This window comes from Phaenicophaeus curvirostris, chromosome 5, assembly GCF_032191515.1.
Source record: "Phaenicophaeus curvirostris isolate KB17595 chromosome 5, BPBGC_Pcur_1.0, whole genome shotgun sequence".
In the NCBI taxonomy this organism is placed as follows: domain Eukaryota; kingdom Metazoa; phylum Chordata; class Aves; order Cuculiformes; family Cuculidae; genus Phaenicophaeus; species Phaenicophaeus curvirostris.
The window spans coordinates 58,152,108-58,212,146 of NC_091396.1; the positions used below are offsets into that span (position 1 = coordinate 58,152,108).

Below are 60,039 nucleotides of genomic sequence, written 5' to 3' on the forward strand. Positions count from 1 at the left end.
AAGGCCCCTTCCAACCCAAACTACTCTACAATTCCATGACGTGCGTGAGGCTCTCCAGCAGCCCAGCCCCACCGCGCCCCTCACTTCGGGTGTCTGTCCTCCTGAACTCGCCGCTTCCCCCGCCGGGGCGGCCCCGGGGCGGGGTCGGGAGCCCCCCGGTCCGCGCTGCCGGGGCTGCCGCTCCCCCCCCCGCCAGTTCGGGGAGGGGTTTCCCCGCGGCGGCGGGGCCGGCGGGCGGGCGGGGAGGCGCCGCGGCGGCGGTGGCAGCGCCCGGCCCGGGAGGATGCGCTGAGGAGCCGCCGCTCCCCTCTGCCGCCGTGCTCGGGCGGCGGGCGGCTGCCCCTCGCCTCGCCCGCCCCGCCGGTGAGCCGGGACCGGGACCGGGACGGGGGGGGCCCGGGGAACAGCCGCCACCTGTCAGCGCTGCGCTTGGGGGGAGACGGGACGCGGCGGAGCCGGGGCGGAGAGGAGCGGAGCGGTCCAGGGGCAGCGGAGCCGCGTAGGGGCAGCGGAGCGGTGCGAGGAGCGGTGGAGCCGTGCGGTGCGGGGGGGGCAGAGGGGAGGTGCGGGGTCGTGCGGTGTGAAGGGGGCAGCGGAGTGATGAGGTGCGGGGCAATAGAGAGGAGCGGGACGGGGAGTGCGGGGCGGGGGGCAGCGGAGCGATGGGATGCGGGGCTGTGCGGGGCGGACCCTGCGGGGAGAAGCGGAGCGATGGGATGTGTGGGACATCAGAGTGATGGGATGCAGGGGGCGGTGGAGTGATGCGATGTGGGGGGCAGCGGGGCGACGGGATGCGGGAGGTAACAGAGCGATGGGATGCGGCAAGTACTGGAGCGATGGGGTGCAGGAGGCAGCACCGCAATGGGATGCGGGAGGCAGCAGAGCGATGGGACGTGTGGGACATCAGAGCAATGGGATGTGGGGGGCAGTGGGGCAATGGGATGCGGGGGACAGCAGAGTGATGGGGTGCAGGGGCAGCGGAGTGATGCGATGTGGGGGGCAGCGGAGCGATGGGATGCGGGGGACAGTGGAGCGATGTGGTGAGCAGCGGAGCGATGGGATGCAGGGGGCAGCGGAGTGATAGGGTGCGGGGGACAGCAGAGGGATAGAATGCGGGTGGCAGCGGGGCGATGGGATGCCGGGGCAGCGGGGCGATGCGGTGCAGGGCTGTGTGGTGCGGTGTGGAGCAGTGGGGGACCCTGCAGGAGGGAAGCGGACCAGGATCATGCGGGAGGGAGAGGGGTACGGGAGCTGGGAAAAAGTGCTTCACTTTCACGCCTGGCTGTGGGGAGTTGCGGAAGAAGGAAAGGCAGAAAGTGCACCTCTGCGTTGCCTTGTTTCTCCAGGTCCTTATTTGTTAGACTCAAGGATGTTAAAAAGAATTCACTGAAAACTGTGTTCTCCTTAAAAAAAACTAAACCAACTTGTTCAGCAACCGAAAGGGCTGTGTGGAGGAATCCCCATGAATGAGCAGGGCGCTGAGGGAGCTGTTGGTTTGTGGTCTGTGATCACCTCAGCTGTTCGTTTATTCCATTTTTTTTTTTTTTCAAAGAGACTTTTGAGGCAAGGAAGCGGGTAACAAAGCACAAGTTCGAGACAATGATGCTTTTGCTTGCAGCCTAGCTGAATTGGGTAAAAGAACCCTGAAATCCTGCTTTTCCCATCAGATAGCAAACACCACACATATGATTACTTGGAGAGAAAGAAAGAAACTACTTTGCTCTGTAAATGAGGACTATGTTTTGCTCTGAGCAAGGGGTGTGAATATTTTCCTACTGCCAAATGAACATACCACAAAAATTTTCTTTTCATCTGGGATAGAGCAGGGTTTGTGGATCTCTGAATATAGCTACAGTTGCAGAGGGGCGTTAGGTTAGACTGTAGCATTAACCCCTCAAGCCACAATCAGCAATATACAGAGAGAAATTTGTTTCCATTAGTCTTTTCCTGACTGAAATCTTTACTGCAGTTGTATAGTCAGCGGTAGGGTGAAGGAAGCCCTCCTGGCTATAGGTTCAGTGCTCATTGAAGGACCCTGAAGTTGGTGTTCACGCCTGGAGCGTGGCTCTTTGCACAATGCCTCCTTATGAGTAGCCTGAAAATTAAGGTGAAGTGAGGAAATCTGCCTACACTTAACCAGGCTCAAGCCAGTGTTTTCCATCTCTTAGATTTAATGAACAGCAAATTTTGTGCCCGAAAAAGAATCCAACTCACAGCTCAGGATTTCAATAATTAATATTCCATTTAAAAAATATTTTCACAGTCAACATTATGATTACAGTGAGAAAACAAGCAAACAGGGAATGACTTGACCTGGTTTCCTTGCTTTCCTGATCTAGCCTGACAATTTGTCAATCAAGTGGAATTTCCTCCGACATCTCTGGTATATTACTTTAGCAGAAGAAATGAATGTGCAGATATAGTTACTACTTTCCCTCCCTTCTCACAATGATCTCTTTGTATTAAGCAACAGGCTTTTGCATAGCTCTGGTATCAACCCCACAGTATCATTGGCTGAAATTGCTCCTTCTCTCTCATTTCTGAAATAAAGCCCCTGCATTTCAGCCTATTTAACCACATCTGTCTGTTTTGGAAGGGTCAATCAGAAAAGCCTCAAGCCAGGGCAGATCCTACATCATGTAAGGCAGGAGGAGCCTTGCTGTGACTTCAAGGAAACCAGCATCTGCCTCTCAGCAACAGCCCTTCTCTTTGCTCCTCTGACAGGTGTATCTTCTCTGGAAAAATCTGTAAATTAATCAATTTCCTATGTTTTCCATATTCAAAGGAAGACTTCATTGCTGACCCAGGAAAACTGCAAACCAATAACAACCAGGTAGAATGAAAAAGAGGGATTGATACTGACAGGTCCTTTAAAACCTTATCTCAGCTGCCTGTTTCGGTCTCTATGCCTCCTTGATTGCAAGTCTCTAGGGGCTGAGATCAGCTCTATTTCACAACTTGGAGAGAACATGACCAGTACCATCATCTGAAGAAGCTGTGGTGCAGCAGGACAAGCCCATGCTCTTATCAGGGTGCCCTGACTGATCCTGCAGCATTTGCCACAGAGTAGTATTCATGTCTGCATAGGACTGGGAGAGAATAGTCCAAGCCTGTTGAGACCACCTGAATTTTCAGCTGAGATCTGTCTTTGACATACATGTGCCTAAACTGCACGTGTGTAAATATTTAGAAGACCTCTAGGTCCGGAAGGTGCTTGTTAATTGGTTGGCAGGAAGACTCACAGCCCTATTAATGCATATCTGTTTTCAGCATTAATGACTCATTAAAATAAAAAAAGCATACTGCTTTTTTTTTTTTTTTTAAATAATTTCTTTATTTTTAGCTGTGTGTTGTCCTCGCCCTCCATCGTGCCCATCCCGACTGTGACAGCACACAGTGTTCTCATATCCTCCACCTCAGGCTGGGGCAACTTCCCACACTCGGAAATTCAATTCAGATGACAGAGTTTTTACTTCCTAGAGAAAATCAGCTTCGTCTCTGGTGTTAGGTTGTGATGTAGTGACGCCTATGGTTATGCTGCTAGCTGCCAATAGGGAACATTAAAAATCTTCTCATGGTCTTTGTTTTCTTAGGGGTGTTTGGCAGGTTTGCGTTTGCTTGTTTTTAAAATCTAACATTTTTGCTGTGTTTGGTTTACTAAATTCTCTACTAAATCTTCAATATTGCATCACATTAGAGCACTAATGGCACTGTATTCCAATTTCCCCAAAGTTACAAGGAAAGGACTAGCTTATCTTTTAAGTAAATACTGTTCTAGTGAACCATACCTAATCTCTTATCCTATTCTGCTACCTAGAAACGAGCCCAGTGTGATAAACTACCTGGAACATTCTTTCACCGTGCCAGAAAGGCAATCCATTTCTCATGGCATTTCCATCTAACAATTACCTGTTTTGTTGATGTTTTAAGACACTTTTTTTCCCCACTCATCTGCTTGTGGGACTGTGGCCTGTATTCAGGACCGTCCAGAAATACCTATGAAATAGTAGAAAGAAGCTCAGGAAGCAGTTTCCATCTGTCACCAATGCCCATGGGTGCTGTTAGGTAAGGGAAAATCGTGACATGAAATTGAGGGATGAGAGAAGATGCCAGAAACAAAACCATTTTGTTCTGAGACCCTTTAGTAACAGTTGCTCTGGGCTAGAAGGAATGGTGTACTTATTTCTAAGGTGCTGGCTTTGTAAGGTTTTTTGAGAAACTGAAGCCAATGAAAGGTTCATTGCGTGAGCAGAGCTCAGAAATTGTTTGCTCAGCACAGGCATTTCCGATCCCAAAAGCAAGTTCTTGGATGAGAGAGTATTTGCACAGTGAGTACCAGAAGAGATACTTCTAAAAACATTTAACAGCTTGTTGAGGCTTATCTCTAATTTTGATGGGGCTGTTTTCTTAATGAGGTCCTCTCACATCAATTAGCTGCTGAATACGATGTTAAAAAAAATAAATCCAAAGTTTCTCTTGGCACACGGTTCTATGAGGACTCTGTGGAGATTTCCATGATACTGAGGTCTATCAGCATTCAGAAGAGCTGGCTTAGTCATTCTTCCCATCTGCTCTACTTCTTCCTCCCTCCGCTGATCCACACATGCTTCCTGGCTGCCTGCTACTCATCCCTATCTCCCAACATCCTGGCTGGCTGCCTGGCTCTCCTCCCTTGCTTTACCTATCCCTTGTGGCATCTTCTGCGAGGAAGTATGGGTGGTTTAGTGCTGAGATCAAAGATCTGGAAAAGCTTAGCTTCTCTAAAGCAGCCAGGAAAAAGAGAAGGAAAAAAGAAAAAACTCACCAAGGAAGCACCGATAGCGAGCAGCATTGCAAACATCATTTGTGACAAACTTTGAGTTAAATCGCCCCCAAATCCTGAGATTGCTTTAAAAATTGTGGTAGTTAAATACAGGCAAATTTTAGTTCTTTTTCCTTCTTTGAACATTTATGAGTTTAGTTTCTAGGTCCTTTTCAGAAACAGGGCTAGTAGGAACTTGGACAACTACAACGCACTGGAAGCTGAGGTTTGTATGTAGTCATGATGTTTCAGAACCTGGGGATGCAAGAAGAGCAACGAGTCCCCAGTGCCCCAGTGTGCAGCATCAGGAATCAAGGAAGCTGAGTTTGTGTGATCTGCCAGTACTATGCCCTTTGCAAGCCTTTGTTTTCTAGAGTTGCTAGTCCACAGATGAGTGTTTGAGAAATTCCACAGAGCAATATTTACCCCAATAGCTTCTTTGGAGCAGGAAGAGTGAAAACTGCAGCTCCATGTGAAGTGAGTGGCGAGAGGCAGCGTGGTCTGGAAATAGCAGCCTCCTACCCCTTTTCACTCTCCCAAACTATGTGCTGTGTCTCATGCTGAAATGCCTGCTCCTCCACATCGACAGTCATTTCATTGCGCTGCTCTCTGAGAGAGATCGACATCTTTTGCAGAGCGCTTGCCGCTGAGGAGAGGAAGGCAGCTTTGGCCTGTGGAGAGCAGAACTCAAGTACTGTGTGGGTGGCTGAAGACAAGAGCTTCTGAAACGAGGGAACAGAACAGATCTCTAATCTCCAGACTCTGACACATATCACACTTTTCTCAGTTGCTTGGGGAAGAGATTTGCATCCAAAAAGAAGTGGGAGGCTTAAATAGGAGTTCATACATGCACGCATTTATCTTCTGTGGTCCATGTGATAATTTACATTTCACTAGTCCCATGGAACCCACAACACTTCGTAAAACGCATCCGTTACAAATGTGCAATCAGGGAAAACAAAGAAGCTGTCCAAGTTCCCATCTACAGTATCCAAAAGCTGAGCTCCATAGGCACTCATGGAAATAGGGAGGCTGCAGGGTGTCACTGAGGTAACCAGTTGTGTCAAGCTGCTGTACCAGCGTCACACCCTCAGCAGAGATACCTGGCGTGGTTCTGCTTCTGGATTGCCCAGGCCACCTATGTGACCTGAAGCGCTTCAAAGAGTAATCCATAGCTCCATCCTCCTGGGATAGTAACGTAAGACCAAGGCATAGAAGTGTTGGATCCACAGGAGCACCTGGCTGTAGAAAATGCTGACTGACACGTGTCCTTGCAGGGACATGCACATTCTGGTACCGTGTGAGCGACCCCTTCATGGTTCCCTCTGCCACAACCACCACAGCTCTGTTCTAGATGCCTGTGCACCTGCCCAGGATGAATGGACAGCCCAGTCTGCTGCAGCGAATTAGTCCTAATAAGGCATGCTTTCTTCTTCTGGGTGAAAACATTCCTTGGACTTGTCTGTTTATTGGGAATTGCTGAGCAGGGTTTGCTGTGCCTGGTTGAAATTTTCCACTTTGCAAAAATGAAGCATTAGGCCATTGCTTCTCCTGCCTAACACCATTGTTATGCACGTCCTGTCCCAGTTTTCTTGTAATCAATAACAGGGGGTTCTTTCTGTAGCGCACACAAACACTAGACTCCTTGAATGAAGAAAAGTTAGCATTTATCCAGAGGCTTTAGTGGAGTGAAGCAGTGCGGACAGGATACCCAGGGCTGAACTCCTGGTTTGTTTGAGGCACTATCTGAAATCAGTGGGAACCACACGTGCACTGCAATTGGGTGGGCAAGCTCCCAGAGCTTAGCGTTTGCAGTCCTCCCGCATTCAAAACTGAGCCTGCAGAGTCGCATTGCGGACACCTCTCCAGAAATTTAAATATGAGGCTGGTAAAGTCCCTGCGATTGTCCCATTGAAATAAGAAGGGGAGGGATCCCATTTCTGTGGTGCCGGAAAAATGATAAATTTGCACACAGAGCAGTGGTTTAAGGCCAATTTCTGCTGCCTATCTGCTCTTACTTGTTTCAAGAAACACCTTCAATGTGATATTGTTAGGCTGTCATCATAAAAATTCCATGAGTGTTTAGTGGTGGAATGATTAACTTGGGAAGCCTGAGAGGGGAGGAGGGAGGAGGCTGTCCCGCAATCCCGCTATTCGAGGAGAAGACCTGGCACCCGAGGTCAGGTCACCCTCTGCCATGCAGTTGTCTCCAATACTGGGACAGCTGGGAGAGAAGGGGTGATGCTTTCAGAGCAGGACACATCTCAGAATGAAAGTTACCTGATATTGAAGGTGCTGCTGTCTCCCAGGGAAGCGTTTGGGGCTTGGGCCCTCTGAAATGGGAGGCTCCTTTGTCGAATGGACAATTGGCAGACTGCTAGGATTGCACCCCATGGATGGTTCCTATTTCTGTATTGCTGAAAAAGCACTCTTGCCTTAAAAACATCTACTTTTCAATTTGTGATGGATTTATCCCATGGAAAGGCCTCCACTGCCATGCATGGTGGAGTCCTTCCAACACACGGTATGGCCAATCATGACCCAGGAGAGACAGTCAGGTTGGGCTTCCCCCACACCCAACTGGCCAGAATTGCTGTGTAACATTTTCCTTCTGTTCCCTGATGCTGGTTGTCCTCTTGTGGGTGGTGAGACCATCCTGTTAGGACAGACTGTGTCCTCGTGGTGTAGAAACTCCAAATACACAACATACTTCAGATACTTTCCAAAGTGGGACAGAAGCCCAGGGAACGTGTTTTGATGCCTGGGCTTTTGGCCCATGCCAAGCAGAACAGGTGGAAATTCATCCATTTGTGTGGGGTGATATGTGGGGATCCCTTGATCTGAGCAAAAAGCTTGGTCTCACTAGTGGAGCTAGTTCTTCTATCACCCTCTTAGTTGTATCTCCTCACACTTTTCTTGGTGGTGTGACTCCTGAAGAGGCAGAGCAGGACCAGCTCATTGCAGTAGTTCCTAAATCGATTGTTCTTTACTGGGAAGTGTAGCAGGGCTCCCTAAGTCCAGTGTAAGGGTGGCCAGCCAGTGTCACAGGTCAGAGACCTGAGACTTCTCAGTCACTGTTAACAGCAGCACATGTACCCACTGCTGCCTGGGGAAGGGAGGAGGACAAGGTAATAACGTGGTGCCCGGCTGATGCACAGCTGATCCACTTCAGGTCATCTGTGGGTTTTGGGTTTCTCTCAGAGAGATAAAGCAAGAGGGGCTGTCCAGCTGTGTTGGTGCTCCTGGAGCCAGAGAAGAAGGTGGTTATCAAACTGAGGCAAAGGAGGGCGGGTTAGTTTGGGAAATGGAAGAGGGGTAGATCGGGAGAGAGCACATTGAGCAAGTGGGTTGCAAGCTGGACTAATCAGCAGAACTAGGTAAAATAAGAAGAGACAAGAAGATATAAGCAGAGAAAGGCTTCACTAGAGTGATTTCCATACTGTTTTCGTCACAGTAAAGGCTCGGTACATGGTCTTAGTAGCTGTGTCTTGTTTTTAAAAGACTAAACAGTATTGTAGAAGGCAGGGTATTATTTTAAGTTTCCTCTAGTGCCAGCCAAGGAAGATAATCTCATCTATTAGGTAGATAAAGTGAGTATTTCCTTTTTAGAGAATAAATACATTCCAGTAGCTTTTCATACTGGAATCACTGAAGTCTTCAACGATCTTGATGAGGAGAAGTTTTTTCTGGTTTTAAGTATGGCTTTGTGAGTCTTGGAGAAGGAGTTCTTCAACATTTCAGTCCTCAAGTGATTTCCTATTCAATTACGGCTTTCAGTAGCTGAGCCCCAGGGACTGATGTGCCCTCTTAAACCACTGTAGTACCGAGTTTCCCAAAGCTTTGGAGAAAAGATTTATCTTGGGTCAGTTCAAGCCAGAACTCCTTTGCTGAGACCGGAAAAACAATGAATGTGGTTTTAATTCATTCAGTAATGCGTGGATTCTTATATGCCACTATCCAGACATCTGAAGATGCTCTAAATAGCAAGTGGCCTGGCTTGGATTCCAACCAGTGGCCATGTGGTAACTAGTTCATTATCTCTTATACCATTTGGTTTCTTAGTGAGAGGTGACTTAGTGTAATAACTGTTCTTATTACATCCAGTCTTTTCCAAAGGAGAGATTGAAGGTAGATGAATTCTTGCTGAATTTTCATGGGTTTAATAGCAGCGATTTTGTTATGTGTAGTGGGATAAAAAAATCATTCTTAGAGTATCAGATAGCCTGGTATCGGATGCTCTCTGATTTCCATACAAGGGACAAGCAGTGAGTGTAGTAATGAATTTTTAAGGGACAAAACATTAGCCTCTCTGAAGTTGGTTTGATCATTGGTTGGGAACGAAAATTGCCAGACAAGAATTAAACCTTCTGAACTGAATCCTGGGGATGGAGATGTGATTTCCAGCTTCCCTGCTTTGCAATAAGCATGGCCTGTGGCATGAGAAGAAACCCCTGAATGCAACATACAATTTTTCCTCTGTCACTGCTCTTGAATAAAATCAGTGTGCAGTTAATCCACTGTTATAAATCTTGGTAGGAAGGCCTCCAGAGGTAGATTTGTTTAATCACTTGGGGTGGAATCCAAGTCACTGGATGGTATAAAATATATACACTAGTGTCATTCACTTCACTGAAAACACCTTTTTCCCATCCAAGGAAATAGCTGTGGCTGGCATGAATACATATTTGGCAAGCTGTAGGACTAAACAAATTTCTCAGAAAATCATTTTTGGCCGAGATACTGACTGTATTTCAGCACTGTAACTTCTCAAGCTCTTCAGCTAAGACTCTCTGACACCGTAATCATAAGAAATTAGCGAGTCACTCTTTGAACTCGTGGGATCCTTACCTCTGCGCAGCACACTCCTCCACCCTGATACCATTCAAAGTATTACTTTCAGTTTGGACTAAGCCTTTGCAAAAATCGCTTATCTTGTGCCATCTGTAAGAAATGTAGAGTAAGGTAGTTCTAAGTTATCCTTCTTTCAGCCTAATTTGTCTCCTTTGTGTCTTGACCAGTAGCTTCTTCAGCAGCAATCTCATTCTTTGATGTTTTGAACTGTGCCTCAGTGAGCACGCTGACCTTGCCAAATAAGGGTGTACTTTTTTATTTTCTTATTTTCTATTTTCTATTTTTCTGGAGTGAGTCCAGAGAAGAGCAACAAAGCTGGTGAGGGGGCTGGAGAACAGGTCTTACGAGGAGTGGCTGAGAGAGCTGGGGTTGTTTAGCCTGGAGAAGAGGAGGCTGAGGGGAGACCTCATTGCTCTCTACAACTACCTGAAAGGAGGTTGTAGAGAGGAGGGTGCTGGCCTCTTCTCCCAAGTGACAGGGGACAGGACAAGAGGGAATGGCCTCAAGCTCCGCCAGGGGAGATTTAGGCTGGACATTAGGAAAAAATTCTTCACAGAAAGGGTCATTGGGCACTGGCAGAGGCTGCCCAGGGAGGCGGTTGAGTCACCTTCCCTGGAAGTGTTTAAGGCACGGGTGGATGAGGTGCTAAGGGGCATGGTTTAGTGTTTGATAGGAATGATTGGACTCGATGATCCGGTGGGTCTCTTCCAACCTGGTTATTCTATGAATCTATGATTCTATGATTCTAAATATCATTAGAATTCTTGCATGGAAGAATTTCAGTGTGTCCCACTTTCAGCAGGTTTTACGTAGCTTACGCTAGGAATACAGTTTATCATCATGAAAAGAGTCAGATTGCAAGGTAGCTCAGCTAAGAGCTTTGGGTAGGTTTGGAACCTTACTTACCTCAGTAATTCACTAGGGATGCTACAAGCTGCATCCTTAGCAAGATCAAATCCCATCTGGTGTAGAAAATTCTATGGACTTTCACAGTAGGAGTTTCTGCAGCAAGTTTTCAGTAACGTGCTTTCACACAGGTTGCTGCCAGTGTTTTGGTTGCATGTTCTGACTCTGTTGTATTGTCTCTGTCAGGTACTTTTAGGATTTGAGAGTTTGCACGACATATCAGCAACGACGTGAACATCTGCAACAAGGACAGGTTTCTGAAGCGACATCTGTTGATGTGATTGAAGGTAACATGCCTTCTTCTTCCATTGCCCTGTACTTGCCATTTATTCCCCCAGAGTCTTGTCCTCTGGCTGGGCATCCCCTTTGCTGCCCATCCTGCTTGGTGAGGTGAGAACAGGATCAGGCCTCTGTACGATGCATGTCTGAGAGTCCTCCAGGCTGATCCTTGCTTCAGGTAACACCTACTCCCAACCATAGCTCATCCTGTCCCATAAAATGTGGATTTGCCTCAGAAATCTTTGCTTACATCACACAACTTGCCTGTTTTCCATAGCCTCCTAAGCGCTTCATGGGTTTGGATCCTCAATCAAATACTGTTTTGCCACTAGGAATGTTACGAGTTGGTTTCGCCCCCTGTTCAAAAACTAAAATAAAAATGTGTGTACTCTTTCTGAGCACTTTTTCATGGTAAGTGGTTTAGCACTTGTCAACCTATATCTTGCTCTGTATGTTGCTGACCTTGTTAGTGCCATCACCAACAGCAGAAAGTGGGATGTGCATTTGTTCTGTGCCCATGGAAAAAGATCAGGATAGCGTGGTCCTCCAACTGTAGCAGTTGCATTTAAGACAATCTTCTCTAAATGTAGGATTTGCACAGAAGATATTTTGCTTTTCCCCCCTAATTGGTATATTTGAGCTTAATTAAATGTAGGGGAAGTAAATGCATCTCTTAATTCACTGCTACAAGAATTTGTAGGTTCAGAGTTGGTGACTCATCTATCAGAAAAGAGTTTATTCTTTGTTTGTAAATGCTATTTATTGCCTTGTTATGCATCACTATGGCTACTGTATATCACTGGTGATAACAGCACCTACCCTACATAAAATGAATGCAAGACCAAATTTACAAGAGATACAGTTCTTATAATGACGTGTTTGTGTCAGTCACTCTTCTGTTGTATGCAAGTACTTCTCACATAAAAGCAGCAGTAAAAGTGGTTCAATATTTCTCCATCAAAACTGCCTGAAAAGTAAAAATTCTCCTGCGCATAAATAGTATTGTAGGTAAAAATGCCCTAAGTAGCACCCAAACGCCCTTTTCAGCTTCTGTGGCTTTATAAACAGTTTGGTGGTGTCCTACAGGTGTTTTCTAAATTTAAGATGAGCTGATTTGCAGTGGCATTCTCACTTATTTTACTTCTAGCTATTTTTAATGTTAAATAACTAGTTAATCTTGTTAGAAACATCACTGCTTTCACAGCCCATATAGATTCTTCTGTTTTCCTTTACCATTTCTAAGTGGAGACTGAGAATAATTAATCTATTCCAGTTACAGCCTAATTCTTTTGCCAATTGCATGGCCCTATGTTCTTTTCTGAGACACATCAAGTACAATCACTTCTGCCATTCTATTCAATCAAACCCTTAAGTTGCACAGATTTTGTGAAATGGCCTGGGCTTCAACAGCTTGGGAGCTGATTCACTGAGGCATCTGCTGTAACACTGGCAGGACTGTCACCATTTCCCTAGCCAGAATCATTTGTCTTTGTCATTTAGAAATAATCTGCAGGGTGAAATGTGGTCTTAGGTAAGCATGGAGCCCATTATTCCTCAATAATAGAATTTCGCGAGGTCTTAACAACATCTTTGAGCTCATTTGACACATTTGACAGTGCACGTGTAGATGTATATCTCTAAAGTCCCATGGAACAAGGATACAAAAGTGTTTTCAACACATGGTATGTATTGAAAGGCTGCTAAAATAAACCAGTCAGCTGTGGGAAACTGCAGCGGTCTGCCGCTGGCTAGCAGGGGCCAACCGCTAGCACACACAGCAGTGAGTAGCCACTCTGTGGTAGTCGAGCCGAATACTTAATAAACCCTGGCCTCCCCAAAGCTTTATTTCCAGCCTGACACACAATTTCTTATTTCCCATTCCCTGCAACCCAGGACAGCTGGGGGTGGAGCATTGAATCCCAAAAGGGATCCAAAAAGGAAGAGGTTCGTCTTAGACACGGTCAGAACCCAGGTCCTGTGCTCCTCCAGGCTCATGGCTGGGTCTGGCTAGCAGGTGGTGTGAAAGCCCTCAAATCAAATCTTCCCAAAGAGCTGGAGTGGGAGAGTGGGGTCCTGCTATGGCCCAGCACAGTCATTCGCAGAGGCAATGCTGAAGGGTCAGCAGGAGGGATGCAAAAGGGTCTCTCTTGGACCAAGACAAGAACAGGACCAGGACAGGGAAGACAGGCAAGAACTACATGAGCACCAGGAGTGATCAAAGGGAGAAGGCAACAGAGGGAGTGCTGCTTTGCTTTTTGGCTGGGAAGAGTCCAAGGGCACAGCTCTGTCCTTTTCAGGACTGTCTTGGGGTGCAGGAACAGCTGGCATAGCTGGGCCCGTGGTCACCGCTCTAGGACAGGGTCTCTCATTTCCACATCACCAGTCTGTCAGTGTTGTCATCCATGGGTGCACGCTAGATGCTGCAGGAACAAAAGCATGTGTCCAGAAAATAAACGTATTTTACTGATTGGGTGGTTTGTGGTATCCCTGGGGAGGGGTACAGATCCAAGCAAGGGCAGGGAGCTCAAATCTCTATTCCTAGCAGGCAGAATCCCTCTTCTACTGTGCTGTGGCTATGGGAGGATTCAGTCTGTGCGATCTGGGAGTCGCACAGATCAGGTGTTTGGTTCAGACTTCTACTGCATTTTGAAGCCTGGCTCTGCTCTCTTGTTGCGTGTGTGCTGTTTAATTCAATGTTGATTGGGTCGAAGGCTGGTGTTTCAGGGCTTTTCCCCAAGATGCCCATGGAGTTGGGTCCTGGCCCACAGCTGAGCTCAAGTGTCTCCTGGGTCTGCCATGCTCTTTTTAAAATATGGTGTAGTGGGAGTGAAAGTCTCTGCAATATCACGCTGCTCTGTGCTGCAGCTAATTAAAGTCATTGTGAAGGGTTTTCTAGTAATTGCAGGTATTGTAAAATTTAGTTTCGTGGGGTAATTGGTAATGTAAGCCTGAAACAAGTTATCCTTAAGATGTTTTAGTTTGCGTTTCTCAGTAGGAGCAGCCTTTACAAAGAAGGCTTTTGTGTGTGAAGCAGGACCAGAATTAATGGCAGCATTTAGTCATGCCTAAAGGGGTGCTTGTTGTGGCAGGACAGTGTAATTGAGGATACCTACATTCTGTGTGCTGCAGGAGGCTCTGACAGCCAGTAGCTGCTGTAGCTGACAGTGACCTAGGGAGAGTGAAAAATCCAGGGCCAAACGCATCCAGGGCTGATGTATTCCCATCCAAGATGAACGTGGCTCCTTTAGTCTGTAGGTCAAAGAGAGTGGTTCAGGCTCTGTTTGCTCCTACACATTTAATATGCATTAAGAAGTTTTCAGACATCCTCAAGTTTTCCAGTAGAATGCTATATCTATAAATCTCAAATGTGAGGAAAATCCTAATGCGCAGCCACCCAGCCATGGGCTGAGCTGAGCTCACCGTGGCCAGCTCTCATCACTCTGCTCGAGGTGCCCAGTGCCCAGCAGAACAAGGAGAGCACGAGGGCCGATGCTGTAGAGCCTTGGGTGCCAAATGGCACAGGGGAATGCTTAATGAGCACATAACCAGATTAGGTTCTTAAGTCCCTGATGTAAATGAGGTTTAAGTGCCAAACCTTCCCTCATGCGTTTGAAAATCCCACTCGACACTTCACTGAACACTCAGGCAAGTAAAGGCTACTGAAAATCTGGCCCTTAGACACCAGTACAGCTGGTATGTCTGGAATTAACAGTTTAAAAAGAAGTGCTGGCTCATAACTAAATGGAATAAACATCTAAGAAGAGCAAATATTAAAGATGCTATGAAGAAACAGAATGAAAATTTAACTCGGGGCTAATATTTCCATGAGTAACATTTTTTGGTCCACAGACACAACTTATGAGCTCATCCATTAGCAACAATATGGTATGTAGGAGGGCTCTTATTTTCCTGCTTATGACTCTGGGAGTCTATGAGGGTCCTCTCTACTGTCCAGAGGAGGGCAGCTGGGGCCAAGACCCTCGTCTGCAAGATGGCATGAAGTGGGGCACAGTTGGATTGGAGGACCAAGGAAACAATTTTTAGGGGGGCTATTTAGAAAGGACAATCTGTAACACAATTATTGTAACAGGTATGAAAATCCAAAGTCTTCTGTTAAATTAGCTGTGGGGACAAAGCTCACAGCTGAGATTTACAAATTTGATTTAATATTCACAGCATGACAGAGGTGATGAACACACGGGAACCGGTGATGGAGGAATTTGCACTCAGCCAGACTCCTGAGGAAGAAGGAGGCTCTTCAAGCCAGGTAAGTTTACAAAAACTGGGAAGTATTCCGAGTTGTGCTTCAAAAGCAATGTAACACAACCAGTAACTGTCATACGTATAGATGATGAATTGCAGAGCACAACTGGCAAAGAACAAGCCTTGAAATACATGTGTGATCCTACTTAGGTTTTGTTTTTAAAAGTAAGACTTGTGGTGGCAGGATTTTGTTGAGTGTTGGGCCTCCAAGGCGCAGCGGCAGGGATGCTCCTGTGGTGATGCAGGCAAAGAAGGTATTTGTCATCAAGAGTTCAGATCTGAGCAAATACTGCATGATGAAGGCATCCAGCCAACACTGTACTACAGCTTTTATACAGCCATTCTTGCAATGAACAGAGTTCTCCAGAATCAGAGGGAGCTTCCTTTTTTTGTAAAGAGACCATCTGAAATGATGATGTAATTCATGTAAATGGCTGTGGCTTCATAGCAGCAGCACTGGTCAAGGCCATTTGCTGGCAGGTCCAAGAGATTTTCTGTTCCCAGGTGGTCTCAGACACCCACTCATGTACCCATCTGCAGTGCTGTTTTCAGCAGGAAAGATCACGATATCTCAAGCCCTCCTTGTGACAATCCCTGTGCCCCAGTTTGTGCTCTGTGGCTGCCCTCAAGATTCTCAGTGTCACTGCTGGGAACAAACCACCTAATGTGTCCCGGTGGACCTGAGTTGCTTCTCGACACAAGATGTATCATAGTGAGCAGACTCAGAAAACTACTGTAGTAGAAGCCTATTGCAGGTTCAAATGTAAGATCTGGGAGCCAGGAGAGTCAGAAGAATTTTGCAAATTTCTTACAGATCACTTGTGTGTGTAATGAAAGTCTGTATGCAATTGAAGAGCGTACCATAGGTTTTCCCAGGCTTCATCGACCACACAGGCTAAACGCTGTTCACTCAAAGAGCACATTTTCAACATGCTCTTTCCTCTTTTCACTGAGTCCCAAGTTTTTGTTGTTGTATTAGTGTACACTGTCCGAACTGTTCCAACTCTGACTCCGCCTGTGGAGGATGGTCTAGGTTGGAAGGGACCATAAAGATCTTCCAGTTCCAACTCCTCTGCCATGGGCAGGGACACATCCCACTGGATCAAGTTGCTCAAAACCTCATCCAACCTGGCCTTGAACTCCTCCAGGGATGGGGCATCCAAGACTTCTCTGAGCAACCTGTGCCATATCCTCACCACCCTCACAGGAAAAAAATTCTTCCTAATATCTAATGTAAATCTCTCCTCTTTCAGCTTAAAACCATTACCTCTCGCCCCATCCCTGCACTGCCTGATAAAAAGCCCCAGCCCAGCTTTCCTGTAGGGCCGCTTTAAGTTCTGGAAGGAACTTATGGCTTTGTATGGTGTCCCTGATCATACACTCCAGAGGTTTTCCCCTAGCTCCTTTACCATACCCCTCTGGGAGAAGATGATACCATCCAGGTTTTAGAGATGGCCAACTGAAGCAAAAAAGAAAAAACCTGAAGAGGTAGCACAAAGTCTGTGACTCAGCGGGAGAATTAGGTTTCTTCCAGCAACTTTCAAGCACCCTGGCCAGGACACCAGTCCTCTTCCTGCAGTCTCCTGCCCACTCATCACACACTCCAGCTTCCGCAGAAAAACACAGTAAGGACTGACAGGCAGCTCTGCTTCCTGCCAGTCCTGACTCATTCCTGGAGGGACATGGTAAATACAGGACTTTGGTGGAAAAAAAACATTATGTGATTGATGTGAGAAGAGGCCAGATGAGAATGACACAAATAAAAATAGCCAAGCTGAGACTGCGCAGGTGCCTTTCCTGAATTTTGTTGCAGCTGTAATAATCGTCTCTTAGCACATTTTTAGATCAGTATGTGTAATTTCTAAGGGCTTAAGGAAGCAGAAGAAAAGGCAGAAAATTTGTTGTATTGGATCTGCCATCCAGGGGTTGCTGGCAGGCTTGGGACAGGGTGGCTGTCATGCAGCCCTCTGCCACCCAAGCAAGCTGAGCAGCAGATGAAGGAAGAGATCACTGTCACCTGCACGTGCAATTCTGGGGAGAGATAAAGCAATTTGCCCACAGTTTTCCGGCTGTTTTTTTGCAGCTGAGCTTGGAAGCTGAGGGAGCTGAGTCTGAAGAAGAGTGCACTGCTGCTCAGGGGTGTCACTGAACCTGCCCTGGCCAAGGATATTTTGCCATTGTCTCATGTTTGGAAACTGCAGGATCACATTAGCAACTTCTTAAAAATTCCTCCCAGTCAGAACAGCTGCCAGGGAAATGTCTTTCCAAATTATAAACAGCTCAGGAGGAGGTTGTGCAATGGGAAGCTGGGGGGAACTTTTTTGATAGGCAGCATGAGCAGCACTGCTGGATCAGCATGAGTTTTGCCCATGTGAGTGTAGCTCAGGGAGGCATTAGAAAGGCTTGTCTTCAGTGATTCACTTGGTCTAGTTGCACCGAAGTGGCTTTCTCACACACAAAAAAAATCCTCTTGATTGTGTCTTACCTTGCAACATTAACAGTAATAGACAATATTTATCAGCTTCACGTAGATTTGTAGCGTAATGAATCCCTGCAACACTTCCATGGGGAGTAACGGCGTTTCCTGTCTCCAGCCACGCAGGATACAGGCATCACAACAATAATAAAAATATGCTTGCGGCTTCCCAGACACATAGGAAGAGAATTGTCCTTACTAAGGCTCCCTATGCCAGCTCTGGTGCCAGGTGGGACAACTAAACCCTGACCTCTTAGAGAGAGCAGCTGCTGGGATGAAGAAAGGCTGCAAAAGCCATGGAGAAAATCATTCCAGTGAGTTAGGACACCTCATATCCCCAGCAATGTCCTGGGGGATGCGCCCACTTTTGTGGTGGTTAGAGAATATCCCGTGTTTCTGGCTGTGCTCATTGCAGGAGCTGTGCTGAGACTGCCTCATGTAACAGCAGCACTTGGTTTAACCACAGACCCCAATTCAGTGGTGAGCCCATTGCAGATATGTGGGGAGGTTTCCACCAGCTCACAGCAAACCTGTGGCAGTGTCTGGAGCTAAACTGGGTGGTTCTTGCTCTGAAGCCCTAGCTCAGTACCCTAGACTGCACCTTGATTTGATTGTTACAAATAAAATAGAACAAAACAAAAGAAAACAAAAAAAAACCCCATAAGTCAGCTAGCACAGAGAAATTTGCAGCATGTTAGTGCAGGTATAGAGAAGTTTGGGAAGCCAGGAGATAAGGTTTCAGTGAAGCAACTATAGAGTTCGTCTTATGTTAACATCTTAGAGGATCTGGAATTATTTTTCCTCAAAAAAACCCCAACCCAACCCAAACAAAACAAACAAACAAACAAATAAAACAGGGAAAAAACATATACAAAACAGATTAGCCTGAGAGATTTAAATGAATTAACACTGTTGAAAATGAGGAAGCGCTTTTATGCTTTACAGTATCCTTCTAAAAAGACATAGTTCTGCTTTGAGCTCTAATCCCCGCACAGTGTTTGACCTGCAGCTTCAATGTGACAAATGAAAATAATAGCTGGCTCTGTCCTCTGTGTAAAGATGATCTTTGAGCACTCCTGCTTTGCATGAATGCATCATAAAACACAGTGTTTCACATTTCAGAAAATAGCTCTGCAGAATTGTGGCTTCTTAATAACTGTCGCTACAGGAAAATATGAATATCCCATCAGAGTAAAAGAGCAGCAGCTAGAAGGGCTGCAGCAGCCATATAGCTTAGCATAACAGCAATGACGTTTTTGTACTAAACCCGCACCAGAACAGAAGCCCGAGTGTTCAGTAACATAATGAACTTTGTTGCCTAAGTCTCCAGTTTGACTATTCATGTTGAATCACAGAAGTCATAGAATCATAGAATAACCAGGTTGGAAGAGACCCACCAGATCATCGAGTCCAGCCATTCCTATCAAACACTAAACCATGTCAAGGCAATTGACTGGAGGAGAAGGACCTGGGGGTGTTGGTTGACAGGGACAGAACATGAGCCAGCAGTGGCCCAGGTGGCCAAGAAGGCCAATGGCATCTTGGCTTGTATCAGAAACGGCGTGACCAGCAGGTCCAGGGAGGTTATTCTCCCCCTGTCCTCAGCACTGGTGAGACCGCTCCTCGAATCCTGTGTTCAGTTCTGGGCCCCTCACCACAAGAAGGATGTTGAGGCTCTGGAGCGAGTCCAGAGAAGAGCAACAAAGCTGGTGAAGGGGCTGGAGAACAGGCCTCATGAGGACCGGCTGAGAGAGCTGGGGTTGTTTAGCCTGGAGAAGAGGAGGCTGAGGGGAGACCTCATTGCTCTCTACAACTACCTGAAGGGAGGTTGTGGAGAGGAGGGTGCTGGCCTCTTCTCCCAAGTGACAGGGGACAGGACAAGGGGGAATGGCCTCAAGCTCTGCCAGGGTGTGTTCAGGCTTGACATCAGGAAATTTTTCACGGAAAGTGTCATTGGGCACCAGAACAGGCTGCCCAGGGAGGAGGTTGAGTCACCTTCCCTGGAGGTGTTTAAAGGACGGGTGGATGAGGTGCTGAGGGACATGGTTTAGTGTTTGATAGGAATAGTTGGACTCGATGATCCTGGGAGTATTTTCTAAGCTAGTGATTCCATGATTCTGGGAATTGTCTGCCGAACACACTGGCTAGCAAAGTCTGTTCTTTGTCCAGTGAGGAACAGCTCATGTAGAGGAGAGTGTGCTTGACTCCCACACTTGGCCACTGAGGAGCTGGATTTAACTGCTTTTGAAATCTTCCCTTTACAGGCTTTCTGCCCTGCACCAGTTTGAAGGGGAGTTTTGGTGGACATAGAATTCTAGAATCCTTGAATATTTTGGGTTGGAAGGGACCTTAAAGATCATCTAGCTCCAACCACTCTGCCATGGGCAGGGACACCTCCCACTGGATCAGGCTGCCCAAGGCCCCGTCCAGCCTGGCCTTGAACACCTCTAGGGATGGGGCAGCCACGGCTTCCCTGGGTGACCTGTGCTAGTGCCTCACCACTCTCATGGTGAAGAAATTCCTCTTTATGTCTAGCCTAAATCTTCCCCACTCCAGTTTATACCCATTGCCCCTCATCCTATCACTACATGCCCTTTGTAAACACAGGAGTGCGTGTCAGATGTAGTAAGGATGCTGAAACAGGATGTGTTCTCTACTTGCTCCGAATATTTGTCCCTGGGAAGGACTTTGACAGGCATGTACCCACATGTCTCACCAGGCCTTCCCAGACTCACGTGAGAAATACCCCAAGCTGTCCAAAAGGCTGCCGTCGATTGTGGTGGAGCCAACCGAATCCGGGGAGGTGGAGAGTGGGGAGCTGCGCTGGCCTCCTGATGACCTAAAATCAGCAGAAGACAAGGGTCTTCATGGTGACCAAAGAGCCTGTGTCCAGCAGCAGCATCAGCAGATGGATCTGGAAGGTTTGAATGAGTAATTTTCATCTTTTTCTTTTCCCCCACAGGAAAATTGCTGTTTCAGGCTATGCCTTCCATTGAAGTTAACCATGTACCAAAGAACAGTAGGTGCTTGAAGTTGCCCAGAAACACTTGCACTGGAAAGGGACTAAAAATATGAGCTTGTTGGAGTGTACCTGGCATGGTGAATACTCCAGTGTGGAACTGGTCTATTTCTTTATGTTCTTTTCATCTCAGTGCTCTCCTTTTCCCTTAAAGAGTGACACAGTTTCCATTTCAGTGCACCAATATTTGCCACCCAGAGACAGCAGCCGGGGTGGAGAGCAAGACGCAGCTTCTCATATCTTCAGAGCGGTGGTGACAAATGGTCTGATATTGAAGTGTCAAATCACCTGCTATTCCAGTTGGCATTTCTGGGTGATGCCAATGACAGGGTTTGATTGTTCAAGAAGTAGCATGAACCAAGTCTATGACTTGACCTCTAGGTTGCACAGTATGGACTCTGTTGGTTTTGTGCAATGACATAAGGACTCATTCTGTCTTCAGGAGTGAGAGTTTTGAGTAGATTTCACTCAGACAGCAGGTAGCTCTCCCACTGTGGGGGCTGTCCTGCTTTTAATGAGAGGGATCATTACCTCATCTCACTACCCATCCTGAGGTATGACATCCCCTGTAAAGTCAGGCTGTGATGCACTCAGAATACCCTACTCCAGGTTTAACTACTGGTTTGCAAGTAGACTGAATTGCTCATGTCAAGTCTGAGCACCACAATGAGCACCACAGCTGCCTGGTGGGGCAGGGTATCAAATTAAGGCTGTTGTACCTGTAGGCGGAGATAAATGCTGACAAACTATTTCTTTGCAGATACTTTAGTGCATCCAGGTCAAGAAGTGGAAGACAGTACAGATACTCTGGAAAGCAGAACTGAAGAGGACGAGTAGGGACTCCATGGCCTCAGAAGTGAAACATCATTGTGAATGTTGTTGGAAAGCTCACACACTCTGAAGACTTGTCGAAGTAATTTGTTTTTAAATCTGCAAGGGTTTTATTTAGTTAGTACTTGGTAAGAAGCATCTGGGCTTTAGAACTGTTCTTTTTAACATTTTGATTTTCAGGCTGGGATTTATATTATTTGTTTAAATTTTCCTTGTGATACAACAGGATATGTTAGGAAATACAAGATAATCAAGGAAAAAAGTGTTCCTAATTTCAATTAGCACATTTCATTGGATTTAGCTTTTCTGAAGCAAGGCTGATTTCAGGTATCAAGAGCAGGACAAAGAGGTTACAATTTTGCAGGAGGGATGTCTTAAATCTAAAACCTTTCTTGTTTTTAGCCATTTAAAACTAGCACTGTGATATTATGGACAATAGATGTAATATAATGTCACCATTTGATTTTTTAACTTTTGTATAGAGATGCAAGTGTAAGGTTTGCCTCCAGGCTGCCACCCCAGGGCCGCTCAGAGCAGATCTCTCCCTTTGGGTAACCTGTGCAAATTCGGATGAACCAGCCTTTTCTCAAGCTGCCTTTTCAATAGGGCTGATGCCTTTCAGAAATGCTTTCTTGCTGTACATTGACAAAGCGGATTAGCTACTTGCTGGTGTTTGTGGAGTGCAGCTGTCTGTTGTAGGCTTGGTGGGGTGGATCATGCTGTTTGTGTGCTCTTCAGGTCCAGGTCCAGCCATGGTGTGATGCACACTCCTCTCCATTGAAGCCAATGAGATGGCTCTCACTTCCACCAGGGCTGGATTTGTCCCATCTTGTTAACAGAAGTTGTAACAATTCTACTTTTAGTATGTTTTGTGTATAACATAGGTGCAGAGTCCCAACCGTTCCTTTGTCGACCTGAGCTGGGCAGTTGTGGGTGGATGACAGGAGCTCCTTAGCACAGCCCAAGCCTGCCCTGAATTTTGCCTGATGCCAGGTCCTCCCCAAGTCACCCGCAGCAGGAGGTGGTAGAGGAGGGCTGAGTTGGTGGTAAATGCACCCACTTCCCTCTTGTCCGAACGAGGTGCCAGGGTTGCCCTCACCTGAAGCATTTTCCCCTTGGCTTCGGTTACATGGCCACCTTCTGGAGACCAGAGCTCACAGTGGGACCAACTGTTTTTGGACACCTCAGGCCTCCAGTGGATTTTCTTTTGGGATTTGAGGGCCATTTTCACAGGGGTGAACCCATTACTGCATGGGGACCTCCCAGAGACTCCCTCCCACCATCCCAGGAGAAGCACCAATCTTGGACACCGTTGGTGGAGACAGGTAATGCATGTACTCAAAAGGGTTTGGCTGTGTCAGTGACAAGTGTCCCATAAGCTATGAAGTTGGCTTTCTCCATCTTTGTAGGGCTGGATGAGGTCTGTACTTCCAATTAATGTTGCAGCCGGAAGAAGCTGCTCACTGTAGGTGGAATGAAATAACAGGATTTCTTCCAGCATTAACCCTTAAGTTGACTTCCAAGTGCTTTCTTTTCTCCAGTAATGAATTTCTGTAACAGCAAATTTTAGTTGTGTGATGGTGGGTAAAATTTACTGGCCAGATGTATTAATAAGATAAGTTTATATCTTCTTAGCAACTAAATTTAATATATTTACTTACAAAGACTTCAGTGCAATGAATGTTTAATACAAAGGAAAGAGACTATCTTACTTCAAAGCAACATTAATTTATGTACAAAACTATAGCTCGTTATTTGGGGTGTTTGGGATCTAGAACCCATTTTATAAACAGTGTAGTATAGTATAATGTGATACTTAAGCTAAACTTTGGTCTCTCAACCTATATAACAATCAGTTTTGCCTTCTTGATATGGACTTTCTTACTTATGGTGTCACAGAATTATTTTGTTGGACGAGTGGGATTCTGGTCAGAGCACTGAATTCACCAGGGTAACTGAAGGTTTTGGAGCCATTCCTAAATCTGGCTGCCATCCCTGTCACCACCTTTGCTGGTGACAGTTTTCTGGTAAAGCCAACGAAGCAAGAACAAGCTCAAGCTATGTGTTTGGGTAGCACATGAGCAGTGAGAGGAGTTCCCCGTCTTGGTGGGAAGAAAGCTGTGCTGGCAAGGCAGCCAGGGGGATGCGAGGCGTTCTTTAATGCTGCTTTTGCATTGACCATCAAGAAGTTTTACAAACCTCTGGGGGAAAAACAACGACGATGACGACATATTTTTAGCCGTGTGGTTTCCTTTCAATCTGCATCTTCCCAGCTCCATGAGGAATGACGTTAGGCATATCACTTAATTTACTTTTCACTTTTCAAAAAGGAAGAACCGTTGTTTCAAACACTTCCCCCAATTTTATGTGCTCTCTATCTGCTTTCAGATGCTCCCTCCCTTCCTGCTCTGGATAGCTCTTATCCTATTTCCACCTGAGGCGAATGGCACTTCCCTAAATAAGTTTCCCAAAGAAACAACAAAATTCTATGTACACCCTGAAAAAACGCTATGTAGCTGTACTTTTTTTCGTCATAGTATGTAAAGCCATGGCCCACATAGAAAGGCCAGTTTTCCTCCTTCCAGCCCAATTACTCTCTTTCCTTTAACTGCTTTCACATTGTGCCCTTTGAGTATTTTACCTGAAGCAAATGGATGATTAAAACGAAAGCTTTCTCCTAAAGCTGTGTGGCCTCAGTTTAACAAACACGCAAAGCCAAACTCCTCCTCCCATTTTTATTTTTCTGAACATGGGCCAGAGGCCCTAAAATAGGAGGGCAAGATAGAGGGAAAATTGTTTTATACAAACAAGCCCTATTTATTCAACTTGCAGGTCTATGAATGTCCACTTAATTTGTTTGTGTGCAAGTGTTGTCTCTCTAATAAAATCGATGGTTGTTTTGTATTTTTTTTCTGGATTAAAAGCTTTGTAGAAACTAAAAAGGAAAAAAAAAGACAGTCATATTTTTCTAGTCTAGCTTGTAGAATATTTCATGTAGTGAAGAAAGGAAGTTTTATGGATTTAGACATTGTTGGATATTGCTCTATTTCAGTTCTTTCTAATTTTGTAAAATGCCACCTGTACATAATACTCAACTACTGTATGTCCTGTAGATGTATTACACCATTTAGCCTATTAAATGCCTATTCTGGACTGATTGCCTGTTCTGGACTGATTGTGGATACATTTTCCAATGTACCCACAGTGTCTTGATTTGAAAATGCAAAGGGTTATTTGTGGTGGTGTGAAGCTCTTGTCCTGAGTCCTATCTTGACTAGTACAGCTAATAGAGGGGAACGAAGCCTGCTCCAAGTCTGCCTTTGCCCTGTGGCATGCAAATACTTGCACTTGTTCTCCATCCCACACGCTTCTACACAGATAAATTCAGATTTACATGAATGGCAGTTACCATCTCTCTCTTTCCTTCGAGCCTTTCCTAGACCAGACAGCTCCACGCTCTCTGCTTCTGTCTTGGGATTTTCTTGCTCGTCTGCTTGGCATGGCCCCTTTGCCCTGGCTGGTATCCTGCCTTGTGTAGCAGTGAGCAAGTGGGCTCATCTTGTTTCACCTTCTAATGCAATGCACATTTTTTAACATTTTCTGAAGAGGCTGTTGTGGAGCCCAGCAGGAACTCACATTACTGGAAACCTATAGCCTGTGCAGGGAGAAAAGGGTCATGTGGCAGAGAAGATGAGAGGCAGAGATAATCTCCAACTGAACAACCAATTTTCCCCCCCAAACGTCACGTTACCAAAAAGCAAAGGTTCAGATAACTGGAGGGTGAGTCTCCCTCTTACTTTCACAGTTCAACAGCAGCTGCTCCTCACTGAGATGGGTGTATCAGCATGGCAAAAAGCTTTCCTTGGGGTCAGAACCAGTTTCTCCCTAGCTGGGCTAGGGACCTGCCACTGCAGGACTGTGACTGGTGGGCGGTGTCAGCATGGTTAGAGAAATTTTCTGTATCCCAGGCTGGGAGCAATGGGCTCAGCTTTGGCAAAGCAGCACTTGCAAACCTGATGCTTAATGTCACTCAGTACTGGAGTTTCCATGCACCATGCATGGAAAATCGCCTCTCCAGGCATATATTACCCTGGAGGTGGGTTCGTAAAGGGACTGACACTGCCTCCTTCTCACCTCCCTATGAGCCATCCCTTCCTCCTGGGGTTTTCCTGCATGGTATATGGTGTTCAGCTGCAAAAGGATGCGACAGGTGCTACCTGATGGCACCAGGGGATGCAGTTTTAGCTGATGCTAATTTTATGGTGCTGTGAGATCCATGCTGAGTCTTGGCCATTCTGTTTCCTTGAGACTGAAGGCAGGGACTTTATCTGTGATTAATTACATAGGATGAGCATAGGAAAACTGCTGTCTTGCTCCTAACATTTCTATTTTAAACTTAAATCCACTGTATCCTCACGTTGATTTAATGTTATCCAATTGTCATACTGTGAGACATTTTCATTTATCTTTAATCAGACATCTGCTTAGTAGTTCTTTCTTTTAGATATATTCTACTTGACACTCCTATCTAAAGGAGCAAAGAACATTTTCAGTGGAATTAGTCTTTATTTAAACCACAAATAAGAGGTGGAAACTGGCTTTTATGACATTAAAATGAAAAATATCATATCTAAATCAAACCAATCCTAATTTGTGGTTTTGCCATCTTTTTTTTTTTTCTTTTTTCCCCCAATCTGATATTTGTGTGGATTCTTTTGAGGAGAAAGGTGATCCCTGGCAGCTCCAGGGAGCCATGACTTCCATAACAAAGAGCACACGTTTGAAAACACATTGTTTTTTACATTTCAGGGATGGTAAATCTGCAAAGTTAAAGTTCACTCAATTGTGGAGAACTAGGATTTTAACAAAGTTTCTGGGTTTCTCTCTTTAAAAAAAATTGACCCAACATGAAACATAAAAAGTTGTGATTTTCTTCTAAAAACACTGATAAAATATTCCCCCCATTTTCTCCAACATTTCTCCCATGAATAGTACAAAAATGTCACATCTAACCTTAGCAGACTTGCCTGGAGGAGACTCTCCCTGAGCCCAGCTAGAAGCGTGGGCAGGAGCTGAGGAGCAGGGACCTCCAGGGAGGTGAAGACAGAGAGGACAAAGATCTTTTCATCCTGCCTGACAATTCATGCCCACACACCGAAGGAAATCTGTTTAAAATACCCGTGACTGCAGCAAATCCAGCCATTAAATGGATGTTTGCAATCAAGCCAGCATTCAGCTTTAGCATGGCTCCTGGTGTGTGACAAATTCTCTTTATGAATAAGTCATTTAATTTATGAAACATAGGTTGAATATTATCACATACCCACATGTCTTCCATACCCCTGACGACAGTACCCCCACGCATTACTATTTGGTAGGCGATGAAGCCATGAAAATCCCTGGAACTGTGATGCTGCTGGGATGTGCAGCCAGACCCAGGAGCCGGGGAAAGTTCCAGATACCAGAGTGCTGGAAACCTAAGAATAATTTACAGTTGCTGCCAGCTATTCAGTGATGATGATTTGAGCAGGAAGAAATAACACTGGCACCCATCTCATCAACTCAACCTTCCTTTGGCAACCCCGTACCTCCTCCTGGATTAGCTCTTGAGGCTCATGAGGTCTTGCAGGTGCAGAACTACAACTGAAAACACAGGGGCAGAACAAAATAAATTTAAAGCAGGATTAAACCCAGCAACTCAGGTGCTCTTTCACTGGTACTGGTATTTAACTCCTAGTTTGGGTGTGCGGGGGAGGCAACTAGCATTTTTCCCTAAATTTACAGCTGAGGAAGAACAAAGTGAATCAGACACAAAAATGCTGTCCACAAAGCATTGGAGTACACTGGCTCTGGAAGCAGCATGGTTCAGTTCTTAATTCTTAATAGCCACGTCCAGCCACTAGTCCTTCTGTTCCCCAACAGGACACACATGTGGCTAGTGTGGCTCATCCTCCCCATCCTCACGAGCTTGAGGACTGAGACCTGCTGCAGAAGAGGTTTATCCCAATTCTAGGTGTTCCTGTCCATCATGAGTTTGGTCAGTTTGGCCCAGTGGAACAGCCTGGAGGTGCTGGAATGGCATCCCTTGCAGGGACAGGAGCTAACGTCTGTGAATGGTCTCTGCAGAGAGGAAAGAGCAGCTCCTGGTGTCTTTTCCACTATGAATCCCTTGAAGTACCACAGGGGTGAACAGTCACTCCCACTATGTTGAAACCAATTTTGCTCCAGTAGGAACAAGAAAAATATTAAGATGGGGTTTGGGATACTAAACACTAGGAGGACTTTGTTTAAAGCACAACCAGAAAACATGAGCAAAGGCAAAGCAGCCATTTGGCCCCAGCACCTTCCTTCCATCTCAAGGTGTCTCTTTTTGGAGAAAACACCATGCCCTCAGTTACCTTTAATGACCCTTTAGTGTGAGGACACATCTCAAACTGAAGCTGTGCCTACAGGGTGTGATCGTAACTGAGGAGAGGCATTTGAATTCCCTAGTTCACATAAAGGCTAAGGTGCTGCTTCCTATTTATAGCCAGGCTGGGTTAAATAAAGTGCCTTATTCATCCCTGAGGTTTTAAACAAATTCCAGAGAGGACAAAGGGCCTTGTGTCTTTTTCCCCACCTTTTTTTTTTTTTTTTTCCTTTGTCTAGTTAATACATGCAGAGCTAAAACTTGTTCCAGGAGTGATTCAAAATAAGACCAGAAAATTATTTGTTGACTCAGCATGAACCACTGTCCTGCTGGAAATCATATGGATGATTTTCATATGCATTCTGAGTAAAAAAAGCTATTAAAATAATCTGAAGTTTTGACCTGTGGATACAAACCCTACTTGCAGATTCACTGATAGAAATCCTCTAACTTTGCTGGCATTGCTTTGGGTCCAGTGCTGCTGAAGGGTGAGTGGGTACCGAGGGGAAGGAATAAAATCAGGGTATTTTAAACCCCTGCTTTATAGAAATGCTCAGTAATGTATTGAAATAAGCAGAGGGAGAAATGATGGTTATCACACTAAGCTGCTGTCCCATGCAAGGCCAGCTCGCGGTGTCAGTGGAGATTTTATTGCATTCTTCAAAATTTTTGATGTTTCTAACAGTGATGTGTGTCCTCCTCACCACAGCGTGCTTGGGAAGCAGTGGTGCTGGAGAACCTGTTTGAACTGTTTGAACAATGCAGCAAACCACATCGCTTAGGTGCTTGTATTTTGTTTCAGCAAACAACATCAGAACAGATTCAATCCACAAACAACCCAGACATGTAATTACCTTGTTTTCATAATAGGTGATTTTGTCACAACCTAGCATCTGGCTCCAGTCATGATAACCACTAATGAAACCAAGCCAAAGCTTTCCTTCCAAGTGATAGACTTTTAAACTCTTCAGGTCAGCAACTGCCTTTTGGTTGCTTTGTATTGGAAATACCTGTGTGGTGTCTAGGGCAGCAGGTCTGGGCTGCAAGAATAAGGGTCCCTCGTGGTGGGAGGAAGCTGGCAGGAGATGCCTACGGTGCCTGTGCAGAGTCACCTAGTCCATCCCTGCCCCAGGCTTGAGACTGGGGGCAGCTTTTAGCATATCACCCCTCTCCTGGCTGCCACCAGCCTTATTCCCCACTGCAGACTGCGCAGGGAGGGGGCTGCTGGCTAGGTGGATAAGCTGGGTCTGGCAACAACAAAACCAACAGTTTTTTTGCTATGTTCCTCACTAGAGTTGCATGGGGCCAAACTGAGAGTGAAATGAGACAAAAGGAGGCAGGTGAAATGATCCAAGAGCTGCCCAACACGTTTGCTTTAAAAGCAGAATAAAAGCAACAGCTCTGAATCTCTCCAGTTATCTTTCCTGGTTACTCTTGAGTTGCCAGGAAAACCACAGACAAATGAACTAATTTGTTCCTTGTTCTTTCCCCCTCTCCTCCCTTCCAGAAAAGCTCACGTGCATTTTTATGAAGACATGGAGTGTTTCTGCAATGCAGAGCTCTGCCAAGAGCTGTGCTTGTTATTCCAAATTTACAATAGAAATTGTTGTGCAAACGACCTACATACATACAGCAGAGCACTTAAATGATGATTTGGCTAAATCCAGCACACTTTGTCAGAAAACATATACAGGCTTGGGAAAACGCTGTGATATGATCTTATAGAGTCTTACTATATGGTTGTGCATAGATTACAGGAGAAGATACAGGAATACTGCATGAGTGCTGCAAACTATCTTTTGTATCTGTTTATAACATCTGCTGGCTAAACGAGAGAACTAAGAGCATTGAGATATATAGTGACCTGATCCACCAACTTGATGCCTGAACTGAAGTAATTTGAATTTTTGTGTCTCAGTCTTAGAAAAATTGGATAAATGACTGGTTCCCAAAATGAGAACCAGATGCTGCTACATTTTAGCAAAATCTTCCTGTTTGTGAAACAGTTCTTACTTAGATGAAAAATCCCACAGGCAACAATTTTTTGTGCCTTGGAGGAAAGAGGATGCAATCTCTTAGTAGAACCATGACTGCAGATGGCAGGATAAGGCCCATGCTTTACACTACCGTACAGCTGGTGCTGGAGCAAACTACAACAATGACTTTAATGCAATCGTGCCTGGAGTCTTCATCTGTTACGGTGTTGACATGCTTCTCTCTCCTTTCTGGAAAAAGTTTGCAAAAGGGCATGTTATATTGAGTTGGTCTCTTCTGCACCAGAGGCTGGTGGATCTGGCCCACAGCCTGGAGCAGAAGTCAAATAATATGCCCCATCTTTGCTCTGCAGCTTATTTCCTGTCTTTGAATTCCTACACAACAAGCACACAAGAAGTGTATTAAAGATTAATGCAAAAGACCCTGAAGATTGGAGCTTCTTGAAAAGCATCACACAGCAGGTCTTTGTTAGCACACGAGAGCAGATGGACACGCCACGGGGGGGCTGACAGCACATGCGATGCTTCTCCACGTTTTCTTCTCCAGCCTAATGCCTCTGAACTCAAAATATCCATAAATGATTCAGAAGAAGAAGGATTAACCAGGGGAGAGATTTTTCACTTTCTGGGTTGCAGGAGTCCCTAGGTCTCTGTTCTGGTTCTTTTTTCACCCCAAACCTGGGAGTAGCAACTTCACCTAGCTGAGCTGAAGTCACACAAGCAGTTTTATATGTTCAGTTCCTCCATGTCTGCTCTGCTGGGAATATCTGCTCCTCAGTAACATACTCTGCATTTTTATACCTGACAACCATAGTCATGCACACCTGTGGGATTCACAAATTTTTTCATCCGTGTGGCCTGGTCCAGGAGACAGCATCCCCACAGATTTTGGCTGCCTCCTCCCAGGGCAGGAGGAAGGTTGCAGAGCAGTTGTTAAGTGTTCCCTGCTAAGAACATGGCATCAAGATGATACACTGGTTAAAAGCATGACATTCTTCTCATTTTTTCCCTTTTTCACCCCAAAGCTAGGAGCAGCAATTTATATGCCTAACATTTCAGAAACGTTTAAAATAAAAATAAAAAGTAGCAAATAATACTTCTAATGCCCACACAATGTGACACTGAATGCTGCTGCTTAGCAAATTAGAAAAGAATTATTATATGTGATATAAAAGCATGAGTATAACAACAGGTTTTTTACTTGCAGATCCTGGAGACAGTAATGTTTTGCTTAAAACATACTGGCATGATATAGGATTACATCTTCAAACTAATGAGTGGAAATGTGTAGTTACTAGAAGTGCTTAGTCTTCAGTTCTCGACTCTTCTCCTTTTTGACATTTGCTTTCCTGTTGCTTTCCTGGTACTGATGCTGAGCTTTATATATAAAAAAAAAGGAGGGTGCTGGCCTCTTCTCCCAAGTGACAGGAGACAGGACAAAAGGGGATGGCCTCAAGCTCTGCCAGGGGAGGTTCAGCTGAACATTAGGAAAAAATTTTTCATGGAAAGGGTCATTGGGCACTGGCAGAGGCTGCCCAGGGAAGTGGCTGAGTCACCTTCCCTGGAGGTATTTAAGGGACAGGTGGACGAGGCACTGAGGGGCATGGTTTAGTGTTTGATAGGAATGGTTGGACTCAATGATCAAGTGGGTCTTTTCCAACCTAGCGATTCTATGATTCTATGAAAAGAGAAGTAGCTCAAATATTCCACATTCCTATCAGCAATTGCCTGATGTTGCTACGCACCCACCTCTCCTCTCTAGGATGCCGCTGCCTCCATTGGATGTGAACAGCCAAGAGAGAGACAAGGAGCCAAGCCCACAGATGTAGCAATGGTTGACCAAAACCTGCCACTAGCAGCAATCTTGCTGCCTGCTCTGAGCCCACCCTCAAGTGCCACCAAATGAATACTTACGAACCGAATTGCTGCCCATGTGTACCTAATGCCTTTCTGCTCTGCCTTGACTTCATCCTCATCTGCCAAAGGGGCTTTCACAACAGCCATTGCTCACTACCTGTCATTGGCAGATGCTTGTGACACCACTGGGACCCCCCTGGAGCTGGCTTGAACTGTTGCTCCAGATTAGAGAGCGGAGGGACAGAGCAAACTTTGTCAGACCTATCAATGGGACCTGCCTCTCAGCTCTGCGCCTTGGGCTTTAATGCTGATACTTGCATTGAATAGCATTCAGTCCCACCACTGCCCAGCATCCTGCATGATACCATGGGCTCTCCATCCCTTTGCTCTGAGACGATTCACTGGAGCTGCAAACTCAGACAATGCCTGATTGTTTTCTGAACTCGCATCTAGTTTTGTGACTTCATATATTGCTAAATATTTGTCTAGCCATGCAATTTATCTTACAGCCCGTAGGATCATGCAAATTAATATTATTATCAACTGTTCAAAAGGGAACTTTTTTTTTCAGAAGAAAATGTTTCAAAACATCTAACAATTTCCACTTTCTTCAACACAATGTTGCCAAGCAAAGGAAAAAAAATACCTAGCCCAGCTTCCAGAAACACCCTGCTCACCATAGAAACTATAAACTATAACAACCCTGCTAGTGATGGCAGCTCAATGGAGCATTTTAGTTAATAGGTTATTTGAGTAAGAGCGATATTTGCAAAACATCACTGCTAATCCTGCCGTTTGCTGTGTGTGGAAAGGTTCCAGCTGCTTTCAGTGAAACTCCACCCATGTAAAGTGGGCAGCAGAAAGAGGGACACAAGGAGCTCTTGCCTTTTTTTACCAAAATAACCTGTCAGCAGCCATGTTTCAATGTAAACTAATGAAGAATAAACATAGAATTGTTTCTCCATAGCAGTTTAATATTTTTTTTTCTCTCTGTCCTGGCAGAGCAGTTCAGGATTTGCTTTCACATCAGCTACGCTGGATGACTATCACTAGCTGCAGGGCAGCCAGGGCTGGGTGCAAGTCATGGCGTAACCAGTCTCTCATGCCTCCCCAAACCAACTTATCCTACTCTTTCCCCTGGTCAGTACAGGGAAAATATCTCTGTCTTTCTTGGCACAGGTGGAAAATTATAGGAGTGCTCCAAGCCAGCAATTTAAGCCTTATGTACTCTTCTGCAAATTGACTTACCCACACCAGCTCACCTGTCTGGAAGTGCCACCAAACTCATGCAGAAGGTCTTGTGTGCACAGATGAGTGAAATGATAACACTGGGATTGAGCTCAGCTTCTCTCCACAACAAATAGCACATCCTTTGGACCAGATTTCTCCTCCTGAAGTCTTAGCCTTTTCATTTAGCACACGTTGATTCATACCTACTTGTCCTCTGTTTCCCATGAGAAGTCACAAGTAGAGTTTTAAAGGCAAACCTCTAAGTAAATTTATAGCCTACATCAGGTTTTTCATCTTGGAAGAAGCAAAGCCATAAATTTCCCATACAAGTGCTTCAAAAATCATCCCGTTTCTGATTCATTGTGTTTGAAAGTCTTTCTGAGCCAGAAAATGCAAATCTCTCCAGGATATTCATTCTGAACGTTGAACGAAGGATTGAAGCATCATTTAGGTTGTCTGTTCAATGCTCCAGGAGATGAACAACCCAAATACGCACTTGCATATATTATCTTCTTTCTGATCGAGTGGCAGTAGCCTCTCCATCACACAAACAAAAAACATGTGAATACTCCAAAAGAGGCCAGTGCTTAGGAATGATGTGACTGTTCAAGGTATCAAGTGCCTGTTTCAAGAAATTGAAATAGCTTTTGAAAAGACATTACAAATTAAAGACACATGTATCTGTGCAGATATTTGCAGAAGCTGGGCTATTTAGGCACAAGAACCTCTGGGCTGTAGGATTACCAGCTCCAGGTGTTCAGAAGTTCTATGATTGTCTTAAAATTACAAGATTTAAAATCAATCATAGAATAACCAGGTTGGAAGAGACCCACCGGATCATCGAGTCCAACCATTCCTATCAAACACTAAAACATGCCCCTTAGCACCTCATCCACCCGTGCCTTAAACACCTCCAGGGAAGGTGAGTCAACCACCTCCCTAGGCAACCTGTTCCAGTGCCCGAGTGGATGAGTGGATCTGGGATCCTGATTGCTTTTTGCAGCAGGGGAAGAGGAGTGGTACTGCATTTTCAGTCATTTCTCTGCAGCACAAAGGGCTGAGAACGTCCTTTAGAAAATCCCCTGAGATTCTCTGATGGTCTCATGATTCCCAGGTACTGGATTTCCAGAGAGAGAATCAGAAAACATGATCTAGCGAGCAATAAACACTTAGTCAGTTGTACTGCCTTGGAAGCTCACATTTCTCCTTATTTCAAGCTTACTTTGTGATGCTGGGCTGGATGCTGTGTCACTCTGTGTCAAACCCACACAGAGACATCAGCTCTAGGACCAGGCTTCTGCGCTTCCTGCAAACCAGTCAAATCACCAAAGGAGCCGTGGAGGCTCCTTAGGAGGCACATGGGAAGATTGTAGTGCCTGAGAAACAGGACTCATTACAGACAGCCTGATACCCACGGGAAGCCCAAGTTGTGCTGAAGGAAATCCTGAGGAAGGAGGTGGTTCAAGTTCCACTTCTCCTTGCAGCTTACACGTTGATGTTGAGGGGTGTTTGCCTCTGCTCAGCACTCATAGCCAGGAGCCTCCCTGGGGCTACCCCAGCCTTCTCCTCCTCCCAGCACAACAGAGCCAGGGTCTGGCTAGTCAGTCCCTTCTGGCCAGGAAAGGCGTTTTAGGGCCTCCCCTCCACCAGGTCAGCTAGAAAGAGCACAGCTCAGGGACTGGACTCTGGGAAGATCTATGGACAAGGGAAAGCAAGACTACAGTATTACAACTTTTGCTCTAGTGAATCGTTGCTTCAAAATATTTTTCTAAATTCAGTTATCTTCCAGCTGGCTGCCCTAAGGGTCTTTCTCTTCCCTTCTCAGCCAAACAGCTGTTGGATGCTGCATGCAAAGTGCAGTGAGGTATTTCTGCTTTTTAAGGTGTTGAAAATAAACCGTGGCCTCACAGCTCCTTTACAGAGCCAGCACCTCTGAGGCAGCAAATGTGGTCAAATTCTCCAGGCCAACGTGAAAACTTCTGAGGCTTCTTCAGATCCCACCGTGTGCACCAGACTGCTGAGCCTCTAGGCATGAAAGTGATGGCTTTATCCTGATGCTTCCTCCTGGGGAAAACATTGAGCCACTCAGATAGGATGGGAAGCATACCAAAGACCTTTTCAATTGCAGAATGATTTAGATTGGGACGGTTCTATATAGTCTATTTGGTTCAACCCATGCTCAAAGCACGGCTGCCTTTGGTGGTAGAACAGGCTGTTCATGGCTATGTCCTAGTGAATCTTGAACACCTTCAAGGATGGAATCATAGAATCATAGAATCACCAGGTTAGAAGAGACCCACCAGATCATCTGTGGTTTAACTACCCTCTTGGGGAAGTTTTTGTCCCTTATGTCCTAGCCTTTACAATATGTGTCTGTCACCTTCTGCCCTTTTACTGTGCACGCCTGAGAAGAGTTTGCCTCTTCTCCATAACCACTCACTGGGGATCAGACAAGACAAGACAGAATGAAAACCTCTCTATAGCCTTCTGAGGGTTGGAAAGGTGGACTTGATAAAAAGGTGACCTGAAAAATTGACCTAAGCATGGTGCTCAGGACATCTTGGCTTAGTGACTCACCTTAATACCAGCCTCCCTGACATTGTTGACTTCAAAGTGTCCAGCTCTCACATGAACAGGTCCTCTTTGTTCCTTGAGGACACCAGTTTCTCACTGCTACCATCTGGACACTTTCAAGCAGATTTTTTTTCCATGTGATGATCAGCTGCTATGAAGATCCTTCTTTGAAATACAGGCATTTCTCTGACACCTAAATAGCCGTTTTTGAAAAACATGCTGGATGTTCTAGGAGCAGAGTAGATGGTCTGCAAGATCTCTGTGCTTAGCCTCTCCAGCCATAGATGGGGTATCGTAAGACTCCATTTCTCTCACCTTTTTCTGTCTTCTCCGGAGATGTTTTCAAGGTTTTTGGGAAAGGGCTGTCTCTCCCATGTCCATACAGTGTTCAGCAAAAGGAAACCCTAGTAATGTTTGAGTCCTGTATGATATAAAGCATAGAAAGTCAGAAGCTGGGACCTTCCCACAGTTAGTGCTGCAGCAGTGCTACCAGTGACTCACAAAACAATACACTCTGCTTCCATCAGGCTTTTCTTGGGCAAAGGAGGTGTTTCCACAACAATGATCTGGAGGAAGCCATGGTGACAGTGTGTGTAGGAGTGGGCTTTGCAGGCACCTCAGCCACTCCTTGTCACACCAGCCACATTGTGCAATGCCATTGCTAACAAACCAAAGAGGACAATAGCTATTGCTATTTTCTCCTGTTGGGACAAGTACCCCCTTGTTTAAAAACCCATACCTCTATGCACACCTACACAATACTCCAAATCATTGCAATATGTGGACTCAGATGATATGAATAGTGTAAATATGCCTTTGTACTTGTTAAGACATTTAAGATCTCCTCTCCACACACCCACCCCTGTGTGCCTCTATATATCTGATAATACGGTATTATAAAACAGTGCTATTATTCCTGTGGGGTTTGATTATTTAACATTGTACTGAGCAAAGTTATCAGAGCAATCCTGATGGACCAAAATAACTCTCTGCTTCCGATGTGGTTTTTGCAAAATGGGAGCCAAAAATAGCTACTGGCTGGTTGAATTGAAATATTGCTGACCTTTCAGCACATCCAGCAGAATCTATCAGTGTACAAATCCTTTTGCTCTGGGTGTCTAGAGTAAACCACTCTCCACTCATCTCTTCCATTTAACTCCTACTAAACTAGAGTCTAGCCCTGTTTGCTTTTAATCCCCTTGGGAGCATTTTGAAGGGGAGAGAGTTGTCAACCTCACCTGGGAAGACTGTCTGGATATCCAGGAGAATAGAGGTCTGTAAGAATACATCACCACCTGCCCCATTTCTGTGTGACTGCTTTAGGTGAGCCAATTACAACTGTAAATGTATTATCAACCGTTTCTCCCTCCATGCATTGAGCCAGACCAGGACCTGGATGCCAAACAGGAGCCAGGAGATTATTCCCAATTCTGCTCAAGCAAGGTATCTAGCTTTCTGGTCTGTGTCCCCTTTTTCTACCTGGTTTGCACTTCTCCATCCTACTCAGGGCTTCACTGGCCAACACGCTGATAAACACTTAAGACTCCTGAAGAGACAAAGTGCATTAGGTATTTGTCAAAACTTAGGCCCTGATCCCTGCAAATAATTTCTTCCTCTCTAACCAACCCTCCAACTCCTCTGTTTCCCTTGTGGTTTATGAGCCTCCCTTGATCAGGGACAGTTTTATCCTCTGTCTCATGCTGGACCTACAGTCCCATACCGAAGAGCAATGACTTCAGAAATCCTTGCATGTATCTCATGCCCTCTTCTCAGCCATGAGATGATCGTGAGAGAGGTGCATCCTGCTCTTCTCTACTCCTTCTCTCAGAGTCTCCTGTCCATCATTACTCCTTCTCACCATTCCCCCACCTCTTTAGCTGAGAGAAAAGACCTAGGGCACACAAGAATGAATGCAGTTCATAAATCAGGGAGCCAGTTGAATATACAGAGACATCAGGTGCCAGTTTAGGCAATAGCCAGAGAGAAGGGGAGATGTGCTCCTTGTCCAGGGGTCTGTTCTTGCCTTGATCCATGGGACCAGCAGTGGGCAAGTCCAAGAGGCAGGGAAGACCCTGTTGGGCTGACACAGTCACACCCAGAAGAGAAGCCTTGTGAGAAGCATCTCCAGCTTTCCCCTAATCACCACTCCTTGATCTGCCACAAGGCACATCATTTGGTTTGCAGGATACAAAGTGATATAAGATAGGAGAGCACGTGAAAAATGCTGGCCATATTTGAAGAAAAAGTCTGCTCATGCTGCACTTTGAGGGAAGCTCCAGATGACATAAACTGTTTTGGTGATGTGCAGAAGTAGCTGCAGGGAACTGAGAGTGTAACGCTGCTTTGACATTTTCAAAGCAACTTTTCCTGCAGTGCACAGAGTCTGTGGAAAGGAGAGATTCTAAAGGAACTCAGCTGTGAAAATCCTGCAAGCCTTTCCTGTGCAAACTGTGATTATTTTGAAGGTTTACACATTTCATTCCATTTAGGGGAATTTTCACAAAGAAAGATGGCCTTGATACAACACACCCTTCAAATTTCAAGTCACTCCTGCAATCATTTCATAAAATGGGCAAAACAATATGCTTTTTTTAATACTTTATTCTCAGAAACTGCTACTTTCGGTTAATATTTTTTACATATACAGTGAATATCAAATTACCTGTCTCAGTCAGAATGCTTTTAATGTTACATTTCTGCTCAAACAGGAAAAGGCTGCAAAATAAACAAAAGGGGAAAAAAAGGGCTTATAATAGGAAACATCAGGAAAACAACTTAGTAACAGGTAGTATTGGGAGGACAGAGCAGAATGCTGATGGGCCTTTCCAACGATGATACAGTCAGCAAAAGTATTCCTAAATATGCTGTCGGAGTAGAAGAGAAACAGCAAAAAGGACAAACCTGAAAATATTAATGAATTCTACTGATTTGGATAATACTTATTCCTCCTGTAATACTGCAAGAAGTACAGAGTTACTGCCAGACACTATGAAAAATATCATACCATGAACCTACAGCGGAGGGACTAATCCTACTTTTTAATCAGTTTCTAATGGTATTGGGATCAGACTGGTTGTTTAAGGGATGTCCCTTGCTAGCAACAACCCCACTAGCCTACCTCAAATTTGGTTTTAATAACAAAATTTGGGGGAAAAGAGGGCGAAAGTAGAAAGCAATCAGCATCTAACTTTTGGAACTCAAATAGTTTTAAACCTGGTTTGATTCACATCCATGCTGTGGCTCACCGTGGCACAGTTACTGCTGCCTGCCTGACACCCTTGTAGATACCAGTAGGTATTTCGCTTGCAGAAGAAGGGCAGAAAGGTGCAGCAGGTAGATATTTCACTACAGACAGGATATCCCATTAACCCTTTCAGTAGTTATGACAAATTCCTGCTGTACTGCTTTGATTGCAAACTGTCTTCAGGAATTATCTGCAGCAGAATCTGGCTCAGGCAGCATCGATCTCAGATTTGACCTGCTTGTCTTTTGTTGCTTCACATCCTTATTTTATCATGCTTCAAAGGCACATGCATTTTCTCTACAACAAGACCATCTCATAGAGGGTTAGCATACAAAGGGCAGATTACTGGAGAATCAAGAGCAAAGCCCTTCGGGACACTTGTGCAAATTGCAGCTGAAATAGATGGTATTTAAACAGAACTGTCTGGGCACAATTAGGGGTGGAAGAAGGAAGCCACAGAGGACCTGGAAAGCAGACTGACAAGATCTTGTAGCCTTGGCAACACCTTTTCCTGGTTATACACATCAAATGCAGAAGATAGGGCATGAAGGAGGTTGATAATCAAGTGCCATCTTTGACGATCTTAGCTTCTGCCATTCTGCTCCAAAGGGCTTCTGCCTTTCCCCCAGCCCATGAATAGATGGTGTGGATTTCCTCCGAGGAGCAGTGAGCAGCTTAACTAGCAGAATTAATATTTCAGAATGTCCAAGGATCTGCATGAAATTGTGTTGATGGCAGGGCAGAAATACAAAGGACATACAAACCAAAGTTTTCAGATGTAACTGTGGTCAGGGAGGGCTTTCTCTCTGCACACTTTGTTTGCTCATTCTCTGACGCATGGTGATATACCTTGGCAGCACACTGGTACCTGGCCACTAGCTGGACTGGAACCAACAGTGCTCACAGGTGACCATGCAGTGCACCAGCAACTGGGAAGAGAGGCTTCTGCTGGACCAGTTTCTCAGGCAATGATGGGCTGGAAAGCTGGAAATAACAAACTGGGGTGAGATTTGCCTTTAGCAGCTGCCTAGGGAGAGACAGAAATAGGCTACTGAATGTCTCAGGTCTTATTATCTTCAAGCATATTCAAACACAGAGAATATGTGCCTTGGAAGTTATGGAGAGGAGGGTGCTGGCCTCTTCTCCCAAGTGACAGGGGACAGGACAAGAGGGAATGGCCTCAATCTCCGCCAGGGGTGGTTTAGGCTGGACATTAGGAAAACATTTTTCACGGAAAGGGTCATTGGGCACTGGAACAGGCTGCCCAGGGAGGTGGTTGATTCACCTTCCCTGGGGGTGTTTAAGGAACGGGTGGACGAGGCGCTGAGGGGCATGGTTTAGTGTTTGATAGGAATGGTTGGACTAGATGATTCGATGAGTCTTTTCCAACCTGGTGATTCTATGAGACATGGCCCCAAAACACACACACAGTGAAGCAGAGTCAAACCCTCTTTAGTGCTTTTGGTAAAACTGATGGTTGATATATGGAAGAAGCACTTCTAAAGCAAGTAAAGAGGAGCCCAGAGAGGGCAGGGATCCAGGCTGGCAGATAGGTCCTTTGCATTAACCTCAACAATCTGTACACACTTAGCTATTCCCATTGTAGATGATGGAGAAAAGCAGATGTTTCTAGAGGAAGATTCATCGCATCTTTGAGCAGATGTTTAAAACAGAGGGAAACCAAGAAGCTCACTATGTAAGATACAAAAAAAAACTACATGCAAAACTTGTGACACCAGGGGTCTTAAAGAGTTTTCCAAGTTGACTGAAAAGAACACAGAAACATTTTCTCTCTGCCCTCTCTGTCATAACCACCTTGGGCATTACAAGTAAAATTATTCATTTAGATGACAGAGAGGTGTCATTTATAATCTGGCATCTCTAAATTTCAGAATAAAACTTTCTGTAACACCCATCAACTTATCTAAAATGTGCACCTTCAATATTTTACCTGTGAAAGTGTTTCTAAGGCTTTGTCTGCTAAAGAAAGCAGTAGATAAACAACCTGAACTCTAATGTAAGCAATTCTTATTACCCTGGAACTGTAGGAGCAGTAAATAAACAAGGAAGATCTACTGTAAGTGTAAGTGTCCAGGGAGAAAATGGGTAAATAAGGAGCTGAAAATATCTGAAAGAAAAAAGAAAGGATTTGGTTCTTTTTAAAATCCTCCTGAGCTTGTGCAAATCAGTAGATGTGGATTCAGTTCCCTTTTGGAGGCTGCACTCCCTGCAGGACTGAGCAGCCACTGCTCTTCACTTCTGCTCTGGTAAGGATGGTCCAGAACCTTCTGGTCAGCACAAGGACAAACATCCTGCATGAAATTTTCACATACATTTGTCTTTCTGTTTCATTGACACCTACCCTGAAGTGCTCCTCTTCCCCCCATGAGCAGCATTTTATCAGCAGCATTAAGAAGCACATTTTATATTCCACAACAAGTCCCAAATGGAGAATCTGGTTGGCATCTGAGCTCTGATCATCACTGGCACTTTGGTCTCACCTTTTAGGACTCTCCTGCTGCTTTGTTTTACATATGCCTTACAGTGGCTGGGGGATGTTCCAAGCACAACTGCAATTCCCTCTCCTGATCCATATTAGAGCCACACACAGCTTCAAGTAAAACCTTTAAACCTTTTCTAAGAGCCAACATTCTTGTAAACAACTCTTTTACCCTCCCTTTATGAAATATCGACATAGCCATTCTCTTTCATCACTCAGCCTAAGGAGCAGGAGTATAGTTTCAACACGAAAAGGACATGAATAAAATTTTCTCTGCTCCTCACTGAACTGCTATCCCATGTTAATGATCTACAGCAATAGATTTGAACAAGTGTCAGTACTTGCAGCATCTGGATCTTGGAAGATGAGGGGATCCCTCCACAGGCAGCAAGGAAGGTGATGGATGGCATGTCATGGGAGCAGGGGCAGAGGAGAAAAGGCTGGGAGCATCTTCTGCAGCTCAGTGGCTGGCTGACTTTATGTGGCTTGAAAACCAAGGGGAAACTGAGGGGTCATGCAAGCAAACACTCACACACCCTCTACCTAGCTTAACTCGGGAAGTCAGCTTTATCCCTTGCAGCAGCAGCCGCCCAGGGCTGTCTATGTGGAAAGAGGATAGGAACCAAAAAAGGGGCTTCATTAACAAGCAGAGCTGCATGCAGACCTGTGTGAAGCAGCAAGCCAGGCAGCTCACAGCTGATGGTTACTTCTGTGTGGCTCAGCTGCAGCTCTGTTTCTGCAAATTGGGGGATTCTGGAGGCCCCATCGTCCTGCTGTGCCTCCACTCTCCCAGCAGCTCCTTGGCAGACAACATCCCTTCATGAGGGACATGGTTTAGTGGTTGATAGGAATGGCTGGACTCGATGATCCGGTGGGTCTTTTCCAACCTGGTAATTCTATGATTCTATGATTCCCTGGGCACCGGCACTGCCATATCCAGCGCAACATCTGCGTCCCCGTCCCTAAGGCAGAGACACCCTGGATTCCTGGGAGCAGAAGCAGGGCTGAGCTGGATATCTTATCAGACCTTTTATTTTTAAAATGGGTGAATAATATTTCTCTTTGCCTGTGTCAGGAGCGTTCTGGGTGGGTTTGCAGCACTGCTTCTGGGAGAGCATCCAATGTCCTCTGCCGTGTTTGGAAAGGGTGGCTCCCGCCCCACTGCCGGCCCTGCCGTTGATGACATTGGCAGCTGCGGCAGATTTGGCCCACGGACCTTGCTATCCTGGTTGATTTTCATCCCATCTCAAGGTTTTTTTTCTACTTGACCTTTTCTCTCCAGGACAAAGATAAATGTCTCTCTGGCTGCTCTTTGTGGTTGCCCTCACTGTATTCCCCAACAACTGGTGCCACGTGTGTGTTCCTGGGTGCAAGCAGAGCCCCTGGAGCCACCACAGCCCCTGTTTTCCAGCAGGGCAGCCAGCTATGAGAGGCAACCTGAAACCCTGCAGGAAGCTCACGCCTGTTCCCATCCCTTGCTAGCTGGGAGTTGCCTGTTTTTAGCAGCTTTCTGCGCTGCAGGGCTGAGAAAGTAAAGAATAGCCTCTCCCCAACCCAGGCCTGGTCCAGGATCCCACATGTCTCTGGTTATAATAGTGTGAAAATACTGATTAACTGGAGGTTCACAGCAGCGAGAGCAGCCCCAGCCAGGCAGCAGCAAGGCATGGGGAGAGCATCATTCGGGATCTGGGAGAAGGCAGAGAGCAAATGCCAGGAAAGCAACTGGAGCTCTCTCCAGGGAAGGATGGGGACACACTCCCTGCAGGGGGACTACAGTGAATAAAACTAGAAAAAGTGGCTGATGGCTTTGCAAGCCCCCTGTGAGAGCACGAGCATCCCACCTCCCTTGGGGACTGACACTGTGCCCAAGCAAGTGTGCACAGGGTGTCTGAGCAAGCCCTGAGCACGTTTGTGCCAGTGGCAGAAGTGCCCTCGCAGTCTGGCTGCTCACAGAGCTCCCAGCCCCCTGGAGCAGAGCAGCCCCTCTGGCACCAGTGCCTCTCATGGCAGCCCAGCTTCAAGTCAGATGAAACTTCAAGGGACCCTTTTCCCCTCCCTGATTTCTCCAGATAAACCAAAATTCAAGAGTCAGGTTTGTGAGCAGAAGAGAACAGAAAAACCTCTTTGGTGCAGAGAAGAATCAAAATTAGTCAGAATAAAAGTAAATGATGTTTGCAATTCAGATTGTTGCTGCAAAGATTTTTCTTCTCCCTGGGTTTCCTCAGCCCAGCAGCTGTGTCTCCTTGCACTGAGAACAGCTCTTTCTGGGGTCCAGCTCTCTCTCCATAATGTCCAGGGCTGGGCTGTGTGCCATCCCTTGCTTGTGCCATCCAAGCAAACAGAGAGCTTTCAGCTCTGTGTCATCCCTCATAGGCTTTATAGGAATATAACATAGGAAAAGAAAACTCCCTGTGAAAAGACCATAAATCATCTGTTGTATTTTTGCTGCATCTTAACACCTGGCCTGATACTTGCTGGTGGCTGAGCCCCCTCATCAGCAGTCACCTTTGTTATCTGCTTTGAAACCACCTAATTCTCAGGTATTTTCATTTCTCATGACAGCAAACCAAGCTCCCTTCTTTCCCCAGTTTGGCACTCAAACTTCAATTGATATATAAGCCAAAGATGTGAAAACAGCATTGCTGTCCCCCCACGCTCTTAGGCAGCCCCTTCTTGGTGTCTTCCAGATGATGCACTGTTGGTGTGACCATGACTGTTTGGAGTAGCTCAGTGCCTTCAGAATCATTCCTTTCTGATGTGCAACTTCAGCAAAAACAAGAGCCCCAAATCTGTCCCTCATAATCATGGAGATGGCTTAAAAAAACTGAGTTGTCGTCTACTGAGTGTGATTCCAGTATACATTTATGTTCTTTTCCATTTGATGCTATGTTTTCTGTGCAGTTAGGAGAGGTAGCTTTATAATTTATACAACTCTGACAGCTGGAAACTTCTATTTCACTTAAACACAAATGAAGCTTCTGCCTCTGGAAACTGGGGTTTTAAGAAAACAGTAAATATGAAAATCACAGAATTTAGCAACACTCTCACCAGTAACAGCAAATTTCTGAGAAAACCAAATGGCTGGGTAGCCAAAGAACAGCTTACAAGATCTGTGTAACCAAGACATCACTCTACTCACTACAACATACAAGTCTTTCATGATTTCTTTTTATGTGCCAGTTGGAAGGAAGCTTTTGTAAGGAAGGTACTTACCTGAATCACTCAGCACTCTGCTGCAGGTTTTCTCCCTGAGCTCAGGAAACTGATGTTCAAACTCTCTCTGCTTCAGTGTCCTTATTTGAGAACTAGGGAAATCAGTGATCTCTCAAAACAGCTAATACTCTAAACCTATGTCTTATTTTATTTAGGTTTCCAAATAACTTAGAAAATGTTTCATAAACAGAACTATAAATTACAAAGCATTATTTTTCATATGAACTTTGTCTTGAATCAAACTCTCCTTTTTTACTAATTGTCCTTAGTTGACACTGGCATGTTCCTTCCTTCATGCCTTTGAAGTGCTTCAATATGTCATAACTATAAGACTTAAAAAAATAATTAAAATTTAAATTAAATGATAGCCTATGGGAAGACTGCAATTAGATTTCATCATTCACTGTTGCATCCCACAGTACCAACAGGCCTGTACAAGTGTGCCAATTAATAGCAGGTAATAGAGGTGTCTGCAGTTACTTCTCTGTGCTTTAGGTTATTCAGCAAATGTTGTCTTGCACAATAAGTATACAAATATCCATCCTGAGTTTCCAGTTACATCATGTCGAGAGATTAGAGAATGAGATCTTCATTCAGAACAAAAATAAAGAGAAACATGCCCAAAACAATGGGCAAACCTTTAAGAAACCTTACCAATGATTTTCCACATAGTAAGGAGGTGACTGCTGTGAGATAGTTAAATGAAACAACCACTTTTTTATTTAAAGTTTTATTTTGTCACCATGCCTTCACTTCCATCCAGTTAAGAATGGATCAGCCTTTCCATTATATCTGTGCATTTAAAGCTGTTGAGTTTAGCATATCTTTAGGCTGAAATTACTGAATATCATGAAGAATGTCAGTAATGAACTTGATTATACCAAATCTGAAAACATTTCTAACAGATACATGAAAAAATGCCACCAGGGCATTTCCAATGACCCTGAAGTAAGTGCAGTTCATTGACAGTCATCATAAAAACCAGCAGTACTTTTGAAAAAAAAAAAGGGAACGGGAACTCAAGTTCTTTAGTGGCCGAAATTCCCAGAGCATCACTGTCTGACAAGCCAGAGGAACAGTACCTGTGCCAGCAGAGAGTCTTCAGTAGGGTGATATCCACAGCAAAGGAGAACATTTTCACGCAGAGCTGGCTGGAGACAGTACATAGAGTTTCTGGAGACCCTCACAGAATGGGAGAGTCTGGCAGGTACCTCCAGAGACCATCAGTCCAAACCCTTGTGCAGGGGAGGGTCACTGAATGTGAGTTGCCTAGAGCCTAGTCAGGTTTTGAGTATCTCCAAGATTGGAGACACCACAACCACTGTGAACACCCCCTTCTGATGACCAGTGACTGTCAAGACCGAGCTCAGGAGAGAGTAGGAAGGAACAGATGACTTGTGTGCAAGACATCTTTTGATAGAAATATATGAATACAGAGTTAAAATTTTCTGCTTGTGAGCCACAAAGAAATGAGTGTTCTGAGTGCAACATGGGCACTGAAGGAAAGTATCTATTCTGGAGATGTAATAGCAAAATGATGGGAATGGAAGAGTCCTCTCACTATCGGAGGATCTAGTGTCCCAGCAGCAGCCTGGAAAGCAGGTGCAACTGGTGATGATATTTCTGACTGTCATGGCTCACAGTCCAATGAGGAGTGCCAAAAATCAGGTCAGGTTGAACCTTGCACAGGAAATAGTAATATAGAGCTCATTCAGGTATGTAAATACAAGGAGAATAAGGTCAGAGCTGTTCTGTTATCTGGTGAGAGCCTGGTGGAATAAATGTAACTGAGGTATCACGAATCCTTTGCTTGAATGAGAACACTGATGCTAAAAATAATAGAGAAGGTGGTCTACATAAGGGGAATAATCCAACAATGGAAATCATACTTAAAGTAAAACCATAAATTTAAGATTTTGTTGTGTTAGAGTCAGCAAATGTAGACAGAGGAATAGACAGAGAATAAGAACAAATAATCTCTGCTGGAGCCTTCTGGCTTGTAAAATCTTTGCCCTAGTAGGAAGGCTCCTCAAGGGAGTCAAGGCAGTCACACCTGACTAGGCAAGAGCAAATGTGGCACACACATGCCAGCATGGTAGTAAAGAAAGGCATGAAAGACTTTAGATTACATTCTGAAGAAATGAACAGTTAAATAAATGGAAAAAAAACAGAATAAAAATTGAGTAAAAATATTTTATTTAACATTGGGACAGATTAACTTGTCCTTGTCCATTTTTGTAAGATTCTTCAGCTATATATTTCATCAAGCTGGAGAGCATCAAATGTTCTTACAGAATCACACAGACAATATTTAGAGCAGACAGAAATCAGCAGAAGCAAGGAAAGGCCATTTTTCTTGAAAGATTCTTCCTTCCAAACTGTAGCAATCTCCACTTCTAAAACTGCCTGGAAACAGTTTTGTCTTTATTTATTTTTTTTCTGTACTATTTTAATGCAACAGTATTATTGTAGTATCCTGGATCCCACTGCCCAGGCTTGCAGGAGAATCTGAAAAGATGTAGGTACCTCTTTATGGGCATTTATTCGAGCACTGATGGGGTGGGAATGTATAATGCACGGATATGCTTGGTCATGGTTTTTGGGAAGGCTACAGAGGTCAGCATTGGTGATGTACCCCTTGAAAGAGAAAGGGCACCAACTTTTCTCTTTTAAGGGCTATGAAGGACCTTATAAAGGAAGCCAGGCAGGTCAGATGCAGTGGCACAGGGAAGAGGGAGGCATGGGAAGGATGCCAAGGGAGCGGCATATTTGAAGGAATAGTGAGGATGGTGATATCTGCAGCAGCAACTCAAATGGATCACGGCCACAAATCATTTGTCCAGATCAAGCAGAAGAGGGCTTGCAAGGAGAAAAGCAAAAACCAGTCTGTCTATGACTAGATGCACCCTTTTGTAGAGATGGAATATCAGGAGAAATCCAGAGGGTTCAGTCATGATCTGAATGCTCAGGCCAATATAGATCAGCAGCAAAGATAGTGCCCTCTCAGTCATGGACTCTGTGGAGGCAGGAACTTAGATTGCTGAAGCAACTTAACCAAGTATTTAACCAAGTACTTAACTTGGTTAAGCACTGGAGAACAAACAAACCTACTGATCCAACCAAGTTAGGCACACATTTCAGCTAGGCAGTTTATTCAAGCAGCGAGAATTTTAAGAGGCCTCTCAAGATCAAATAACTGGACAGGGATTTACACCAGCATAATAACAGCAAGATTTAGCCAAGCAGGATTTTGTCTCTCTCTGTATAGAACATTTTTGCTGTGAATTGTGAAAGCTTTGGTGCAATAAGCTGTCCTTGATTTCTTTATTTGGGACTGGAACAGTGACTGAAGATGAAAGTACAGATAGATGCATAAAGTACAGTAGCCAGTCTATAACAAATGCCTTGGTCAGGTATCATAAAGCCTGGTTTGCCCTGCCCTGCAGTGCCAGGGAGGTCTGGAGCCATTTACTCTTGTGTTACCACTGCACAGGAGAGCTCTGTGTAAGAGAAGAGATCAACACTGAAGAGTTCAACAAGACCTACCAGTGTTAATGTGTAAAGAGCCAACATTAGGACAAACAGCAGTTCAGAAATAAGACTGAAAACTTCTTAGGGATCACCTTCCAAGGAATACCAGATAAAAGTGAAGAATGGTGGGCTGCAGGGGCTACCAACAGAGCTCACTTAAGGACCAACTTCTGGAGTTGGGTCTGGGTCAGGATATGCAAATCACTGTTCAGATGCCCAAACAGGCAGCTCTGTGCCTCGCCACTAATAGGGCACAAAGAGAAAAGCTGCTGTATTTATGCGCTTCCATCTGAGCAAAAGCAGGACCTTCAAAGAAGCTGAGAGTGAGACAGGATAAAATCCACAAGATATTCCCTTCCTTCTCCCTTCCTCACCTCCCCACACAAGGAGCTGCCTCTTTACTTCTCATTTTGTAAAATAAGGAAGGCATTTCCATCCATCAGGAGAATGGGGTTCCTGGGTTTGATTTTTTTTTTTAAGAGCATGGACAGGCTTTGATCCAAACCAGAGTAGATTTCAGGTAAGATTGAGCTTCTCAGTTCACATCCATTATATAATTTTAACCAGAAATTTTTCTAGTTAAGATTCCTCTAAACAGCAAGCAAACAAGGAAAAGGAAGCAAAATAACCCATAAATATCCTCTACCTGAGCCTGTGGAAGGGTAAAGGGCATGAGGACATGGAAAAATACTCCTCGGAGACACTGTCCTCAGAAACTGAATGTGCTGCAGTGCAACCCATCCCACTGTGCTGCACTGGCACCAACTTGGACTTTGTAAAATCTAACTTCTGTTTCACAGTGGCAAGGGGGGAATGTGGAATCTTGCCACCCCTGCAGTTGTCCCAGCAGCTTGGGCAGCATGGCGAGTGCCCTCTGCAAAAGAGTTTTACGTACAGCTGCAACCTTCAGTGCAGGTCTCCTAGAACAAACTCTCAGTGTCCTCGGATGGATGTGTCTGCATGTGGAAAATCAGCATTTGTTCCATGGTGCTATCTATGTACACTGCAATTTGTCCAGTTCCTGCAGTCAAACAAGCCTGTTTTTGTAGGGCTGCTGAGAACGTGGCCTTTAATTACTGCCTTTGGCAAGGAGCAGGATTAGCTGGGGGATGAGATTAGCAGCCTTGTTGCTCTCAGGGATGGCATGTTGGCAGTGCTGAACTCGTCAGCAGTCCTGGAGTTTTGTGCATCTGCAAAAGTAATAGTGCTGTTTTTTCAATTTATAGAAGAGTTTATCCTTTGTACTTTTGTAATCAGTTCTTTCTTGGCTATTTGTATGAAACATTGAAAAAAATGGGCTTGATTTTGGCATTTTGGCAGTGGTATGCTCACTGAAAACTCTTAGTGCTGTATGATATAAAATTATGTATTTAGTTCTATAGAGGTGGGAGAGAAAGGGAGAGTTTTCCTGAGACCTGTCTCTCTATCACAGCGACCCCATCGGAAGCAGAACTGGAGTGAGGAGATACAGCCCATCAGAGGAACCTGGTCAGGGCAAAGACAGGGGGAGTGAGGGGAGAATATCAACCCTTTTTAAATTGTGAGTGAGTTTATGCATTGCCATGTCAGAGCACAACACCTCCCCTTCACCACCTTTTAATGCATTTTGCTTTTGCATTGCTTTCTTTTCTTCTCTGTTGCTTCCACTTGCCACTGAGTAACATTAGTGTTATTTTTATCTTAACTAGGACTCTCCTGCTTGTGTTCCTGCGCAAGAACGGCTCCGCACACATTTTAGAAAAATCAGCATTTTTGTTGTCACAGTTATTTTCTTTATCCATTCTCTGACTTCTCCAAATTGAAGTTTTGAAATGTTAGACAGTGGAAAAAAGGAAAATTTGGAAAGAATATCTGAACGTTGTACTTTCACTGGCAAGCAGATGGAGGAAAAGTTGAGGGGAGGTGGTGATGAGAGTGGGGAGTGGAAATGAAAAACCTGACTGCAGGGAAAATAAAGAATTTTTTAGTTTGAAAATTGACAAGTGGAGACAAAAATCAATATTTTCACATTTCCTGAAATTTCTCATTAAATTGCCAAAAATGAAACCTTCCTATGACAAGCCCCTCTCCTGTCACAGTAAAGTATATTCCCATTGGAAAATATATATGTATTGTATCCAAGATAAAGTAAAAAAAAATGCTGCAGTGCTGTGCCCAGGGAAGGGGGTGGGTGTAGTGGTGAGGTAGGCTGCTTCCATGACCATAGGAGCACGGGCCAGAACAGCAGGTGTCCTGGTGGGCTCTGCTTCCCCAGTCAGGTTGGTCGTGCTGGGGTCCCCGTGTTGGGGAACAGCCTGCAGTAACCCAACAGCTACAATCAAAGGGTACAACTGTACTCAATGATTGTACTCAATAGTACTCAGTGATCAGTTACCCACAGTGAGTCTGGAAGTATTTTCAGTCCAAAACACATCTTTGCAGGGTCCTGCATCCTTCAGTTAATAAGGGTCAATAATGGGATAGAAAAGATGCTTATTATATTCACAAAGAGCTTCAGCAATGGGCAGGCTGCTCAGTGCTGGATAACAAGTGAATGTAAAGTAACCTCAAAAAATCAGAGAAATATTTTGGAAAAGCATGGAATGAAATTCAGTGAGGACAAAATCAAAGTCCGAACTGTAGGAAGGAAAAGGCATTCATGTTTATGAGAGATAAGAAGACAGTTTGGTATCTGCTGTGTAGGAAAGGATTTGAAGGTTTTAGTGGGTCACAACTTGACCGAGGATCAACATTGCTACTGCAAAAAAAGTGCAATACTGTACCGTGACATGCCAATTATGAGAAACAAGAAATAATTCTAGTATGTGTAACACTGTTAAGATTTTAGTTTGGCTTACTACATTTAGTTTGAAGGCAATTTAACAGGGTCATGAGTGCGCTGGAGTGAATTCAGAGGAGACAAATCCTGGGTGAGCAAGGACCTGAAACCACAACTTGCTTGAGAAGGTCTGAAGAAGTGTGTCTGAGAGAGTGAATTCAAAGGATATAAAGAAAAGAACAAATACTTTTCCCCCATTTCTGCTGGGGGTGTGACAAAAATAATGTGCATAAGCTACAGCAAGGGAGATCCAGAGCTTTGGGTTGATGGGAGCAGCAAAGTACTGAAGGTGCTGAGCCAAGGCACATGGGTCTTTGTTTCTGGGCATCTAAGAAGGGTATCTTGAAAAATGGCACAGGTATGTTGCATGAGATAAAACCTTGTCAGTGCCCTTCTACCCAGTTTCCTGTGATTTTTATGATGTGTATTGTAACAGTTCAGCAAGGGAGGATTTTACAAAATAGCTCCCAAAAGGCTTGGAGCTTGCTGAAGATGACCAAACCTTCTGTCTTTCTGCAAGCTTTTCCCACTGAGTCGTATTTCCACTGGCTTCAGTGAAACGAGAGCCTGCCAGCTGCAGCTCTTGGACCACATCAATGACTGCTCACAGTCAAACATTTAATTTACCTCCCAGCCACACTCACAGGCTCTAGAGTGAAAAACTATTTTTAAAGTTGCCATCCTGCCACATTGGAACATTTGCTCGGCAGTAGAGAGTGTGCTCGAAGAAATAATGACTGCCTTTTTATCCAAAGGCTATTATAGCTAATGTTTAAAGTTCACTAAAAACATGTTTCTGTATATTTGTATGGAAGGTATATTTAAGGCAAACCTCCCTCTAACTCTCCTCAATAAGCAAAGAGCACACAGCAATACTCCACTCCTAACATTTTAAAAAGCCCTGTGATGTTCTTTTCTTCCCTCAACAATGGGGCCAATTTTCCCTTTCCTGGCTGCCAGCCTGCCCTTGCTTTTTGTTTTAACACCTCTTGAAATTACCTTGACCTCACCTTTAAGCACACTCTTCTCCAGAACGCTGAGCTTAGACTGGGTGGGAGGTGTTGCTGATAGAGGAATGGAAGATCAGACATTAGCTTAAGGGTGAGAACATCACCAGCATTCACCATCTTCTCTAACACCCTGGGGGCACCATTAGTAGTGATCATGAGCCTTGCCTCTGCCCTGTCACTTCCCAGAGCTGCAAACCTCTTTTCTGGACATCATTCTCCACGAAGGACCGACTGCTGTACATACATCTATGTTTGGAAGAGGAAAGCGAATGGACCAGGTTCAGTCTACGCCCCTTCCCAGCCATTGTCCTCATGACTCAGCTTGGTCTCTCGCTGTTTTACTGCTGACCTGCCAGAGGCAGTTGTCGGGTGCTGCTGCCACATATTCATCCTTACTAGACTGGAAACGGGCACCTCTTACAGCTAGAAAATAAGCAGTTTTCTAACTTAGAGGTTTGAACACCACAAATGAAAAAATCGTATGAGCCTCCCCCTGATAAAAATAGAAAAGTCATCTACCAAGAGAAACCCAAAACTGTGAGTGTGTCTGTGCTGGAGGAGTTGAGTTCTCAGCACAGATCTCCAGCTACAGCTGTCTCACTTCAGGCCGGGTCTGCGGCATGTTTGTCACTGTCCAGGGACAGATGGGTGATGGACCAGATGATGTCGATAGACTTAGATTAGATTTAGGAAGAAATTTTTTACTGTGAGGGTGGGTAAGACACTGGAAGGTGTTGCCCAGAAAATGAATGTCTCATCCCTGGAGGTGTTCAAGGCCAGGCTGGATGAGGCTTTGTGCAGCCTGATCCAGTGGAAGGTGTCCCTGCCCATGAAAAGGGGAGTTGGAATTGGATGATCTTTAAGGTCTCTTCCAACCCAAACCATTCTATGATTTTATGATTCTATGGCCTTTGAGACCAGGAACAAACAACCAAGGCAGCAGGCCAGGCTCCCCTTTCCCTACCACTCTAGCTGCAAGCTTGCTCACATCAGCATCCCAGGCTCGTGAAACCCAATGGCCTGTGTGTGATGCTATGGTCCTCCCACAGCATTGTAGACACCTGTGTCCTTGTCACTTTCTCACCTAGCAGTACTGATTATTTTTTTCTTTTAAATATTCTGGGGCAAGCACAAGCTCTGTTATTTTGGTTTGTGGCTGTGGGCTACTTGTCACATGAAAGGGAGAAAGGGAGAAAGAGTATTACAGAGGGACAGAGAGCTTGTAACAACTACAAGGAGGAGACGTGCATGTCTGCTTATGCCCTTCCAACAATTTGAATGAGCAAGAAGAGCTGGAAAAGCAGCAAAACACACTGCTTCAACTGGTACTGCAACCGTGGTGCGCCAGCAGTGCGAGCAAGAAGTAACTGTCTCCTTCCTTTCTAGGAAGAATCACCTGCATGTGTGACTGCTACCGTTTCTAGGTGACCCTTTTTGAGCCAAGTTAGCTCCAGGGGGTTCACAGCTTTGCTCCTAGGAGATAAGTGCCAGCAGTTTGCACAGGCACCAGCACTGTGGTGCGAGATGGACCATAAAACTACAGAAGAAAATGGGAAGAAGTGAGGAGAGAGGGCAGATCTAGAAATCCAGACAAGATTTTTATAGCTGCGCAATCACTTTGCTATACCCTCAGCCCTCACGAGATGCTCAAATCGCAAACATAATCACAGGCCAACCTGTACAGAGTCAGTAGTCTAACAAATATGTAGAAGGCAGAAGACCTTGAGAGACCTGGAAGATCCACACACCATGTGTGTCATGGAGTAATGTTACATTATGGGTAACAGCAGAAACATGTTACGGAGAGATCCGAGCAATGAGACTTGGGTGGCTTGATGGATTTTCTCTCTTCCCAGCAGACAGAGGCAACACCCCACTCCAGAGAGCTCAGGTTAGGGCTGTAAAAATAGTTGAGTTCTTTTGGCTTTAAGCCCAAATAAAAATATTTTTCATAAATCAGAATCAGAACAATGTGAAAAAAAAATTTGTTATTCTCTGAGGCTACATAGACTGGTTTGAGCCACCCATCTCTCTCCTTCTCTCTAGTGATATTGCGGAAATATTTGTGGAAAATGACTGTGGGAGCCTTCCGTCCCTGAGCTCTTCATTGCAGGCGTCTGGAACCTTGGGGTTTTGGCCCTATCAAGATTTTACCACAGTGCAGATTAGGGCCAGGAACACCAGAGCCAAGGCTAAGTTCACAAGCACATAAAAGGTAATGGTAACCTTGTATGCATTCCAGAGAAATGGAGAAATCAAGATTGAGGCCACGCTTAAAAGGCAACTCCAGACTCACTAATTCAAAGATCAATGGGGTTTGTACTGACTTGACCCAGGATTCATTGCAGGGTGATTATACAGGAGTATTAGTGTGAAGAGGTCTGAACTGAACCTGAGGAAGACAGCCTGTCAGTGCAAACCAAAATTCTGCTTTGTAGCAAATGCTTTATTTAAAAAATCTCAGGAATGGGCCCGACTTCAATTAAAAAAATGAGTCAAATATTCAAGAAATAATTTTAGGGCATTCATTTTAATATAAAAACAAATTTGAAAACAAAGCTTTTCTGAAACATTCTCCATCCTCAGCAACTCCATTCCGGTAGTATCAGTTAGATTATCAAAATATTGTAATCTTAAAAATTATTCCTGCAAATATTTTTCATTTTTCTGATGGAAAATGACCTGTTGGTATTTTTCCAGCTTGGTCTAATGATAGAAGTTATGGGCTGTTCTTTATGATGAATGTAGAGCACAACTGGCAACCCCTGATTAAAGGACACATATGACTGAGTCAACAGGAAATATTACTGGGGAGAGGGATAACCAGGTACAAATTTTACTTGCATTATCATGAATTGTAGTTATTTTAATGGAGTAACAGAATGCTGGCAACTTTTTTTTTCCTTTTACATTATTGCAACAAAATTCAGTCTTTCAGAAAGCATCCTTTAACTGGCATTAATTACATATTTTTAAGCTACCCTTTGAAGACATAATCAAATTTTTACTTCTTCTGAAGGTCTGCAGGTATCTTAAGCATGGGAGAATCTAAGCTCACATCCAATTGCACCAAGGAAGCAGTGAAACAAACTGCACCCACTGCAGCTGTATGGAAAAAAACAGGCTGAAAAATAGGAAAACTCTCTTCATGTGAAATGAGTCCTCAGTTCTAGGTACGCTGAAGGCCGAAACAAGAAAAATAAATATTGAGCTCTTTCATAAGGATCTTTGAGGTCCCTCAAAGAGGAAAAAAGCTCTATGAAAGCTATTTACATTGTTTTCAAAGAAGTGTGATCTCTGCCTTGCAGGCCCATATGCTCTCAGGCAAAGATTGCATCAGCTGGAGCTTTGCAGCCCTGTCACTTAAGAGTTGAAAAGGGACAGTTTCTTCCCTTCTTACCATTCAAGCAATGGCAATGGATGCTTAAGACTAAGGGGATAAAATGTTTTCTGTACAAAACCCGTCATATTGAGTATGAGAGAATGGTGTAGGGAGCACTAACAGCTTCATGCCTTCCCCTAAAGCAGCACTTATGGTCTTGTTGCATTGGTTCCATTTATGGACCCTTTGAGGTCTTTTTAATTGCACATCCACCACTTTCTCTTCTCCCAGGCATGGCTATTCCCCTCAAACAGTTTGATCAGTCCATGTGCCTTCTCCCTGGGCACTAAAGCTCCTTCTTGGCCCCAACTTGCCTAACCTGGGACCTACAGCCACATCCTGCTTGGATCTGGCTCATCACTTGCTGTGTTTGGGTCTGTCCATAGACCCCACAGCCAGTCTTGCCCTGCACATGCCTTTGGTCACTGGGGGACCATGCTCTTGGGACAGGCACATCCCACCTGGGGCCATCTCAGTTCCTGGCTCTGTTCCCCTTGCAGGCAACACGGCCTTGGCTGCTCCCTGACACAGGGAACATGTTATGAATGCCTTTATATCAGGAGGCCACCAGTCACACCAGCACAGTCTGAATTATAGACAATTTCAAAGGGAAGAAAATATTTAGTAAAATTATGTAACTGAAGTTAAAAAATAGCCTATTGCCATCTGGTTGTGCTATTTTGAAGACCAAAAAACCCTCAAGTCTTTTTAAAGCTAGCTATACTGTTTGCAAACTCAGCCAATTTTTTTACAAAATCTCAAGTTACACATGCTTGAGTTACCTCCAGAGTTTTTTGAACCAGTTTTGTCTGCACACGAGCCATATCCAGTCATCAGCTCCATTCCACGTCTGCCATGCATATTGCAAAAGTCCTGTCACATTCCTGTAAAAGCAGGTGCACGACATCAGGAGACTGTAGAAAAAAAATCTAAAATAAAATAAAATAAAATGTAAAGTAAAATAAACTATAAAATACAGAGTCCTCAACACTATGGATTAATCCCTAAGCCACTGTCCTGCCTCCACTGGGCATCAGGAGACAGCTATTTTAATAACAGCCCAAGCTGTAATGAAAATGTTATCCTCCAGCTGTTTTATTTTCTTCGCTGAAGCAACCAGGAACTGCAGAGGGTCTGAAACATTGCCCAGATAGGACCTTCTCCATTAAACAGAGGACAACTTGATGGTATTTGCACCCATCTGGAACATCAGCATGGAAAGGACTGTCACCCTGAAACCCCTCCAGACCAGCAGCTCACCACCACAGGGATGGAGCTGAGCACCCGACACTCTAACAACATGCCAGGATATATCCAGCCTATGCTAGTAAGCCACACATGACCACTTCTTAGTTCTAGTATTCAAATATCCCTGCTGACTCCTAACCTTACCTACAAATCCCAAGAAACCACCTTCCCGCAACTGCAGATGAATTTCAGAATTTGTGCATCAGTGAGAGCAACTTGCATGGAAACTTTCAGCATTCAATATTGGTTATGTATCATTCTCCAGTATAGGAAAAAAATAAAGCAGTGTTTTCAAATGTATTCTAACATCATCTAGCCTGAATCTGACCCCTGCAGCAGGGATGAGGGACAGCACCTACCTGCTCGGTCTCAGACTTTCCACCACAGCATTGAGTTAATGACATCTACAGCCAACACACCAGACTGTTTCCCTTCAGCAGTTTTATGTGTATTGCCTTTCAGCCTCATTACATAAGGTTAATTATTTCTGACTTGCTTCCTCTGTACACATTGGCATTTTGCACCTATTGCCTGCCCTGATGCTTTGCAGCCCTGACCACTTTTCACACTTGTCTTCCCATATAGAGGTACGGGATAGTCTTCCAGCAAAGACCTTCATCACCTCTGGAGACATCATCTGCCTCCACTGATGTTCACAGGTGTCCAGACCTGGAGGAAAACCTGGCCTGAGGCAAAACCTGTGACTAGGAGCTTGGTTGAGGTATTTGCTCTTGCGGGAAGGGTAATCACAGAGCTGCACACACAGTTGTAGGTAAATGCTGGAAGCAAGTTATTTTGTAGCATTATTATAATCGTACTCACTTGGAGTGAATTATTAGCTAATAGTCAGGACTTCATAGGGCTGTTTCTCCACTGGAAAAATTGAGAATCTGATTAAGATGTGTCCCAGGTGCAATTCTGTTTATTTATGGTGAGTACAAAATCTGGCTTTGCCAAGTGGGGAAGAACAAAAAAAGGCAATGACAACAAAATAACGGAGCAGTCTTCTTACTCCCATTTGCTAAAGGTGCCGTTTTCCATGGTAGCTTATAAGTGTCTAAACACAGGCTTCTGCCAACCTGCTTGCTCCCATCCCTGATCCCTGGCTGAGCAGGGCTGTCCCCCTTGACTAGAATATGTAGAATCTGATCAGACTGTCAAGGGAGTCATGAAAGAGGTGGAAAGGATGCCAGCTTGGATGCCAGGATGCCAGAGAAATATGAGTTTCAGTTATCTGAAGCTACATTCCGTTATCAGGGCTGGGTTTCCAAAAAGCTCTATCCCTGATGGATAGGGCCACATGAAGCTATGACTAACCAACAACTCTGACCTCGTGATCACAATCCCAAAGAAAAGTTCTACCACTCATTGCTCTGCTGGGCAAGGCTCTTGCTAGTCTCGGCTTGCCTTGCAAGCTCATGCTTGCCGGTCATGTTGGCCACTGAATGACAGCGCCTGGTCCTGCCAGAATCTCAGAGGGAAAAGAGGTGCTTAGCAGATCTGTCACCCCTACCAGCCTGTGGATAAAGGTCAAAGACCCACTTGATTGCAGCTGTTGTAAGTCCTGCAGTGCAATGTTTCTTCAGCCTCATTTTCCACTTCTTGGCAGTTTAACATGGTGCTTGCTGTGCCCACCTCTCTACTACTTGGGGAACACTAGTTTATGTTCTCCTTTGGCTGTCATGGTTAGTTGGGAAACCAAATAAAGTATAAGCATTTCAAATTAATCTTCTGAAGAACCATTACATAGCATCTGAGTGTGATGTGCAGTGTGCTGTCTTCCTTTAACTGCTTTTGAATGACTTTTGAATGAGGCACTGAGCAGGTGCTCCAGCCAGAGCTATGTCTGACTTGCACTTCTCTTGCATGAGCAGGGTGGGGGGACCTTTTCTTAACCAACTGTACCAGGCAAGCCTGATCCTACCTTTGAGATCATAGATTAGTGCCTAATATTAGGTAGCATGGTCCTAGGCCATATACAAGGCTCGGTCTTTTATCTTTCTCCCATTCCCTGCTCTGCCCGCCTTATCAGGCTGGATAGATCAGGACACCCAGGCACACAAAAACTGGATGCAGCATCCAAACTGCATCTGTGCCAGCACTGAACACAGAGGAAATGATCTCCCTACTCCCACTTTGGCACTGGAGAATTGCATTAGCTCTCAGTCATTAGCACAGCACACCCCTACACCTCCTCTTCTTATTGTCCACCATGACCTACCCCTCTGCATCTCCAGCAGCTTTCAGAAGTGTTGGCCTCCCTGAAACCTCCTCCCACATAATAAGCCTGGACACAACTTTTTGCTTCTGGATGAAGGTTCCTATATTTAGCTATGAAAACCAAATTATTTTCTTTAACCTAACCTACCAAGAGTCCCCACTTAGCACCAAGGTGCTTTTCATGAGTTACCGCTCTCCCAGCATCTACACCTGCAAGCTGTCAAGGTTTTCGTTGCAATGTACTCAGAAACTTAAACAAGACAAGGCAAAAGTCCAGGACTGTCCACCTAATGTAGTTACTAGCATGATTCCCAGAGAACAGTCAACTCAGAAAGGCAGCAACCATCACCTCCAACCTGCAAACTGGGGCTTCAGAGAGAACAATTCTGGAAAATAACCCTTTGGACAGCCTTTGTGATTGGGAAGAAGGAACCTAGCAGTGGCATAAGCTGTCAGTGACTGGAGAATTTTTTCCCATGCTTCCTAATGAAATTCCTGTAACAATTTGTGCGGTTAGCCTACAAGCCCCAGAGTTGTATCTGAGTTGTTCTGGGACAGGTCTGGGAGATGTGGGATGTTTGGCAGGTTGCCTTATTGCTTGTGGAAAGGCTGCAAAAGAAGTCAGGCTTGCAGCAGCTTTCACATACTGGGACCACAGGATTCCAAGGGGTATTTGAGGAGAAAGGGGAGGAGCAGGACATGCTGACCTTTCATTTTCTAGTAGTAGAAGCACTGGACACATGCTTAGTTCAGAAAGCCACCAGCACTCTGCATTCCCTTGCTTACAACATGCTGAAACTTTTATTTTACTTTGCAGCACCTAATGAGAGTCTCTCACGGTAGTTTGATGGATTCACACCACTTTGTCGAGAGTTAATTGGAAGCACTGGTATTTCTTGACCATCTGTCAAGCTACGGCTGCCGAGGCCTTGTGAGGGAACCGTAGCAAGAAAAAGAGATTGCAAACCAAATCCATAGGTGTCATCAGAGATTTCTCATTCAGGAAAGCCTCCTATGACATCCTTCATGATGTCTAGAGACTGAAAATGAGGAAGAGGTGAGCCCACCTTCCAAGCAAATCAGCTTTGAGTTGTCCAAGACTGCCCTTGCAGAGCCGGGACCAGTTGTACAGCATGAGTGAGATGCCAGAGCTGCTGATCACCAGGGGCTGGTAAAGCCTGGAAAGGATCTAACAGCCTTCCTGGAAGCTGTGGTCTTGTAGGCAAAGAAACTTGAGGGAAAAAAGAGTTTTTGGAGGCCTTCTCTGCCATCTTGGAACTGACATTGCCTGTGTATCAACGGGAACAGGATTTACCTTCTCATCCATAGTAGGAAGAAAGAAAGCCTGGCTGCTGATAATGGTTAGGAGCATGCAGTGAAGTT

At 44.9% G+C, this 60,039-nt stretch overlaps 1 protein-coding gene across 1 annotated transcript; it reads left to right on the forward strand.

Annotated features, from left to right (window-relative positions):
• The first annotated feature begins 259 nt into the window (after positions 1-259).
• Positions 260-24,579, forward strand: LBHD2 (LBH domain containing 2). Its single transcript, XM_069858928.1, has 5 exons — positions 260-363; positions 10,745-10,845; positions 15,014-15,104; positions 20,296-20,497; positions 21,356-24,579. Exons 3-5 carry the CDS (start codon positions 15,015-15,017, stop codon positions 21,430-21,432), a joined length of 369 nt encoding a protein of 122 aa, XP_069715029.1. The 5' UTR covers positions 260-363; positions 10,745-10,845; position 15,014; the 3' UTR covers positions 21,433-24,579.
• Positions 24,580-60,039: the final 35,460 nt, after the last annotated feature.

What these genes read in the sequence shown, in the direction of transcription:
- LBHD2 (XM_069858928.1), top strand. Translation starts at nt 15,015, where the DNA reads ATGACAGAGGTGATGAACACACGGGAACCGGTGATGGAGGAATTTGCA. An exon ending in AAGGAGGCTCTTCAAGCCAG is followed by an intron (nt 15,105 to 20,295) that starts GTAAGTTTACAA and finishes ATGTCTCACCAG; the next exon opens with GCCTTCCCAGACTCACGTGA. An exon ending in TCAGCAGATGGATCTGGAAG is followed by an intron (nt 20,498 to 21,355) that starts GTTTGAATGAGT and finishes ATTTCTTTGCAG; the next exon opens with ATACTTTAGTGCATCCAGGT.